This window comes from Peromyscus maniculatus, chromosome 8, assembly GCF_049852395.1.
Source record: "Peromyscus maniculatus bairdii isolate BWxNUB_F1_BW_parent chromosome 8, HU_Pman_BW_mat_3.1, whole genome shotgun sequence".
NCBI lineage: Eukaryota > Metazoa > Chordata > Mammalia > Rodentia > Cricetidae > Peromyscus > Peromyscus maniculatus.
The window spans coordinates 42,642,715-42,714,803 of record NC_134859.1 but is presented as its reverse complement, the minus strand read 5'-3'; the positions used below and the strand labels follow the sequence as shown (position 1 = coordinate 42,714,803).

Below are 72,089 nucleotides of genomic sequence, written 5' to 3'. Positions count from 1 at the left end.
TCATGCAAATTTCAAGAACTTATTAACAGAGGTCACTATTATTCATCAAGAGCATGACCATGGACTATGGTAGCTCTACTTTGAGTTATGATCTATCTAACCACAGATGTGAATTCCTACTTTTTTTAAATCTTTAAATTACAGTTAGATTATCATCCTCAGAACTAAAGGCCCAAGGAACTTTAATAGTATACTAGGATTGTGGTCATATCAGTAAGCAGCCACTAACCACAAAGCATTATCGATTGCCTTGGAGACACACATGGACATCAACACCTGGATGAGCAACTACACTGGACAGTCAGATTTCACGCTGGTGGGATTCTTCAGTCAATCCAAACACCCTGCTCTGCTTGCTGTGGTCACATTTCTGGTTTTCCTGATGGCCTTGTCTGGGAATGCCCTCCTGATCCTTCTAATAATCTCTGACAACCGCCTCCACACACCCATGTACTTTTTCATCAGCCAGTTGTCCCTCATGGACATGATGTACATTTCTGTCACTGTGCCCAAGATGCTCATGGACCAGGTCCTTGGAAGCCACAAGATTTCAGCTGTAGCCTGTGGGATGCAGATGTTTCTCTATGGGACACTAGCAGGATCAGAATTTTTCCTTTTGGCTGCCATGTCTTATGACCGCTATGTGGCCATCTGCCATCCACTCCGTTATCCTGTCCTTATGAACCGTAGAGTGTGTCTCCTCCTGATGTCTGTCTGTTGGTTCCTGGGATCCTTGGATGGCTTCATATTCAGCACTGTCACCATGACCTTCCCATTCTGTGGATCCCATGAGATCCATCACTTCTTCTGTGAGATCCCTGCTGTGACAAAGCTCTCCTGCTCAGACACCTGGCTCTATGAGACCCTCATGTACCTGTGCTGTGTGCTCATGCTTCTCATCCCTGTGACAGTCATCTCAAGCTCCTATTCATCCATCCTCCTCACTGTTCACAGGATGAAATCAGCAGAGGGCAGGAAGAAGGCCCTGGCCACCTGCTCCTCCCACATGACTGTGGTCATCCTCTTCTATGGTGCTGCTGTCTACACCTACATGCTCCCTGCCTCCTTCCACACCCCTGAGAAGGACATGACGGTGTCTGGGTTTTACACAATACTCACCCCTCTATTGAACCCACTGATCTACAGTCTGAGGAATAAGAATGTCACAGATGCCATGAAGAAACTGTTTGGTGTGGAACCCTCTTTTAAGATACAGTAAAGTAAGTAATTTGGAATGAACAGTTTCTTCTCCTTGTCTCTGCACATCTGTTGATCTATGTCTCATGCTGATGTTATTCCTCATCCAGTATGTCTGATTGTATAGCCAGCCCTTTTGAAGAATTCTTTCTCTATTCTGAAAATTTCTTCATTGATATACTCCTTGTACATTCAAAATCTTTAATTGTGTCCTGCAAATGTCACATTTTTGAAGTTGATAGTGGTTGTTTAATTTTGTGTGACAATAGTCTTCTCATTGAAAAGTTGTTATACTGAGGAATAATTAGTCGTGTGGTATTCAGCTGTTAAATGATAGAGTGAGTAGGAAGTCAAGTGGTTAACGATGTTAAAAATATGTGAATGAAGATAAATGACATATTGAATTAATTCTGTGTAATTTCTTGATAATTTATGTACAGTTGAAATTAGATAAAATAAAGATCAAGATATAGCTTTATTCCTTCAGCCCCTGTATCATTATATAGTGAAAATAATCATTAAAAGAAATTAAAACCTAGATCGTATAAGTGGCTGGTAAGGCTTCAAATAGTCAGTGTTGCTATATTTGTGTATAAATGTACTCATGTGTTTCTCAAAACCAAACATAGCTCTCAATTATGGGAATGCAGTATAGCTTATTCTTGAGTCTATTGTTAGTGACCATGGCCCAGGAACATGGACTCAGGTTGCCCCAGTGACGTGGTCCAAAGTTTCATAGAAAGTTACAAAACACACACAAGTCACAAGTCAAAACTCAAGGTATTATTCAACAACACTTTTGGAGACATCAGGGGCTTAGGGTGTAGCAAAGTAGGAACACGTGATGGTTTTTGGATGGTGTCTGATTACATGAAAAGCTTTTGGTTTGGAAAAAGCTAGCATTCTGATAAGCCAATATATTCTAAAAGGTTTCACCTAATAGGCACAGGGATGCTGGCTCAGAACCCAAAGCTGGCAATGAACGTCTCCTAAGGGCACTAAGATGGGCTGTGATAATTGCTTTGTATCTGTAATGTTCTAAGGCTTCATAATCACAGGTGTTCTAATCAGTTGACCAGTTACAGAGTCTTTAACATGTGTATGGCTTTGTCCTCTGGGAACTTGAATGTAGTGGCCCCTGTTGACCAAGCATCACATTGTTACATGAAGAGTCTAATTGCTGTTTTATGCCCCATGGTGAAGAAGCTCATTCCTAGGATACAGGACTATCAGGGCTGCAGTCTTTAGGAGAGAGAGGTAGCTGATGCAGCCATTCTGATCTGGGACTGATTTATTCCCATTCTCTATATCTGACATAGCATTTCCATGTGACACGTTACAGGAATGTTATACCTGAAGTTAAATTAGCATTTCCATGTGACCTGTTACAGGAATATTATACCTGAAGTTAAATTAGCATTTCCATGTGACCTGTTACAGGAATGTTATACCTGAAGTTAAATTAGCATTTACAAGTGACACATTATAGGAATGTTATAACTGAAGTTAAATTATCAAGAACGCAGTGTGGCCTCAGAAAGTAAAAGTAGCAAATGAGAGAAATAGGTTTCTTTCTATCTTTTTTTGGAAAGGTAAAAATTCCTTAATTTTTATTCCTGGTAACACGACCTCAATTTACAGGGCAATATACCGGATATACTGAAAAGAAAAGGACAAAGACAAAGCTACAACAGATGTACCTCTAACCAACATCATATTTAATCAATCATAGCTGCACTTTTTGCAAACTGTGCCTGTGACCGTCCTGAGAAGGTTTCCTCTTTAAGCTGCAGTGACTTTTCTGACTATGGCTCACTGTTCCTTCTGTGGCAGATTTCTACAGTTCCTCTAGAGCATTTAGGATGACTGTCTCCAAGAAACCTGCAGCTCTTCTGACTCTCTCTCTCTCTCTCTCTCTCTCTCTCTCTCTCTCTCTCTCTCTCTCTCTCTCCTGCATCTCCCTCTCTCCCCTACTCTCTCCATTGCTAAGAACTGTAGCCATTTTCTGCCTTTTTTAAAAAAAATCTGCTGCTATCATATCCACTACTGTCTTAATTGACAAGAGCTAGGATCATCTTTCAACCAGGCTACCTGTATGTTTCCACTCTGTCCTTAGTTATTTGTACTCTATAAATTATTTTATACAATGATTAGAATATTTGAAATAATTCCATTTCTTATGTGTCTGCTTTCTTTGGGCTTGTCTGGCTTCATAGATATAATTTCATAGGGAATGGCTAGTTCTAATTTTAAGAAAGATTGTTCTTTAGTTTCTAAACATTCATAACATATATATGTTATATTTTGATTTGTTTTATTACATTAATATTAAATCAGATTGAGGGTTTGGGAGATAAATATAAATCTACCTTGTAGAAGAAATCAGACAACAACATGGTAGTATATTTACTTCTTTTCTTAAGGAACTGTCTTTTCCCATGTACTAAATATTATAGGGGATAAGGATAGAAAGAAGAAGACAAATTCATGAGAAGCTGGAATTTCATAGGTTATTGTGGACATAACGCAATCATTTATGTCACAATCAGAAAAGGAAATGCTGTTTTTAAAGTGTCGTACTATTCCTTTGTAATACTTCCACCTCCAGAACCAGTCATTGTCTTGAGGTCTTTTCTTATACAAAACCTCATTTCTGAAGGGTTAGTACATGTCAGTTCCTTTCCTGAAGCAGCCACAGCCTCTCCTTTCTTATATCTAACTATTTCTACTAAAAATATCAATTCTACATCCACACCATCCTGGGTTCATCACTCTCATGTCTCACTGTAGAAGTCAAAAGAATCCAGTAGATGGAGGCTATTGTGAATCCATCAAGAAATTCTAGTGGACTTCAATTGGATATCTAGAAACATCATCTGTTCCGGCTTCTCCTGGTCTCTGCCTAGGTCTTGTGATGTTAATCCTGTTTACCATGAACTTTGGGGCTGTTTAAGATAGGCCAAAGCCCCCATTCAGCAAAGAATCCAGATCTGTCATTGCCCCAATTTCATATCATCTGTGGAATTTCTCAAATGCTAAGTGAGAAAGGTACCTGCTGTTAACCTCAGGCAGCCACATGCACAAAAACACATGTACACATGCAGCCACACACATATGTGCACCCACACATATGCAAACACATGTACAGGAACACATACCACAAACAAGAACAGAATTAAAATAGATCTTCCATGTGTCCACTTGTCACTATTTATCTGCAAGCCTCTATGTCAGCACACCACACACATTTGTGTCTATCAATGTTTATCATGGTGCTGCTCACAGTGGCTGACTTAGGGGAACCTAGGTGTCCAGCAACAATGCAATGGATAATATAGAAAATGGGTTCTACATACACAACAGAATTTTAAGCCATAGATAAGAGCAAAGACACGTGCTGTTTGAAAACGTTGCAAGTGTACCATGTCATCTAAATTGCTATAGCTTTGAAATAAACACATATATGCTATATGAATGATTCTGTCCATTCTATTTCTGTACATAAGATTTATAGGTTTTGGAGTTTTCCAACTAGAATTATTAAGGTGAAAGTTAAATTAACATGCAGGTTATATGCTAAAACCTTTAGTAAAAGGTGAGTTTGCATTTGTTTCCATAGCTTCTACTAATCCCACTAATATATGTATGGCATTGGATGCAAGATAAAATTCCCTAAATGAAGCGGGGTATGTATCTTTAAACTCAAGTTTTCCTTACGAGACCAAACCAAAAAAAAAAAAAAAAGACAGAAAGAAAAGAAAGAGATCTAGATGTCTTTGCAGAATAAATAAATAAATAAATAAATAAATAAATAAATAAATAAATAAATAAATAAATAAACAAACAAACATTTAAGCCACCTTTTAAAAATAAATGGCAAATAAAAATCACACAAAATATATATTTCCATACATATAATAGCCAAGAGTTGATGTGTATATGTGAAGTGGTTTATGAATAAATACAAGAAGTAAAAACAATGTGAAGACACAGAAAAGTTCCTAAGAAGGAAAATCATTACACACAGATCAAAAGCCTAAAGACACACCTGAAACCATAGGAATGCTAACTAAACGGGCGGTGGTGCAGCGTGCTCTGATGTTATGGCAAGAGTATTCTTGAGTTATTCTCTCAGTTGTATGAAATTACACAAAATCATTAGTATTGATGATTAGAATATTGTATTTGAAAGTCCAGGTGTGGTGATGCCTGTCTTTAATGCAGCACGCAGGAGGCTGAGGCAAGTGAACCTGTGAGGTTAAGGCCAGCCTGGTCTACATAGGGACTTCCAGGGCTACACGGAGAGGTTCAGTTTCAATACAAAACAAAGCAAGACAGAGAATATTAAATTTGAGCAATTTTCTCTCTTTTTAAATTAAAAATGTTCATACAAGTGTATACTTTCTGCTGACCACACGCCTTCTGTTAGTATTCAGGCACTTATGCTGGCCTGCTCTCTAGGGTCCTGACAGACTACATCATCAGCTACAACCACTCCCTTATAAGACAAGCTCCTCCCACCTTTCACTCTACTCCACTCTCACCCCCAGAGGCTGCCACTGTGCCCCATCCAGTCTGCCATATAAACCTCCCACGTAGTCCTGTTGTATGGTATGACTGTCTCTCCCACCAACTGTAAACTACAACATTGGTGCCAGAGACTCTGGCAGGCTTTCCAGGAAGTCCCTGCAGCCCACACGTGGTCTGAGGCATGCCAGGATCCTATTCCCATGCTGCCTACAACAGCCTCACTTCCATCTAACCGATGACTGAGATCTCCATCCAACACCAGAATGATTGCTATGATCCCCTTCTCTGGGTCAGAGTAAAGGCTTCCCTGGACTTGTGGGAGTGACTGTTGAGGGTCTGGCCCCCCTCTGGTGTTCCTGGAGGCAGAGAAACACCCAACCATGGCCTTTAAGGCCACCCTTCTGTCAACATTCAACCCCAGGACTTTTCCAGAGAGTGAGGCTTCATCTCTCAAGCATAGTTTCTTGCCTTTTGGCCCCACCCCTAAGCCCTGCTACCAGGCAACCAGGTCTCTCACAGCATCAGAGCTCTAGGATCCTGTGCTTTGTGTGACTATACACTGAACAGCTTGTGCCTGCTCAATTCGATCTTCCCTGGATTCCTGAGACTCTAGAAATGTTAAGGCTTTGGATCTTATTTTTCTACCTTACTCATGAGAACTATGTCATCAACCATACCTCCAAGCTCCCCTCTGAGATGCCTCTTGGAAAACTGCAGACCTCTACACCTAGCACCTGACTTAAGGGCTCCAGTTATCTGCCTTTGCAGTCAAATCTGGTTCCAACACCCCTTATATATCAATCCAAATGGTCGCTTAATAGTACCCTGCATCCCAATATCTTAGAGGACCCTTGCAACTTCTGCCAGTGATGAAATAGATGGAAGGGTGTGCCCTATGTCCATGCTTTCTTGTATCTTCTCTCCAAGCCCTCCATCTGTTTTTTTTCTTCCTGTTCTTCCACTCAGCTTCTGCTAGCTATGAAGCCTGTTAAGCTGCATGTCTCCTTTTCATTAAGTGAACTCTCTCAAATAGAAAAAAAAAATGGGTTCTTATACATCTGATTGCTTCTTTCATTAAAGAATTCCAGTGTTGGTTTCTGCAGCCACAGCAGCAGCCTGCCTCTGCAGTCAAAGCAGTTACAGCCTTGCCTGTCACCAGATCTCTTTCCACTGTCAGCTGTGTGACATGTGCACCCTTTACTACTGCCTGCCAGGCACAGCTCATCTTCTTTGTCTCTCCTTCCTCTCTTGCCTCTTCTGTTCTCTGCTGCTTCTCTTCCGCTTGCCGGCCTGCCTCTCTCAAGTCTCCACTCTGATGTAGGACTTTCACTTTTTCACTCTCTCCCTCCTCCAATAAACCTCTTGCACTAACCCTGCTAGGTGTGTCGTATTTGCTTAGTGGCATACCTTGGCAGGGCCGGCCAAAAGGTACTCACTTCCCACAGGGCCCCTACCTGCCTGCTCCACCCACAACAGATCTGTTCTCTTCCACCTGCCACAAGAATGCTTTCTCATTCACTGACAGCCTTGCTTTCCAACCAATACCGGCAATTAGGTCTCTGGCAGGACTAGCTGCCTCTGACCATTCCCCTGGACGTGAGGCTTCCTTTCTCAAGCACTCATTTTGCCCACTCAGTCTTCCTCTGCCTCATGCTTGGGAACTGTCACATACTTCCTCGCTCCCTCGGGATACCGTCTGGAGACACACTGACCACTCCTCTCAAATCAAATCTGGCCTCAGTATACCTTGGACCAGACATTCAGGGACCTGAGAAAGAATTCTCCATTTTCTTTCTTTTTCTTTGTTCCAAGACCTGCCTGTGTCTGTGTGCCCTCCCTCTCTAAATGTCCTGTCTTCTGTGTTTGCTACAACACAGGAGTCAGAAATGGGGAAGCCAGCTTTGGCTTACTCAGCATACACCAATGTTCCCTTTCTTTTTACTTATTCAACTCCTGTTTAATGTGTGTGTGTGTGTGTGTGTGTGTGTGTGTGTGTGTGTGTGTGTGTACACATATATATATGACTTGGATTTAACTCTGTATGTGTGAATGTAAGCTGGATTTAACTCTGCATGTGCGTGTATGTAACTTGAATTCAACTCTGTATACATGCATGTAACTACTGTTTAGGAAAACATGTTTTTAAACAGCAACCACATGTCTCTCCTCCATCTTGGCTGGTGACCTCATCATGATGTAGGCAGCCATGTGGCTGGCAGCCATCTTTTACTAAGGTCAAAGAGTACACTTCTTAGTCCTAACGAGCTCTCTGTTCATTGTATCTCCTTTTAGACTAAGAAAGCAAAAAGTCTCAAATATTTTGGAGTGGTATGGACTTTTGTATGATGATATAAATGTAAACATACATGTGATTCAACTCTGATTTAGAATATATTTTATATGGTGATAAAATTTTAAGGTTATAAAGATCTAGTCAGATTAACAAAAGCCAACTTAGAGATTTATACCTAAGTTCTCATGTCTTTGCAAAGCATAGATTAGTAGATATGGGTTAATTTAAGATGTAAAGGCTATCTAGTAAGAAGTCTGAGCCATACACCAAACAGTTTGTAATTAATTGCAGGTGGAAGAGCTCTGTCCAGACCATGGGCCCAGGCAGACTGAGAAACCTCCCCCTGCAATTGGCTCCCAGATGTGGTGGCAAGAATTTCCACATAAAACCTGAAAGAGCTTAAAAAAATATTATAAAAGAAAGCAAAGAGCAGCTTCCTAGCTTGCTCTCTCATGCGGGCCACAGTACAGAGATGCCACAGCATTTGAGCTTGAGCACAGTGTGGCAGATTCCAGCCACAGAACACAGAGGCATCTCCAAGCCGTACAGGACACTGTGTGGCAGATTTAGTTGTTGCTATAAGGTTTCTGGGCTATATGCTGTTTGGTGGAGGCATAGACCCACAGTTTCCCAGATTTGGTGGTGAACATAGCTCCCAGAACTGGCAGTAAGCGTACCCCCACCATGTGAAAAACGGAGCAGAGAGGAGCCATCAGCCAAAACCACAGCTTCGGTCCTAGCCAGGCAGCTTAAAAATGTAAAAACTCTCCTGGTCAGAAAAGGATTTCAGATATACAATGAGACAGATTCAGATGGAAAAAAAAAACTCTAAATGGTTTACAGTGTATGTAAAAATTTACACAGGCTTGGAATAGAGAGAAAAAGGAGTATAGGCAGTTATATAAAGAAATAAATAGTTCTAAAAAATAAAATCTTTAAAGAGACAGTAAAGGTCATGTAAAAGAAATAAGACACATGAAGACAGAAAATACACAGAAAAGTCTGGATTACATATATTATTGTGTTTTCTTTGAATTTTATGACTGTTAATGAGCTAAGTGCAGAAAGATATTTGATTGCAAAGGCTGCTAAGTTAAACCAACATAAATATTTTAAAGGTATCTTGATTTCAAAATTTGGGCCTAAGGATATGTTGCTTTGGAAAAGAGGCTCTGCTTTTGTTTCCACAGAGGATGAGAAGCTGTGGATTCCTTCCAGCTTAGTATCATTCCATCAAGTTAGACTGCCCTGATAGGTCTCCAGTGGGATCTATGGCCCAGATGATCTACATCGGAAACAGCTTCAAGGCAGCTGGATGAGATGATGCAGCCTTACAGGTTACTACAGTCAAGACTTGACCATAATTCTAAATTTTCTCAGGATCCTCAGAAGATTGCCAGTGCCCCCAATCAGCAAAAAGTAGTATGAAAAGTTATGCCCCAAATCCCAAAACATTGTTTATAGATGTTTGTTTTTATTTAAAATGGGTTGATTATAATGATTAATGGTCACAGTCAATCTCTTTCTAAAGAAAGAAGGAGGATGTGATATAGAAATAATAAAAATGGGTAGATTACCGAATCTACTTTAATCCAAAAAACAACTGTTAATCTCAAAATACTTTACATTGGTATGGATTTTGGTTTATTGATACAAATCGTCAATTTTGTTATATTGAATGTATATTTCTACTCTTGTTAAAGATATTATGATTGTGCAACTCATTTAAAATTGTAATGTATCACTAAGAAATGCAGATTAATAGTCATCTATAATAATCAAATTTCTAGTCATGTTAGTTTTCTAGATATGCAAACATATATTTCAATTAGATAGGTAATCTTCAAACACTTCATAGATCCACAGAATATGGCATTTAAAATGTTTTAAAAACTTAGACATTTCAGTAAGAACATCTGCTCCTGGCAGCTCCAGTTTACTTCAAAGAGGATGATGGGCATCAAAGAAACTCCATATGGAGTTTATCTTCTTCTTAACAAAACTGACCATTTGGGTAAGAAACTTCTCTTGCCTGGATTGCTTGACAGTATGTTATACAAACTAGACACGCAGGACCCACAGGAAAGTGACCACTGAACTTTGCCAAACCAAGGCAAGATGGTCCTTCAGGTTCCTGCCTCACAAGAAGAAACTGCCACACATTCTTCAGGACACAGAAGAATGCAACTAATTGCTAAAATAGGTGAACATTTCTTTCAATTTCCTGTTTCACTGAAAAATCTGTCAGATACTTTGGGCCTCTGGGCTGAAGATGGGTGCCTCAATGTTACAGAAAAACTTCAGTTAACTATACAGGCAGCCAGATGTCTTTCTCATTTCTAGAATTATGGAAGTTTCTTGCAATGGACTTTCTGTTTACTCAGGTAATATTATATCCTTCTGGGGTCTTTGATGGAGTTGAAGACTAGACAGTTATAATTATAGTATTTCTTAGTCATGATAAAAGGTAAATTATGTATTAAACTTTAGACTCCTAAAAATAGGATAGATGATAGACTATTTTCTTTAATTTTGCTAAATACAAATAGACTAGATACTATAACTGTAATTCCTGCATGAAAACTGTTTTGTTATTGTAATTTTACTATATTAAAATGAAAACCTTCCATTTTGATTAGACAGAAAAGGGGAAGTGAGTGGGATGGTCTTCCTGTATGCTCTGAATATGTGTTGCTCCTATTGGCTAATAAATAAGCTGCTTTGGCCTATGGCAAGGCAGCTTAGAGTCAGGCTGGGAATCCAAGCAGAGATACAGGGAGGAGAAAGGTAAGGTCAGAGAAGACACTGAGAGCTGCCCGGCGAAGCAAGATGTAATGCAACACAGGTAAAGTCACAAGACACATGGAGATACATGGATGAATAGAAATGGGTTAATTTAAGACGTAAGAGCTAGCTAGTAATAAACCTGAGTCCTAGACCAAACCGTTTGTAATTAATATATAAGTCTCTGAGTAATTTTTATAAGTAGCTATGGGATTGCAGGTGGGAGGAATTTGTCTGGACCATGGGCCTAGGTGAGCCTGAGATTCTTACCCCTACAGCCAAGTGTTCAACACCAATCTTCTAGAGAACTTAGGTAAGTGGTAACATATGTTTGACAAATAAGCTATTTGATAAATGAAATATATATTCTATCATGGAATGCCTGGTCCCCTGAGAGGGTCCTTTTCCCAGAGTTGGGCATTTGGGCAGAGGCCCCCAATTTTTACCAAGGGAAGTGCTGGCCTCTGTGCTCCCTCTGGCCACTCTCATGGGCCACACCCAAACTCATAGGCTCCCTTTTCTCCTGTTCCCATTTTGGCCCTGGGGATCTTTCCCCTGTCACTTCTCCTTGTCTTCTTAGGAGACAGCCTTAGTTTGGAACACACTGGTTCTGTTTTAACCCACAGTATAGGTATTTTGGTTTCTTTACTGAGCCCATTGTCTATGAATAGAAAGTTTTATTTTGATATTTATTCTGACAGGAATGGAATGTAAAGTCCTAATCTTATGAGAGCTGCTAAAGTAGTATAGATTGTTAAGGACAACAAGTTAATAGTCATTTTTATAAATATTTTTTATTTTATAACTAATTTAATTTTACATATCAGCCACAGATTCCCCTGTCCTCCCTCCTCCCTCTTCCCACCCTCCAGCCTTCCCCCCAAATCGACCCTCCATTCCCACCTCCTCCAAGGCAAGGTCTCCTCTGGGGATTCAGCCCAGCCTGGTAGATTCAGTTGAGGCAGGTCCAGTCCCCTCCTCCCTGCACCAAGGCTGAGCAAAGTATTTCAGCATAGGCCCTAGGTTCCAAAAAGCCAGCCCATGCACCAAGGACAGGTCCCGGGTCCCACTGCCTGGGGGCCCCAAAAACAGTTCAGACTCATCAATTGTCTCACTTATCCAGAGGGTCTGGTCCAGTTCCATGGAGGCTCCTCAGCTATTGGTTCACAGTTCATGTGTTTCTGCTAGTTTGGCTATTTGTCTCTGTGATTTTTCCAATCATGGTCTCAATTATCTCTTACTCATATAATCCCTCCTCTCTCCCGCCAATTGGACTACTGGAGCTCCACCTGTGGTTTGGCTGGGGATCTCTGCACCTGGTCCCACCAGTCCCTGGATAAGAGTTAATAGTCATTTTGTAGATGATCAAATTCTTTAATTATAACCGTGATAAGTACTAATATAATTTACAAGGATAAACCTTACATAGTCCAATGTACATGTTTTCAAAGTTAAGCTTAAAACAAGCAACTAGAAATAAAATTTGTTTATTCAGATATACCTAATAGACAGTCCTCAAACGCTTCAGAGATCTGCAAAATATGGCATTTTAAATGTTTAATGATAGAGAGACCTGACAGCTTCTGGCAGCATCCCTATCTCCTCCAAAGAAGAGGGTTAGGCAAAGAATATCCATCCAGAGCTGGTTGTAAATGTGGCACTGCTAGCCTCTCAGCACTAAAACAATATGCAAAAATCCAATGCAATGTCAAATATTTAAAACAGGTAGTTGCTTTTTAAAAATAGATTCAGTAATCTACCATTTCATCATATCATATCCATATCCTCCCTTCTTTCTTTTCAAAGTAGATTCAATAATCTGCCCTTTTATCCCATCATTTCTATATCTATATGGCCTCCTCATCAAGAGGACAAGTGACACCCTAGAACTGTGAGACCTTTTGAAAGATGTCCTAAGTCCCCACGAGACTTTGATGATCTTGAAGGACCAAGGTAAAAATTACTGCCCCTTTAATGCCTCTGTCCACATTGGTATAGGCCTTCAAGTGCAGGGGTGTAGCTAGAGTTTTCCTGCCTTGCCCACAGTCAGGACAAATCTTTGTCACCCGCCAGTCCCACAGCCGCTCAGACCCAACCAAGTAAACACAGAGACTTATATTGCTTACAAACTGTATGGCCGTGGCAGGCTTCTTGCTAACTGTTCTTTTATCTTAAATTAACCATTTCCAAAAATCTATACCTTGCCACGTGGCTGGTGGCTTACCGGCATCTTCACATGCTGCTGGTCATGGCGGCGGCTGCAGTGTCTCTCCGCGTCAGCCTTTCACTTCCCAGAATTCTCCTCTCTCTTTGTCCCACCTACTTCCTGCCTGGCCACTGGCCAACCAGTGTTTTATTTATTGACCAATCAGAGCAATTTGACATACAGACCGTCCCACAGCACTTCCCCTTTCTTTTTTTTAAAAGGAAGGTTTTAACTTTTACACATCTCCAAAGTCAGCTTGGTATATTTGGGAATTTGGGCGTAGCTTCTCTTACTACTTCCTGCTGGAGGGGGGCGCTGTATCTTATGGGGACACAAAGAAAATTTTAGGATCATGGAGTAGTCCGTGAGACCGTATCGTCTGAGCCAGTTGCCTTGAAATGATTCTGGATGTTGGATCATCTGGGCCACGGTGTCATCGGAGACCTTTCAGGTGGTCTTGGCTGGTCAAACCTGATGTATCTTAATCTGGAACAAATCCATAGCCTCTGGCTTTCTGTGGAAACAAAAGCAGAGCCTCCTTTCCAAAGCAACATATCCTTACATCCAAATTTTGAAGTTAAGGTACCTTTAAAACACACATTTTGGCATAACTCAACACCTTTTGCAATCAAATGTTTCTCTTCAGTTACGAATATCAAAGAGAACATAATCCAGATTCTCTGTGTGGTAGCCATCTTTATGTGGCTTATGTTTTATATTACCTTGAGCCTATTGCTTTAAACTGCAGCCTTTTAAGCCTGAAACTGCGCTGTGGCTGCTGGCTCCACCCACTTCAACTTCCCAACATGGCGGTGGTACGTTTTTCGCCAGCTCTGGGAGCCATCGTGGGTCTGTGCTTTTATCCAAGCAGCGTGTAGCCCAGAAACCTCTTTTTTTTTGTACTAGCAAAGGCTAAATCCACCATGCAGCTTAATGTGCCACTTGCAGAGGCCTCATTCCCGCCATACTGCAGATCGAGCTTGCATGCTAGGAACCCGCCAGTAGTTCAAACCGGCAGGCTGCCGCTCATTTGAGAGAGACAATTAGGAAGCTGTTTTTAGTTCCGTTTTAGAATCTTTTCTCAGGTTTTAGGTGGAAACTCTTGCCAACACGTTGGGCGCCATTTGTAGCTTGAGTTTTTCTGCCTTGCCCACAGTCAGGACAAATCTTTGTCACCCGCCAGTCCCACAGCTGCTCAGACCCAACCAAGTAAACAGAGACTTATATTGCTTACAAACTGTATGGCCGTGGCAGGCTTCTTGCTAACTGTTCTTTTATCTTAAATTAACCATTTCCATAAATCTATACCTTGCCACGTGGCTGGTGGCTTACCGGCATCTTCACATGCTGCTGGTCATGGCGGCGGCTGCAGTGTCTCTCCGCGTCAGCCTTTCACTTCCCAGAATTCTCCTCTCTCTTTGTCCCACCTACTTCCTGCCTGGCCACTGGCCAACCAGTGTTTTATTTATTGACCAATCAGAGCAATTTGACATACAGACCGTCCCACAGCACAGGGGGGCCCATGGGAATGTACGGCAGTGACCACTAGTGTGTAACAGGTCGACCACCCCCAGATGAATGGATTCCCTGTTGGGGGCCCCACTTGGCAAAGCCGTGGGGTTATTGACTATAAATGGCTGGATGTTCTCTGTCTGTAACTTTCTTAGTTACACTTAGTTATGCACACCACTGCTGTGCCTCCCTAATAAGAACAGCTGCAGGGTTCTTTCAAAAGCCCATAGGTAGTGGGCTTTACACTTATTGAGCACAGATAGCTGTGGATGTTCTGGAAGATGATTTCTGTTTAGACTATATAATTTTGATGTATAGAAATAATACTAGGATATTTTACATTACTCAGACTGACATAGGATTCTCCGTCACGAAGGCAGCCTTTTACACAGACAGCTAATTTTGGACTTCAGAACAAGTTCAAAACAGACTAAGCTGCCCCTACAGAAAATACACAAAGACTAATTCCCAGGTGTTGTTTATTGCTAAACCAAGGCCAGGCTGTTCACACTGAGCTATAGCTCCTGCAGTAGATCTCTTTCTGCATGTACCCTGAATGCTCTAGGTTCAGCCAATTGTTTACTATCTGGGATTCCTTGCCAACTTAGAGCTATGTGCATGAGTCAATGTGACATTACTAGCCCAAGAGAACTACATGACTTATCTTGTGTCGTGAGATTGGGTAGGGGCCTGAAGGTGTAATTTATAATTGTCCAGAGATTGGCTATAAGAGAGAAGCAGTGGTGTGGAGAGAGAGAGAGAGAGACGGTTGAGTAGAACTGGGTAGAGCTGCTGCCACGAAGGAAGAGCTATGTGAAGGAATTGTGGAAAGTAAGTGCGTGCGTGCATGTGTGCGTGCGTGCACAGAAGGAGCTGAGAAGAGAACATGAATAGCTAGGCAGGAGAGATAGCAAGAGAGATTGTCAGAGAGAAGAGGGGACTGTGTAAGTGTGTGTGTGTTTAAAATGTAGTTGTATGTAAAGAGATGTGACTGTGTGGAGACAGGTATTTTTAGAGAGAGATTTTAAGAGAGAGGATGTCATAAGTTGAAGTAAAAGAGAAAGTTGTCCTCTGAAAGTGTGAGTTTCCTTATTATTACTCCTCAGCTAGAAAAAGTCTAGCCCTCAGATATATAAGAACTTTCCCTAAGGCCTCCCTGCATTCATGAATTTTCTTGCATTACTCTGGTGATAGATGAGAACTGGCCCCCTCAGTTACTGATATTCAAGGATGGTTAGCCAACACCCAGAAGGTCAGTTTCGTCAGTCTTGAACTTTCAAACTTTGAAAATGTTTAAATAAAGTGTTGGAGGGCAAATGCCACTATCGTTTTTCACTAAGTCAGCCCTTGCAGTGTTTGCTAGAACATATCAGTAACTTTATAGGACTCCCATAATTTAAATAAGAGTTCGAATGAACTTTGACTTTACAATTTTGTTTAACATCACTTAATGATCATTAAGGCTCATAGTTACATATTTTATGTAAGTTACTCAAACCTTCTGTGACTTTTTGAGGATTTTTTTAGCCTTGTATTTATTATTTGAATTCTGGAATCATTTAGCCATCTTAATTTAGAGGTAAGCCTTACTCTATGGAAATCCTCATTTTACTAAAAATGCCCTGTTACTACTTCATTTTAACATTTGTTTCTCTGGAGAAAAATGCATGAACACAAGCTGAATTCCTGTTTGGAGGGAGCCAATTACTGTGGACATTAGGGATAGGGTGAAACACTTGAAGGAAATCAGATTTAGAAGCAGCCAGTCAGTCATGTCTCATTGACTGCCACTAAAGCTATAAACACTTGTCAGCCTCACTAAACCTCTGAGAACCTTACAACACTTTGAACATGAAGGAAGAAAGACTTCCTAGCAAACTCTCTTCAGAAGGAGGCAGGTGAGGTGCACAGTCAGGAACAGCACATTTCCCATTGCCAGGGAATCACGAGGAACAACAATCAGTTCTGTGTATTTCTGCTCAGATCTTACTGTGCATAAGCTTCCCTTACTTCCATGGACTGTTTCTGTTGTATTCTATGACACACCCACTTTGTGGAATGGGTTCATAACTTTGAATTACATAGGATTTGGTTGTTTGATGACACTGGTAAATGGAGGCTTTTCTCTGTCCTGCCCCATTCTGCTGTCACTTCCCAAATCATCACTCGGAGGCTTGCATAAATTACAACTGCTTGGCCGGTGGCTCACGCTTATTACCGGCTAGCTCTTATATTTAGATGAAACCATATTTCTTATCTATGCTTTGCTACATGGTGGGTGGCTTATTTCCTCATTTTCTACATATCTTGCTTCCTCTGAGGTTGGCTGGGTTCTGCTCTGACTCCACCCTTCTTCATTTCTGACCTCAGTTTGATTGTACTGTTTTAGCTTATCTTGTCTCGCCATTGGCCAAAATTGCTTTATTATCAACCAATGAGAGCAATACACATTCACATCCTACAGAAAGACATCCCACAGAAGACACTATCATTTTTTCCCTTCTCCAACTAAGATCCTCATGAATTAGTTTCCAGATCTCTAAAAAAGCCTTCACATTTCAAGCTGAAGATGTTTACGCAGGACATGGGTCAAACAGGAGTGATGATCTATCTGTAGGGCAGGCAGGTGACATTGGGGTGGAATGTTGTCACTTTGGTAGCTGCATGTGCCCCTTGATGTGCGTTAAATGCTGAATTTTATAATCTACTGGGGGCCACACCCTGACACCATGCACACCTAAGGCATCTGTGTACTTAGAGTGCTGAGTCAGCTGCCTTGGGGGCTGGACACAGCCTGGAGTCCCACAGAGCCTCTGTCACCTACAGTTGATGCAGATAGCCCAGACCAGCAGCAACAGGGAAAGTCCCCTTTTCTTCCCCTCCCCTGCTGAAGTCCACTCAGTGCCTTCACTCAACCCAAGTGTGGAATGAGTCAAGACCCTGCTCCATCTGCAGGTTAAAGCCCTGGGAACATGGGAGGGCTGAGCTCAGAAGTGTGGCCTGATGAACAGAGGACACTGTGTGACCAGAGGATGGAATGGGAACACCACATAACCTGGGAACACGATCAGAAACCTTCAGCACTCAGAAAAAGTACAGAACAATTTGGCTGCAGGATCAAGAGTGCTGAGGTGGATCGATCTTCTTCCCTGTTGTGCATCGTCAACTACACAGTTTACACTTCACAGATGTGTGCAGTTTAAGGGAAGGTGTCACTTTCTAAAGTGAGACTTTTGTCCCACTGATGGTAATTATATATATTGTCATTTTCATCTAAGCCATCTGTATTTGTGGTCATTCTATAATTTTCAGGTCACTATTTAAAGAAAACTAACTGAACATTTGAATGCAATGCAGTTCCAATGAACATGGCTTCTGACTGACAGCAGAACACAGCCATGACGTGATGGGGAGAAGGCAAAATGGTACATGAACGAAGGGGCCTCTGGTCAGTCAGTCTGAGACATAATAGTAAGGGAAACTGAACCCAAGCTTTGAACTCCAGACCTTTGAAAGATTACTGTGGGGCCCAGGGTAAATGAACCACACAGCTGTCATGACAGGTTTAATAAAAATCAGCTAAAAAAACAAAAATAGGCCTGAGTTTCAGTTTACTGGCAGGCAGCATCCACGTCTAGGAAAAGCCATAAGCTGCCCCACCCAGGGAGGACCAGCATCTAAGGGGAAATGCCAGACACTGCAAACATTCCAACTGTTAGATAAGAACACCAGATACCTGAGCCCAGCACACACCTAATTCCCCTTTGCCAAGACACCCCTAGACAAATGTCAGCCAATCAGCATCCTGAACACTGGAAACCCCCTCACCTCTACCTCTACTACAGTAGAAACCTACCCCCACTCCTCCCAGGTTCCGGGCTCTCTGCTGTCACCACTGCTTTGGACTGACAGAGAGACCAAGCTTGAGCTTGAAATAAAGGTTCTTTGCTTTTACATATGGTATTTGATCTCCATGGTGGTCTTTTGGGGGGTCCCTGCTATCTGGGTATAAAATATAACATCACAAAATCTACTGAAAGTTTATATGAACCCATACACACACACACACACACACACACACACACACACACAGAGAGAGAGAGAGAGACAGACAGACAGACAGACAGACAGACAGACACAGAGTCAGAGACAGAGACAAAGAGAGAATAGGAGGGAATAGAATTCTGCATAGTGAACAAGGGCCTGAACATACAATAACTAACTCATGTTGGACCAGATTACTCTTTATGATGGTGATAGTCCAGGCTATGGTCAATACTGGCTATGACTTTCTACTTTAACAAAACTGAAGGGTAAATGAGCCTATGGCAGAGGTTTCTGTCACCATCCCTGGCTCACTTAGTTACATTTTTCCTTAAAGTGCCACAGGGGAGTTATTAACACAATCTTTATCCAGGAATGAGCAGGGTCCAGCCAAGGATGATGTCACTTGCCTCCTGTTCATTCTGCACTTAACCAGCTACTGTCCCTTGGCTCCTATGACCCAGGCTGCAGCTGCATCTGATGGTGAGTAAACCTGACAGGAGAGAATGCCCAGTACAGGGTAGACCCTAGACAGTCTGTTTGTTGTTCAAGAGGTATCTTTTATCATATATTCTCTATTTTTACATGGAGAAAAAAATTCTGCTGACTTTTCTCTCATTTTTGGTGTGTTGAGACAGGGTTTTTCAGGATGTCCAGAACTTGCTTTGTAGACCAGGCTGGCCTTGAACTAAGAGATCTACCAGCCTCTGCCTCCCTAGTGCTGGATTAAAGGAGTGCACTACCACACCCAGCATCTTCCTAAAGCTTCACTTTAGTGATTCTTACTGAAATTTTTTTCTAAGTCACCGATGAAGGAATATGTGTTAAACACACACACACACACACACACACACACACACACACACACACACACACACACACACAGCAAGCTTGCCTTGATTTCATTTCACTTGATTCACTGGAGCACCTACCCCAGTCTCACAAGTGATAAGATTATAGTAGGCATCTGCCAACACCCCACCCTTCTCTCTGTATTTTTGGTGTCCAGATTACAATCCATTAGTTTTCCAAAATTTTCTTTTTTGCTGTTTATTTAACTTCCATTGTGGGTAACAATTGGGGGCTATGTAATGTCAAAAATGCTTAATTTTATTTATGTCTCATCATATAAAACAGACTGTGGGTGGTCTAAAAAAAAACTACACATTTTCATGGGAAAATGTTGTTTCCCATAGAACCCAGGCAGGTACCCACTCTGTGCCTACTCATAGGTAAAGCATTCATGCTGTGCGTTATTGGGTGATGTGAGGCAGATGCCCTGAGACCCTGAGCTTCTCCACTGTAAGGAGAAAACGTGGTGACTCCTGTGGAAGCACAGGGTGGTTCAGGGATGCTGCTGGCTGGGGAAGATGCTTTGTCATTTCTCTGTCTTCACCGTGAGTAATACCCAGTGTTAACATACACCAAGCTCTTCACATGAAATCAAACTCACAGAATGTGTAAGGGCAAGCCAGCTGCTGGTCCTGAGCCTTGTGCAGACACAACCTTCCTGATCTCCCTGCTCTCTGGGTGCCTTGATGCCAGTGTTCCCCATTTAACAGAGTGTGCCACCTTCCCAGCACACCTCCTGCCCCTCACCTGCCCCTGACCTCCACTCACCCAGCAAACACTGGTCAGCAATTCTCATAGACTGTGGCAGCCTCCCTGGTCCTTGCTCTCTGTGTTCACAAATATGAATTAAGTCAGCAGGTAACCTTAAGGAGAATGAAGAAAGCTTATGTTTTAGAACCCAGAGAAATGACCTTCAAATTTAATTGAAATATGTACTATTTTACCAGCACAGATGAACACTTACATTGTTTAATGCAATCAAAATTAATGTGTTCTTGAATATACAGACAGACAGACAGATAAACAGACAGATACACACACACACACACACAGACACACACACACACACACACACACACATATATATATATATATACATTATATAATTGCATCTAACACAGAGGCAGGCTGTGAGCATGGAGCCAGGGGAATATCAGGGACATGTCATGGCCATATTTTCTCTGCTTTTCAGACTCCATGAAGAAGTGGCTGACAGTCCACAGAGATGCTGCTGCCACAATCCAGCCTGGCAACCCGACTGCTGAATCCTCTGCCTCCTGCTGAAGTTTAAAGTCAATGGTGGACCCTGTGAGGAGATGAACTGGGAGAAGCAGACCAGAAAAGGGTGAGACTTCTCATTATCTCAGTCTAACCAGCATTAGAAGAGCAAGCATGTCCTATGTAATGCTCTATCTATATTTTCATATGACTATGTTTATGTGAGTGTATATTGAAAGAACATTTATCTAGCAAAAGAAACACATGTAAGAAATTTCTAATTTAATATTAAGTGGAAAGTATGTATTTTTCAATTATAATCTCTTACAATATTATTCTAAAATTCACATTATTCAATGAATATGAAAATGGAGAGTGCATGTCATAATGTGTTAATAATAAAAGCAAATTCAAAACAATTCTTAAGAATAACTTCATTCATTAACATTCTTATTAATGTTTTTGCTTATTTGCATTGGATTTTATTTGATTTTTCGGTGTGTTTCTTTGGTTAATGATTCACTATTTTTGTTAGTAGCAAAAAATTACACTGATAATTTCAAGAACTTTTTGATAAAGGACAGTATTTTTCATCAAGAAAAATCATGACCATGAACCATGGTAGCTTTTGTCTGAATTGTAGTGGGTAGAAATACAAGTGTGAATTCTTGCTTTTTTAAATGGCTCAATTTAGGTAAATTATGATTCACAGATCTATAGGCTGAGGGAACTTTTTTAGTACATTAGGCTTGTACTCATATCAGTAAGCAGCCACTAATCCCAAAGCATTCTTGTTTGCTTAGGAGGCACCCATGAACATCATTATCTGGATGAGCAACTACACTGGACAGTCAGATTTCACCCTGGTTGGATTCTTCAGTCAATCCAAACACCCTGCTCTACTTGCTGTGGTCACACTTCTGGTTTTCCTGATGGCCTTGTCTGGGAATGCCCTCTTGATCCTTCTGATACACTTTGACACCCGCCTCCACACACCCATGTACTTTTTCATCAGCCAGTTGTCCCTCATGGACATGATGTACATTTCTGTCACTGTGCCCAAGATGCTCATGGACCAGGTCCTTGGGAGCCACAAGATCTCAGCAGCTGCCTGTGGGATACAGATGTTCCTGTACCTGACACTAGGAGGTTCAGAATATTTCCTTTTGGCTGCCATGTCTTATGACCGCTATGTGGCCATCTGCCATCCACTCCGTTATCCTGTCCTCATGAACCGTAGAGTGTGTCTCCTCCTGATGTCTGTCTGTTGGTTCCTGGGATCCCTGGATGGCTTCATGCTCACTCCTGTCACCATGACCTTCCCATTCTGTGGATCCCATGAGATCCATCACTTCTTCTGTGAGGTTCCTGCTGTGACAAAGCTCTCCTGCTCAGACACCCAGCTCTATGAGACCCTCATGTACCTGTGCTGTGTGCTCATGCTCCTCATCCCTGTGACAGTCATCTCAAGCTCCTATTCATGCATCCTCCTCACTGTTCACAGGATGAACTCAGCAGAGGGCAGAAAGAAGGCCCTGGTCACCTGTTCCTCCCACATGACTGTGGTCATCCTCTTCTATGGTGCTGCTGTCTACACCTACATGCTCCCTGCCTCCTTCCACACCCCTGAGAAGGACATGGTGGTGTCTGTGTTTTACACAATACTCACCCCTCTGTTGAACCCACTAATCTACAGTCTGAGGAATAAGAATGTCACAGAGGCCCTAAAGAAACTGTTTGGTGTGGAACACTCTTTCAAGAAACAGTAAAGTAAGTAATTTAGAATGGACAGTTTCTTCTCCTTGTCTCTGCACATCTGTTGACAGGTCTCATGCTGATGTTATTCCTCACCCATCATGTGTCATTGCATAGTCAGCCCATTTGAAGTATTCCTTCTCTATTCTGAAAAGTTTTTAATTGATATACTTCTTGTACATTTAACATCTTCATTTGCATTCTTTCAATGTTATGTTTTATGAATTGATAGTGGCTGTTTAGTTTTGTGTGACAATAGTCTTATCATACCAAAGTTATTGCATATTGGGAAGTAAATGGTCTAGAGGGTTTAACTGATTAAAGATAGAGTAAGTTGGAAGAAGACTGGTTACCAAGAAGTGAATGGAGATGAATGGCATATTGAATAAATTCTGCTTGTTTTCTTGAAAATTTATGTATATTTCAAAATGATAAAAATAAAGAGCAAGATACAGTTTTATCCTTCACCTTCTTTGTGTGGTATAATAAATACAGTGGTCCAAAGAAATTAAAATCTGGGTAGTACAAGTGGCCCAGAGTGTTTCAAATTGTCAGCAGAGCTGCATTAGCATGTAAATGTACTCATGTATGCCTCAAAAACCAAACACAGCTCTCACTTTAAGGGAATGATGTATAGCTTATCCTTGAGCCTAATGTGAGTGACCATGGCCCAGGAACATGGACTCAGGTTGTCCCCAGTGACATGGTCCAAAGTTTCATTGAAAGTTACAGAGCACACACAAGTCTTAAGTCTTAACTCAAGGCATTTTTCAACTTCACTTGTGAAGACATCAGGGGTTCAGGTTGTAGCAAAGTGGAAACATCTGTGTTATGATTCTCAGATGCTGTCTGGTGACATGGAAAGCTTCTACTTTGAGTAAGCCATTCTGATAATCAATACATTCCAGAAGATTTCACCTGATAGATAAAGGGGTGCTGGCTCAGAAACTGAAGCTGGCAATGAATGACTCCTATGGGTGCTTTAGACACTTGGGGTTATTTGGCTTTGTACTTTAATGTTCTAACACTCCATAAGAACTCCATGTGTGTTCTAATCAGTTTGCCAATCTTGCAGAATTTATTTTTGTTTTTGTTTGTTTGTTTAGGGAATATTATTTTAAGGAGTGCTAGTTCTGTTTATGTTATATTTGTTTAACTCTGTGAAGCTGTGTTGCTGTGCCTGTCTAAAACACCTGCTGGTCTAATAAAGAGCTGAATGGCCAAGAGTGAGGCAGGAGAAAGGATACGAGAGAGGGGCTGGCAGGCAGAAAAAATGTATAGAAGGAGAAACCTGGGAGGAAGAGGAAGGAGCAAGAGAGGAAGGAAGAGGACCTCAGGGACCAGCCACCCAGCTATACAGCCAGCCACAAAGTAAGAATAAGGGTAAGATTTACAGAAGTAAGAGAATGGGAAAAGCCCATAGGCAAAAGGTAGATGGGATAATTTAAAACTAAGGAAAGTTGGCAAGAAACAATCCAAGCTATGGCTGGGCATTTATAATTAAGAATATGCCTCTTTGTGTGATTTATTTGGGAGCTGGGTGGTGGGCCCCAAAATAGAGTTGATTGTTGTCTGTTTGTTTTTTATTTGTTTGGTTTTGTTAATCTTTAACAAGTCTATGGTTTTGTCCTATTGGAACTTCAGTGTGGTGTCCCCTGTTGACCAAGCTTCACATTCGGTGCCTAAAGAGGCTATGTGTTCTCTTATAACCTGTGGTGAAGAAGCTCATTCCTAGGAGTCAGGACAATCAGTTCAGCAGTCTTTAGGAGAGAGAGGTAGCTGCCTAAGCCATTCTTATCTGGGACTGATTTGTTCCCATTCTCTGTATCTGACACAATATTTATATATGATATGCTATAGGAATGTAATACCTGATGTTAAATTGTCAAGAATATAGTAAAGAAAATAAATGTAGCAAATGAGAGAAATGGGTTTCATAATTGATGAAAACTATAATCATCTTTCAACAAGGCTTCCTGTATGTTTCCTCTCTGCCATTTAGTTATTTGTACTTTAGGAATTATTTTATATGATGATTAGAATATTTGAAATAATTTAATTTCTCATAACTCTGCTTTCATTCAGCCTCTCTGATTTCATTGCTTTAATTTCATAGGGAGTGGCTAGTTCTAATTTTAAGAAAGATTGTTCTTCAGTTTCTAAATATTTGTCACTCCTATTTATAGGTCATATTTTGATTTGTTTTGTTACCTTAATATCACATCTGATGGAGTATTTGGGAGATAAATATACAACCACACTGTAGAGGAAATCAGACAACAACATGTTATCATTTTTTTCTTCTTTCCAAACACAACTATCTTTATCCCATATACCAAATATTATTGAGGTTAAGGATAGAAAGAAGACAAATTCATGAGAAGCTGGAATTCTACAGGTTATTGTGGACATAACTCAATCATTTATGTCACAATCAGAAAGGGAAATGCTGTGTTTAAAGTGATGTACTCTTCCTTTGTAATACTTTCGCCTCCAGAATCAATCATTGTCTTGAGGTCTTTTCTCAAAGCAAATCTCATTTCTAAAGGGTAAGTACATGTCAGCTCCTTTCCTGAAGCAGCCACTACTGTTCCTTTCTTATAGCTAACAATTTCACCTAAACATACCATCAGTTCTACAGCCACACCATCGTGGATTCATCCCTCTCATGTCTCACTTTGAAGGACAAAGGAGTCCAGTAGATGGAGGCTATTGTAAGTCCATCAAGAAATTCTAGTGGTCCCTGCCCCCTCACCAAGAAAACAGCCTCCTGAGAAACCAGTGAAAACCAGTCAAAAGCCCACCCTGCACTAACTGGGGACAGGTAAGATCCCATCTCCTGACTGGGCAGACCAGGTCCCTAGTCCCTAGGCCCTGAGGGCACATTCTGTGCCCCTCCCCCAAGCCATTGGAGCCCCATGGACCAGCCAGCTGCCTCTATCCCCACTCCTCACCAAGAAAACAGCCTCCTGCAACACCAGTGAAAACTGGAGTCATAAGCCCACCCTGCACCATTTGAGAACAGATAAGGCCTTATCTCTGCACTGGGAAGACCAGGTCCCTAGCCCCTACTGTTGGGATTCTGCTGAGCTCAAGCTGCATGACTGCACATGAGCAGTTCAGGAGCTAGACAAAGGGTCTTGTGTCTTATGTCACTAGTGTGTGCTGGTGATTACATATGCATGACTTGGTCACCATTCTGCACATGCATGTTGTAGCTCTGTAAACCCACCTGAGCATTGAAGAGCTGTGATTCAGACCCCACCCCCTCTCTCTGTTCTGGTCTCTCTTCACCCTCCCCCCACCATCTTTCTCTCTCTCTTTGCATGTATTCCTTCCCCAGGCCTGGTTCTCTTAAATCCCCCCATACACACCTCTTTTTCTCCTAATAAAACCCTGATACTGATACTTGGTTTTGTCATGACCATGACCTTTCTGTGCAGTAACCAGCGCCAGTAACCAGTGCTGCTTATCATTCTTATACCTAGGCCCCAGGGGCACATTCTGTGCTCCTTCACCAAGCCATTTGAGTGCCAGGGACTGGCCAGCTGTCTCTTTCCCCACCCCCTCACCAAGAACACAGCCCCCTGTGGCACCAGTCACCACCGGAGTCATAAGCCCACCCTGCACCAACTTGGAACAGGTAAGACCCTATCTCCAGATTGGGCAGATCAGGTCCCTAGCCCCTGTGCCCCAAAAGTACATTTCATTCCCCTCACCAGTGACCTGCCAGCTGCCTCCTCCCCTATTTTCTCACCAAGAAAACAGGTCCCACCCCTGCACTGATTAGGAATAGCTGCTCCTTGAGACAGAGCCCACTGATGCCCATCAGACTAAGATCTGCTCACTAGGAAAAAGAATCCACCAGCACTGATTGGACCAAGAGCCTGGATTAGACCAAGATCTCCCATTAGACCAAGAATATCAATTGGACCAAAAGAGGCTCCCTCAGACACAGACACCACTTGCATGGAGTGGAGCAAGAGATGGATAGACACCAGTGAAAAAATACAGTCAACAACATGAAGACCAATATGACACCATCAGAACCTAGTGGTGCTACATCAGGAAGACCTGAACATCCCAAAGCAGAAGAAGCAGAAGAAATTGACCTTAAAATGACTTTAAGAAGATGATAGAAGCCTTTAAAGAGGAAATGAAAGTTTCCCTTAAAGAATTCAAAGAAAAGACAAACAAAATTGGAAGAAATCAATAAATCCCTTAAAGAAAGCCAAGAAAAAGCAATAAACAGGTGAATGAAACAGTACAAGATTTGATAACTGAAATAGAGGCAATAAAGAAGACACAAACTGAGAGAATGCTGGAAGTGGGAAATCTGAGTAAATGAACAGGAACTACAGATGCAAGCATCACCAACAGAATGGAAGAGATGGAAGAAAGGATCTCTGGCATTGAAGATACAATAGATGAAATAGATTCATCAGTCAAAGAAAACACTAAAGCCAAAAAAGTCATACCACAAAACGTCCAGGAAAATTGGAACACCATGAAAAGACCAAACCTAAGAATAATGGGGATAGAAGAAGGATAAAAATACCAACTCAAAAGGGCAGAAAATATATTCAACAAAACCATAGAAGAAAACTTTCCCAACCTAAAGAAGTAAATGCCTGTGAGGGTACAAAAGCTTATAGAACACCAAATAGACTGGATCCCCAGTCAAAAAAGTCCCCTTGCCACATAATAAACCACTAAACATACAGAATAAAGTAAAATATTAAGAGCTGCAAAGGAAAAAGGTCAAGTAACATAAAAACCCATCAGAATAACACCTGACTTCTCAATGGAGACACTGAAAGCCAGAAGGTCCTGGACAGATGTTATGCAGACACTAAGAGACCATGGATGCCAACCCAGACTATTATATCCAGCAAAACTCTCAATCACCATTGGCGGAGTAAACAAAATATCCAAGATAAACCAGATTTAAACAATACCTATCCATAAATCCAGCCCTACAGAAAACACTAGAAGTAAAAATCCATCCTAAGAAAGTTAGATACAACCATGAAAACACAGGCAATAGATAACCTCACAACAACAAATACCAAAGAAGAGAAACACACAACACTACCAACAAAAAATAACAGGCATTAACAATCACTGGTCATTAATATCCATTAATATCAATGGTCTCAATTCGCCTATAAAAAGACACAGGCTGACAGAATGGATACAAAAACAGGATCCATCCTTCTGCTGCATACAAGAAACACCTCAACTTTAAAGACAGACACTACCTCAGAGTAAAAGGCTGGGAAAAGTCTTTCCAATCAAATGGACTTAAGAAGCAAGCTGGTGTAGCTATCCTAATATCTAAAAAAATGGACTTCAAACTAAAATCAATTGAAAGAGATTGGGAAGGACATTACATACTTATCACAGGGAAAATCCACCAAGATGAAGTCTCAATTCTGAACATTTATGCCCCAAATACAAGGGCACCTACATTTGTAAAAGAAACATTACTAAAGTTTAAAATGCACATCAAACCCCACACACCAGTAGTGGGAGATTTCAACACCCCACTCTCACCACTGGATAGATCTGCCAGACTGAAACATAACAGAGAAATAAGGGACCTAACAGAAGTTATGACTCAAATGGACTTACTAGATATCTACAGACCATTCCACCCTAACATAAAAGAATATACCTTCTTCTAAGCACCCCATGGAACCTTCCCTAAAATTGTCCACAAGCTCGGTCACAGAGCAAATCTTAATAGATACAAAAAAAATTGGAATAACCTCCTGTATTTTATCAGACCACCATGGCTTAAAGTTAGATTTCAACAACAACAAAAATTACAGAAAGCCTACAATCTCATGGAAACTGAATAATGCCCAACTGAATAACCAATGGGTCAGGGAAGAAATAAAGAAAGAAATTAAAGATTTCCTAGAATTCAATTAAAATGAAAGTACAACATACCCAAAATTATGGGACACTATGAAATCAGTGCTAAGAAGAAAATTCATGGCACTAAACGCCCACATAAAAAAGATGGAGAAATCTCACACTAGCAACCTAACAGCACACCTGAAAACTCTAGAAGAGAAAGAAGCAAACTCACCCAGGATGAATCAACCCCAGGAAATAATCAAATTGAGGGCTCAAATTGATAAAATAGAAACAAAGAGAACAATACAAAGAATCAATGAAACAAAGACTTGGTTCTTTGAAAAAATCAACAAGATATACAAGCCCTTATCCAAATTAAACAAAAGGCAGAGAAAGAGTATCCAAATCAACAAAATCAGAAATGAAAAGAGACATATTACAACAGACAATGAGGAAATCCATGAATCATCTGGTCATATTTCAAAAAACTGTACTCCACATAATTGGAAAATCTGAAAGAAATGGACAATTTTCTGGATAGCTAACACATACAAAAGTTAAATCAAGACCAGATAAACTATTTAAATAGACCAATAACCCCTAAGGAAATAGAGACAGTCATTAAAAGTCTCCCAATCAAAAAGAACCCAGTACCAGATTGTTTCAGCACAGAATTCTACCAGATTTTCAAAGAAAAACTAACACCAATACTCTTCAAACTGTTCCACATGATAGAAACAGAAGGAACATTGCCAAACTCTATTTATGAGGCTACAATTACCCTGATACCCAAACCACACAAAGATGCAACAAAGAAAGAGAATCACAGACCAATCTCCCTCATGAAAATAGATGCAAAAATACTCAATAAAATATTGCCAATCTGAATCCAAGAACACATCAAAAAAATTATCCACCATGATCAAGTAGGCATCATCCCAGAGAAGCAAGGATGGTTCAACATATGAAAATCCTTCAATGTAATACACCACATAAACAAACTGAAAAAAAACACATTTTCATCTCATTAGATACTGAAAAAGCCTTTGACAAAATCCAACACCCCTTTATGATAAAGGTCCTAGAGCGATCAGGAATACAAGGAACATACCTAAACATAATAAAGGTAATTTACAGCAAGCTGACAGCCAACATCAAATTAAATGGAGAAAAACTCAAAGCAACTCCACTAAAATCAGGAACAAGACAATGCTGTCCACTCTCCCCATATTTATTCAATATAGTACATGAAGTTCTGGCTAAAGCATTAAGAAAACAAAAGAAGTTCAAAAGGATAGAAATTGGAAAGGAAGAATTCAAAGTTTCACTATTTGCAAATGATATGATAGTATACATAAGTGACCCCCAAAATTCTACCAGGGAACTCCTACAGCTGATAAACACATTCAGTAATGTGTCTGGATACAAGATTAACTCAAAAAAATCAGTAGCCTTCCTATATACAAATGATAAAAGGGCTGAGAAAGAAATCAGAGAAACATCACTCATTACAATAGCCACAAATAATATAAAATACCTTGGAGTAACTCTAACTAAGCAAGTGAAGAACCTGTTTGATAAGAACTTTAAGTCTGTGAAGAAAGAAATTAAAAAAGATATCAGAAAATACAAAGACTCCCATGCTCATGGACAGGTAGGATTAACATGGTTTATGGGAATCTTACCAAAAGCAATCTACAGATTCAATGCAATCCCCATCAAAATCCCAACACAATTCTTCACAGACTTGTAAAGAACAATACTCAACTTCATATGGGAAAAAAAAAACCCAGGATAGCTAAAAGAATCTGGTATAATGACGCAACCTCTGGAGGCGTCATGATCCCTCACTTCAAGCTCTACTATACAGCTACAGTAATAAAAACAGCTTGGTACTGGCATAAAAACTGACATGTGGACCAATGGAATTGAATTGAAGACCCTGACATTAATCCGTACATGTATGAACATCTGATTTTTGACAAAGAAGCCAAAACTGTACCATGGAAAAAAGAATCTTCAACAAATGGTGCTTGCATAACTGGATGTCAGCATGTAGAAGATTGCAAATAGAGCCATATCTATTGCCATGTACAAAACTCAAGTTCAAGTGGATCAAGACCTCAACATAAATCCAGTTACTCTGAACCTGCTAGAAGAGAAAGTAGGAAGTAGTCTTGAATGCATTGGCACTGGAGATCACTTCCTAAATGTAACAGCAGTAGCACAGACACTGAGAGCAACAATTAATAAATGGGACCTCTTGAAACTGAGAAGCTTTTGTAGGACAAAGGACATAGTCAATAAGACAAAATGACAGCCTACAAAATAGGAAAAGATCTTTACCAACCCCACATCTGACCTAAGGATAGTCTCCAGAATATATAAAGAACTCAAGAAACTAGACATCAAAATACCTAACAATCTAATTTTTAAAAATGGGCTACAGTGCTAAACAGAGAATTCTCAACAGAAGAATCTCAAATGGCTGAAAGACATTTAAGGAATTGCTCAAAATCCTTAGTTATCAGGGAAATGAAAATCAAAATGACTCTGAGATACCATCTTACACCTGTCAGAATGGCTAGGATCAAAAACACTGAAGACAGCTTATGTTGGAGAGGATGTAGAGCAAGGGAAACACTCCTACACTGTTGGTGGGAATGCAAACTTTTATAGCCACTTTGGAAATCAGTATGGCAGTTTCTCAGAAAATTGGAAATCAATCTTCCTCAAGACCCAGCTATACCACTCTTGGGCATATACCCAAGTAATGTCTATCATACCACAAGGAGACATGCTCAACTATGTTCATAGCAGCATTATTTGTAATAGCAAGAACCTGAAAACAACCTAGATGTCCTCAGCTGAAGAATGGATAAAGAAAATGTGGCACATATACACAATGGAGTACTACTCAGCTGAGAAAAACAATGACATCATGAAATTTGCAGGTAAATGGATGAAACTAGAAAATATCATCCTGAGTGATATAACCCAAACTCAGAAGGACAAACATGGTATGCACTGATTCATAAGTGAATACTAGATGTAAAGCAAAGGATAACCAGACAGCAACCCAGAGCTCCAGGGAGGCTAGCTAGTAAGGAGGACCCTAGGCAAGACTCATGGATTACCCAGCAAAGGAGAGATAGATGAGATCTACATGAGCAACCTAGGTATGAGTGGGAGGTAATAGAGGGCAAGGAATGGGGCATGAGAACATAGGGGAATGGGAGTTTTGAGCTGGGACAGGAATAGAGTGGGAGAGCAAGGAAAGAGATACCATGATAAATGAAGACATCATGGGAATAGGGAGAAACAGAGTACTAGGGAAGTTCCCACGAATCCACAAGAATGACCCTACCATAGATTACTGATAATAGTCAAGAGAGTGCCTGATGAGCCTACTCTGGTTATCAGATGGCTGAATACCCTAACTGTCATCATAGAGCCTTCATCCAGTGGCTGAATGAAGCCAATGCAGAGATCCAAGGTTGGGGCCCAGGCCAAGCTCCAGGAGTCCAATCAATTAGAGAGGACAGGGATTCTATGAGCAAGGGACATGGAGACCATGATGGGAAAAAGTACAGGGACAACTAGCCAAACTAGTGGAAACACACGAACTGTGGACCAATAGATGTGGAGCCCCCTTGGTAATGAACTAGGCCCTTTGGATAGACAAGACAGTTGTTCAGCTTGAACTATTTAGGGGGCTCCCAGGCAGTGGGATTGGGACCTGTCCCTAGTGCATGAGCTGGCTTTTTGGAGCCTGGTGCCTATGGTGACATACTTTGTGCAGCCTTGGTGCAGGGAGGGGGGCTTGGACCTGCCTCAGTTGAATGTACCAGGCTCTGCTGACTCCCCATGGGAAATCTTGCCTTGGAAGAGGTGGGAATGGGGGGAAGGATTGCGGGCAAAGCTGGAGGGCAGGAGGAGGGAGGATAGGGGAATCTGTAGTTGCTATGTAAAATGAATAGAAAATCTGTAATAGAAAAATAAGAGATAGTAAAGGTATTATAAAAAAATAAGCCACAAAAAAGTTGGATATTACACAGAAAAACAAACAAACAAAGTCCTTTGCTAACAAACAGGGCCAGTCAGGCAGAGCCTGATCACCGTGCAGCTGGAAAATGCTAAAATTTCATCTGTCTCTGTGTGTCTTCTTTCCATGGAACCTCCTGAACCCAAACCTGATATACAACTATGTGACACTGGGGAGCCTCAGTAAAGCCATGAGATGCTTACAACACTTTGAACATGAAGGAAGAAAGACTTCCTAGCAAACTCTCTTCAGAAGGAGGCAGGTGAGGTACACAGACAGGGGCAGCACTTTTCCCATTGCCAGGGCATCACGAGGAACAACAGTCAGTTCTGTGTATTTGTGCTCAGATCATACTGTGCATAAGCTTCCTTTATTTTCATGAACTATTTTTATTACATTCTATGACACATCCACTGTGTGGCATGGGTTCATAACTTTTAATTACATAGGATTTGATTGTTTGATGACACTGATATTTTCATTTTCTCTCTCCAACAAAGGTCCTCATGAATCAGTTTCCAAGACTTAAAAAAGCCTTCACATTTCAAGCTGGAGAAATTCACACAGGACCTTGGTCATACAGGAGTGATGATCTGTAGGGCAGGCAGGTGACATTGGGGAGGAATGTTGTCACTTTGGTAGCTGCATGTGCCCCTTGATGTACATTAGATGCCTGACTGTCTAATCTACTGGGGGCCACATCCTGACACCATGCACACCTAAGACATCTGTGTCCTAACAGTGCTGAGTCAGCTGCCTTGGGGGCTGGACACAGCCTGGAGGTCCACAGAGCCTCTGTCACCTACAGTTGATGCAGATGGCCCAGACCAGCAGCAACAGGGAAAGACCCCTGTCTTTCCCCTCCCCTGCTGAAGTCCACTCAGGACCTGCAGTCAAACCAAATGTGGAAGGAGTCAAGACCCTGCTCCATCTGCAGGTTAAAGCCCCGGGAACATGGGAGGGCTGAGCTCAGGAGTGTGGCCTGATGAGCAGACGACACTGTGTGACCAGAGGATGGAATGGAACACTATCATGACATGGAAACTCGATCAGAAAACTTTATCCCACAAAAAAGTACAGAGCAATTTGGCTGCAGGATCAAGAGTTCTGAGGTGGATCGATCTTCTTCCCTGTTGTGCATCGTCAACTACACAGTTTACACTTCACAGATGTGTGCAGTTTAAGGCAAGGTGTCACTCTCTAAAGTGTAACATTTGTCCCACAGTGGTAATATAAATATTCTCATTTTCATCTAAGCCATTTGTATCTGTAGATCATTCTATAATTTTTAGGTCACTATTTAAAGTGAAACAAATTGAACTGAACATTGAACAGAATGCAGTTCCAATGAACATGGCTTCTGACTGACAGAAGAAGACAGCCATGACATGATGGGAATAACACAAAATGGCACATGACGGATTGAGGGATGGAGCCGCAGGGTCGGTCTGTAACATACTAGTAAGGGAAACTGAACTCAAGCTTTGGAATCCACACTTATAAAGATAACAGGTTACAAAAACTACTGACAGTTTATATGAACAGATAGAGACAGAGACAGAAACAAAGAGAGAATGAGAGGGAATAGAATTCTGCATAGTGAACAAGGGCCTGAGAATACAATAACTAACTCATGTTGGACCAGATTCCCATTTATGATGGTGATAGTCCAGGCTATGGTTAATACTGGCTATGACTTTCCACTTTAACAAAACTGAAGGGTAAATGAGCCTGTGGCAGAGGTTTCTGTCACCATCCCTGGCTCACTTAGTTACATTCTTCCTTAAAGTGCCACAGGGGAGTTATTAACACAATCTTTATCCAGGAATGAGCAGGGTCCAGCCAAGGATGACGTCCCTTGCCTCCTGTTCCTTCTGCACTTAACCAGTCACTGTCCCTTGGCTTCTATGACCCAGGCTGCAGCTGCATCTGATGGTGAGTGAACCTGACAGGAGAGAATGCCCAGTACAGGGTGGACCTAGACAGTCTGTTTGTTCTTCAGGAGGTTTGTTTTATGACAGTCTGTTTGTTCTTCAAGAAGTTTGTTTTATCATTTATTGTCTCATTTGTATGTGAAAGAAAAATATTCTGCCTTCTTTTCTCTCATTTCTGGTGTATTGAGACAGGGTTTCTCTGTGTAGCACTGGCTGTCCAGAACTTGCTTTTTAAACTAGGCTGCCCTTGAATTGAGAGATCTACTAGCCTTTGCCTCCCTAGTGCTGGATTAAAGGAATGCACTACCACACCCAGCATCTTCCTAAAGCTTCCCTTTAGCGATTCTTACTGAGATTTTTTTCTAAGTTACCAATGAAGGAATATGTGTTAAACACACACACAGACACACACACACACACATACACACACACACACACACACACACACGCATATGCACACGCACACACACACATGCACACACACACACACACACATGCACACACACACAGCAAACTTACCTTGATTTCAATGCTGACCACCTACGCCAGTCTCACAAGTGATAAGATTGCAGTAGGCATCTGCCAACACCCCACCCTTCCCTCTGTATTTTTGGTGTTTGTATTACAATCCATTAGTTTTCCAAAATTTTCTTTTTTGATGTTTATTTAACTTTAATTGTGGGTAATAACTGGGCATTAAATAATGTCAAGAATTCTTAATTTTATTCATGTCTCATAAAAACAGATTGTGGGTGATCTAAACACAAACTATACATTTTCCTAGGGAAATGGTGTTTCCCATAGAACCCAGGCAGGTACCCACTCTGTGCCTACTCATAGGTTAAGCGTTTATGCTGTGTGTTATTGTGTGATGTGAGGCAGATGCCCTGAGACCCTGAGCTTCTCCACTGTAAGGAGAAAACGTGGTGACTCCTGTGGAAGCACAGGGTGGTTCAGGGATGCTGCTGGCTGAGGAGGATGCTTTGTGATTTCTCTGCCTTCACCGTGAGTAATACCCAGTGTTAACATGCACCAAGCTCTTCACATGAAATCAAACTCACAGAATATGTAAGGGCAAGCCAGCTGCTGGTCCTGAGCCTTGTGCAGACATCACCTTCCTGATCTCCCTGCTCTCTGGGTGCCTTGATGCCAGTGTTCCCCATTTAACAGAGTGTGCCACCTTCCCAGCACACTTCCTGCCCCTCACCTGCCTCCTGACCTTCACTCACCCAGCAAACACTGGTCAGGGATTCTCATAGACTGTGGCAGCTTCCCTGGTCCTTGCTCTCTGTGTCCACAAATATGAATTAAGTCAGCAGGCAACCTTAAGGTGAATGAGGAAAGCTTAAATTTTAGAACATGTGTAAGTTTCCTTTCATGAACAAGACTTCTTAAGATGAAAATCCATCATTTGTCTTCCTATCTCACAGTCTATTCATCTGTCTGTATCTCTGTCCATCTCCTCCCATAGGTCTCGGGTTTTTCTGACATTGATATGAAAGCATCAAGGACCCAGCATTTTTCTCTCCTCCATCAGCAGCTTGGCAGAACATGGCCCTTTAAGGACTTCAGTTTCAGGTGTGTTTTGTGTTTTGTTTTTAGAATCCTGACAGAGATTAAAATGATCCTGAGACTTGTGATTGCTGTCTCAGCAGCTCCTCCCTTTAACTATTCCTCACATCTCAGAAAGAGAAGATTTAATTTCCTTTCTTTTTTTTTTATTTGTTTGTTTGGATTTTTTGAGACAGGGTTTCTCTATGTAGCTTTGAGCCTTTCCTGGATCTCACTCTGTAGACCAGACTGGCCTGGAACTCACAAAGATCCGCCTGCCTCTGTCTCCTGAGTACTGGGATTAAAGGCATGCGCCACCACTGCCCGACTTAATTTCCTTTCTATTGTTAAGAGCTATCAAAATGCAGTATCTACTATTCAGAAATAAAAAAAAAAAACTTTACAAATCTCCTCTCTTTGAGAAGTACCTGTGGAAGAGGCGTTCACTGAGCATTGTCAAAAAGGCTGGCTACATTCTGTCTGCTGCTGTTTCTCACTCTGTTGTCTCTGTTTAAACCTTCAAATTTAATTCAGATATGTACTATTTTCCCAGCACAGATGGACACGTACCTTGTTTAATGCAAAGTTAATGTGTCCTTGAATAGACAGACAGACAGAAAGACAGACAGACAAATACACACACACACACACACACACACACACACACACACACACACACACACATGCAAATATATATATTTGCATCAAACATAGAGGCAGGCTGTGAGCATGGAGCCGGAATAATATCAGGGATATGTCATGGCTGTCTTCTCTCTACTTCTCAGACTCCATGAAGAAGTGGCTGACAGTCCATAGAGATGCTGCTGCCACAGCCTGGCCTGGCAACCAGCAGTGACTGCTGAATCCTCTGCCTCTTGCTGAAGTTAGAGCCAGTGGTGGACCCTGTGAGGAGATCATCTTGGAGAAGCAGAGACCAGGAAAGGGTGAGACTTCACATTATCTCAGTCTAACCAGCATTAGAAGAGCAAGCATGTCCTATGTAATGCTCTATCTATATTTTCATATGACTATGTTTATGTGAGTGTATATTGAAAGAACATTTATCTAGCAAAATACATATGTAAGAAATTTCTTTTTTATTACTATTTTTCTTTTTTATTTTTATTTCTTATTTTATACTTTAATTTAATTTTCCATATCAGTCATGGATACCCCTGTCCTCCCTCTTCACAACCCCCCCACTCCCATTTGCCCACCCCCCACTCCCATCTCCTCCAGGGCAAGGAATCCCCTGGGGATTCAGCTCAGCCTGGTAGATTCAGTCAAGGCAGGTCCAGTCCCCTCCTTCCTTCACCTAGGCTGAGCAAAGTGTCCCTGCATAGGCCCGTGGCTCCAAACAGCCAGCTCATGCACTAAGGACGGGATCTGGTCCCACTGCCTGGGGGGCTCCCAAACAATTCAAGTTAATCAACTGTCTCACTTATCCAGGGGGCCTGATCCAGTTGGGGGCTCCTCAGCTATTGGTTCATAGTTCATGTGTTTCCACTAGTTTGGCTATTTGTCCCAGTGCTTTTTCTAATCACGGATGGAGACTATGCATTTTTCAATTATAATCTTGTACCATATTACTTTAAAATCCACATTATTTGATGAATATGAAAATGGAGAGTGCATCTCATAATGTGTTAATATTAAAAGCAAATTCAAAATGATTCTTAAGAATAACTTTATTCATTAATTTTCTTAATGTGTTTGCTTATTTACTTTTGATTTTAATTGGTTTGTTTGTTTGTTTTGTTTTGGTCAGTGATTCACTTTTTTTGTTAGTAGCAAATAATTACCCTGAAAATTTCAAGAACTTTTTGATAGAGGACAATATTTTTCATCAGGAAAAAAATCATGACCATGAACCATGGTATCTTAATTCTGAGTTGTAATGGCTATAAAAACAGGTGTGAATTCTTGATTTTTTAAATGGCTTAATATATGTAGCTTATCATTCTGAGATCTTTAGGCCGAGGGCACATTCTCAATACATTAGGCTTGTGCATATATCAGTAAGTAGCCACTAACTCCAAACAATACTTGCCTAGGAGACACCCATGGACATCAACACCTGGATGAGCAACTACACTGGACAGTCAGATTTCACCCTGGTCAGATTCTTCAGTCAATCCAAACAACCTGCCCTGCTTGCTATGGTCATATTTGTGGTTTTCCTGATGGCCTTGTCTGGGAATGCCCTCCTGATCCTTCTGATACACTCTGACACCTGCCTCCACACACCCATGTACTTTTTCATCAGCCAGTTGTCCCTCATGGATATGATGTACATTTCTGTCACTGTGCCCAAGATGCTCATGGACCAGGTCCTTGGGAACCACAAGATCTCAGCGGCTGCATGTGGGATACAGATGTTCCTGTACCTGACACTAGGAGGTTCAGAATTTTTCCTTTTGGCTGCCATGTCTTATGATCGCTATGTGGCCATCTGCCATCCACTCCGTTATCCTGTCCTCATGAACCGTAGAGTGTGTCTCCTCCTGATGTCTGTCTGTTGGTTCCTGGGATCCCTGGATGGCTTCATGCTCACTCCTGTCACCATGACCTTCCCATTCTGTGGATCCCATGAGATCCATCACTTCTTCTGTGAGGTTCCTGCTGTGACAAAGCTCTCCTGCTCAGACACCCAGCTCTATGAGACCCTCATGTACCTGTGCTGTGTGCTCATGCTTCTCATCCCTGTGACAGTCATCTCAAGTTCCTATTCATGCATCCTCCTCACTGTTCACAGGATGAACTCAGCAGAGGGCAGGAAGAAAGCCCTGGCCACCTGCTCCTCACACATGACTGTGGTCATCCTCTTCTATGGTGCTGCTGTCTACACCTACATGCTCCCTGCCTCCTTCCATACCCCTGAGAAGGACATGGTGGTGTCTGTGTTTTACACAATACTCACCCCTATGCTGAACCCACTGATCTACAGTCTGAGAAATAAGAATGTCACAGAGGCCCTAAAGAAACTGTTTGGTGTGGAACACTCTTTCAAGAAACAGTAAAGTAAGTAATTTGGAATGGACAGTTTCTTCTCCTTGTCCCTACACATCTGTTGATCTAGGTCTCATGCTGACTTTATTCCTCATCCATCATGTCTGATTGCATAATCAGAGCTTTTGAAGAATTCTTTCTCTATTCTGAAAATTTCTTCATTGATATACTTCTTGTACATTTAACATTTTCATTTGCATCCTTTCAATGTTACGTTTTATGAATTGATAGTGGCTGTTTAATTTTGTTTAACAACAGTCTTATCATTCCAAAGATATATTATATTGAGAAATAAATGGTCCTGAGATGCTCAACTGATAAAAGATAGAGTAAGTTGAAAGAAGAGTGGTTAATCAGAAGTGAATGGAGATAAATGGCATATTAAATTAATTCTGTGTGTTTCCCTATAATTTATGTATATTTCAAATATGATAAAAATAAAGAGCAAGATACAGTTTTATCCTTCAGCTCCTTTGTGTGGTATAATAAATATAGTGGTCCAAAGAAATTAAAATCTGGGTAGTATAAGTGGCCCAGAGTGTTTCAAATTTTCAGCAGAGCTGTATTAGCATGTAAATGTACTCGTGTATGCCTCAAAAACCAAACACAGCTCTCACTTCAAGGGAATGAGGTATAGCTTATCCTTGAGTCTAATGTGAGTGACCATGGCCTAGGAACATGGACTCAGGTTGTCCCAATGACATGGTCCAAAGTTTTATGGAAAGTTACAGAGCACACACAAGTCATAAGTCTTAACTCAAGGCATTTTTCAAATTCACTTGTGGAGACATCAGGGGTTCAGGTTGTAGGAAGGTGTGCTATTATTTTCAGATGTTGTTGGTGACATGGAAAGCTTCTACTTTGAGTAAGGCATTCTGATAATCAATACATTCCAGAAGATTTCACCTGATAGATACAGGGGTGCTGGCTCAGAAACTGAAGCTGGCAATGAATGACTCCTATGGGTGCTTTAGACACTTGGGGTTATTTGGCTTTGTACTTTAATGTTCTAACACTCCATAAGAACTCCATGTGTGTTCTAATCAGTTTGCCAATCTTGCAGAATTTATTTTTGTTTTTGTTTGCTTGTTTAGGGAATATTATTTTAAGGAGTGCTAGTTCTGTTTATGTTATATTTGTTTAACTCTATGAAGCTGTGTTGCTGTGCCTGTCTAAAATACCTGCTGGTCTAATAAAGAGCTGAATGGCCAAGAGTGAGGCAGGAGAAAGGATACGAGAGAGGGCCTGGCAGGCAGAAAAAATATATAGAAGGAGAAATCTGGGAGGAAGAGGAAGGAGCAAGAGAGGAAGGAAGAGGACCTTAGGAGCCAGCCACCCAGCTACACAGCCAGCCACAAAGTAAGAATAAGGGTAAGATTTACAGAAGTAAGAGAATGGGAAAAGCCCAGAGGCAAAAGGTAGATGGGATAATTTAAAGTTAAGGGAAGTTGGCAAGAAACAATCCAAGCTATGACTGGGCATTTATAATTAAGAATATGCCTCTTTGTGTGATTTATTTGGGAGCTGAGTGGTGGGCCCAAAAAAAAGATTTGATTGTTGTCTGTTTGTTTAGTTTTGTTAATCTTTAACAAATCTATGGTTTTGTCCTCTGGGAACTTCAGTGTAGTGTCTCCTGTTGACCAAGCTTCACATTCAGTGCATGAAGAGGCTATGTGTTCTCTTATAACCTGTGGTGAGAAAGCTCATTCCTAGGAGTCAGGGCAATCAGGGCGGCAGTCTTTAGGAGAGAGAGGTAGCTGCCTAAGCCATTCTTATCTGGGACTGATTTGTTCCCATTCTCTGTATCTGACACAACATTTACATGTGACATGTTACAGGAATGTTATACGAAATTAAATTATCAAGAATACAGTAAAGAAAGTAAAAATAGCAAATGAGAGAAATGGTTTCTTAATTGATATAAACTAAAATCATCTTTCAACCAGGCTTTCTATATTTTTCCCCTCTGCCATTTAGTTATTTGTATTTTATGTATTATTTTATTTGATGATTAGAATATTTGAAATAATTTAATTTCTCATAACTCTGCTTTTTTTGGCCTGTCTGGTTTCATAGCTGTAATTTCATAGGGAATGGCTAGTTCTAATTTTAAGAAAGATTGTTCTTCAGTTTCTAAATGTTTGTCACTCCTATTTATAGGTCATATTTTGATTTGTTTTGTTACATTAATATTACATCAGATTGAGGTTTTGAGAGATAAATATAAATCTACCTTGTAGAAGAAATCAGATGACAACAACAACATGGTATATTTTGAATTCTTTCCTAACTGTCTTTTCCCCATGTACCATATATTATTGTGGATAAGGATAGAAAGAAGAAGACAAATTCATGAGAAGCTGGAATTCCATAGGTTATTTGTGGACATAACTCATTCATTTATGTCACAATCAGAAAGGGAAATACTGTTTTTTATCTTTTTTATTTTATTTTACAATACTATTCAGTTCTACATGACAGCCACAGATTCCCTTGTTCTCTCCCTTCCTGCCCCCCTCCCCTTCCCCCCAGCCCACCCCCCCCCCCATTCCCATCTCCTCCAGATCAAGGTCTCCCCCGAGGACTGAGATTGACCTGATAGACTCAGTCCAGGCAGGTCCAGTCCCTTCCTCCCAGATTGAGCCAAGCGTCCCTGCATAAGTTCCAGGTTTCAAACAGCTAACTCATGCAACGAGACCTACCCTGGTGATGGGATGGCCAAACACCCTAAGAGTTGTGTGAGAAACCCCATCCAAGGACTGAGGAATCTGGATGCAGACATCCACGGCTAGGCCCCGGGTAGAGCTCCGGGAGTCTAATTAGTGAGAAAGAGGAGGGTTTATATGAGCGAGAATTGTTGAAACTAAGGTTGGATAAAGCACAGGGACAAATAGCCAAACGAATGGAAACACATGAACTATGAACCAAAGGCTGAGGGGCCCCCAACTGGATCAGGCCCTCTGAATAGGTGAGATAGTCGATTGGCTTGATATGTTTGGGAGGCATCTAGGTAGTGGTACCAGGTCCTGGGCTCGTTGCATGGGAAATACTGTTTTTAAAGTGATGTACTATTCCTTTGTAATACTTTCCACCTCCAGAACCAGTCATTGTCTCGAGGTCTTTTCTCAAAGCAAACCTCATTTCTGAAGGGTAAGTACATGTCAGCTCCTTTTCTGAAGCAGCCACTACTGTTCCTTTCTTATATCTAACAATTTCACCTAAACATACCATCAATTCTACACCCAGCTATCCTGGGTTCATCACTCTAATGTCTCACTGTAGAGGACAAAAGAGTCCAGTAGATGGAGCCTAGTGTAAGTCTATCACGAAATTCTAGTGGACTTCAATTGGATATCTAGAAACATCATGTGTGCTGGCTCCTCCTGGTTCCTTGCCTAGGTCTTGTGATGCTAATAGTGCTTCTCATGCACTTTTGTGCTGTTTAAGATAAGTTGGAGGCCAGATTCAATGAAGAATTCAGATCTGTCATTGCCCCAATTTCATATCATCCATGGAATTTCTCAAATGCTAACTGAAAAAGATACCTGCTGTTAACTACTGGCAGACACATGCACAGGAAAACATGCACACATACAGCCACACATACATGTGTACCCACAATTATGCAAACACACATACAATACATATATTTCACATATTCAAACAAGAACAGAATTAAAACAGATCCCCCATGTGACCACTTCTCTCTATTTACCTGCAGACCTTGAAGTCATCACACCACAGAGATTTGTGTGCTTCATTGTTGATCACACTGCTGGTCATAGTAGTTACATTATGGGCCCATCCTAGTCTGTTTGGCCACAGGGCAATGCATAATATAGAAAACTGGACCTACACACAATGTAATTTTTTTCAGCCATAAATAAGAACAAGCTTATGTGCTGTTTGAAAATATTACATACAGCATGCTATCTAAATTGCTGTATCTTCGAAATGAAAAAATAAGCTCTTTATGAATATGCTTCTGTCTATTCTATATGTATACCTAAGCTTTACAGGGTTTGAGTTTTGCTAACTAGAATTTTAATGTGAAAATTAAATTAACATGAAAGTTATACACTAAAATCTTTATTGAAACATGAGTTTGCAATAATTTCAGTAGCTACTACTAAATCATATTATTGTTTGGTCTCAGATGCAAGTTAAATTCCCAAATTGAAGTGGAGTATATACCTTTAAACTCAAACTCAGATTTCCTGTAGAAGATCATAGCAAAAAAATGAAAATCAATCTATATTTGTCATTACAAAATAAAAATACCAAACATTTAAAATCATCTTTTAAAAATGAAAGGGCAATAGGAATTATGAAAATATATATTACCATAAATGTAATAACTAAAGTTAATACGTGTATGGGAGAACTAGTTTATAAATAAATATAAGAAATAAAAAACAATATTAAGACACAGCCAAAAAACTAAAAAGGAAAATCATTACAGACAGATCAAAAGTCACAAATAAATACCTGAAATGGTAGGAATGGTACAGTGGTGCAACACCCTCTGATGTTATGGCAAGGGTATTTTTGAGTTATTTTCTCAGTTATATGAAATTACACAAAAACAATTTAGCACTGAGCTCAGAATATTTTCTATGAAAGTCCAGATGTGGTGGAACCTGTCTTTAATGTCAGTACTCAGGAGGCAGAGGCAAGTGATTCTCTGTGAGTTTAAGGTCTACATAGGGATGTCTAGGTATACTTAGAGAGGTTTGATTTCAATATTCAAAACCAAAGCAAGACAGAGAATATTAAATTTGAGCAATTTACTTCTTTTATTAATTAACAATGTTCATAAAAGTCTGCTGACCACACCACTCCCCTCCTGTTAGTCCCCTCTGTCCCCTGGACCATTTCACTTCAATTTATTTGTCATCTGTACACACATGATTGATGTGTCTGCATACAATTTAGGAACCACAAATGACTGAAAATGTGATATTTGTGTTTCTGAGACTGCCTTAATTCACTTAATATGGTTTTCCCCAGTTGAGTCCATTTGTTCTGCAAGTAACATAAGTTTGTTCCTATTTATGGCTGAAATAAAAATCCCATTGTGTATCCACCACATTTACTTTACCCATCCCTCTGCTGGGTACCTAGGTTGGCCCCATAACTACTTAGCCTTTGTGAACAGCACCACAGTAGACAATGATGTGCACTCACCTGTGTGATACACTGACTAGGAGTCCTTCATGTAATACTGAAAAAATGGAATAGTTGGTCACATGGTGGATCAATTTTTAGTTCTGGTGTGTGTGTGTGTGTGTGTGTGTGTGTGTGTGTGTGTGTGTGTGTGTTTGCATGTGTTGAGATGCACATGTATGTGAGTACATGTGTAGGTGTATGCTTATGCATTTGGTGTCTAGAAGTTGATTAAGTGTCTTTCTCAGCTGCTCTCCCCTCATATATTGAGGTACGGTCTTTCACTTGAACCTCTAGCTTGATGATTAAGCTAGTCTAACTAACCTACTTGTTCTTGGCCCTGTCTCTATCTCCTGGCCACCAGGACTACAGGTGGGCCACCATGCTGTTGTAGTTGGAATGTGAAATGTCCCTGATAGGGTATGTGGTTTGATAGTCTGGCCTCACTTCCTATGTGAAATCTTTCCAGAAGGCTGATGCAATGTGATAGGCCAGCCTTATGCTCTGGCCACCATGATGTCCCTGCAGCGATGGAATTTATCCACTCTGGAACTGTGAGCCAAAGTCGACCCTTTCTGCCACAGGTTTCTTTTGTCAGGGTATTCTATACAGCAACAGGAAAAGAAACTCAGAAAGTGTCCATCAGGCATTTGCACGAGAGCTGAGGATCAGAACTTCTGGTCCTCATGCATTTGCAGCAAGCGTTTTACCTGCTAAGCCATCTTCTCAGCCTCTCTACAGCCATCTCCACACACCTCAAAATCCACAGGCACTTGGTGTCCAAATGCCACAGAGTGAGCCCCTCAACACCAGCCTTCAGACAACTCTGTGCTTTCACATCCTTTCAGTCACACATGCTGCTTCTATGACTCCCCCCATGCAGATGGCTGGCTCTTTGGCTCTCCTTCCCCACCCATGGGTTGTGGGCTTTCCCTGGATCCCCTCCTCAGGCTGCTCACATTCAATCAGCACCAGCTGTGCTCCACTAGGCTGTGCACTATCTGTGTCCTCTGCTCAGATATGCAACACAGCTGCAGCCAGCCTCACATTTCACCATCAGCAGCAGCAGATTTGGTGAGACAACTGGGAATTCTTAAAAGGCGGTATTAGTTTTCTAAAAGAGAGCTTTTTCCCATGTTAAAAAATGGCAAACACGGGGTTGGGGATTTAGCTCAGTGGTAGAGCGCTTGCCTAGCAAGTGCAAGGCCCCAGGTTCAGTCCTCAGCTCCAAAAAAAAGGGGGGGGGGAAACACTATTATGATGGAGGCAGTTAGAGGCAGTTAGACCCCTGTACAATTACACAATGGATGGTTTAAAAATGGAACAATTAAATGGACAATCATCCTAGCTGGGATTGACATGATGTTATTTATCATTTTGGTAATTCTTGTTTTACCCTAAAAAATTGGCAAATATGAGTGCTAAGATACAGGCCTTAGAAAAGGTTACTGAAGAAAGTATTACCATTTTGACATTTTCCAGCCTTAGGAAACTGTACTAAAACAGATAGTAGAGATTTTCAGACAAAGACAGAGGAATTTAAAGGAGAACCAACCTCACCATTGCATTATAAAATTAGAGAGGAACAGCCTAATGTTATCAAACAAGCAACCTTAATTTATCTAGTCACCTTGTGGGAACAACTACCAAATGACAGATATCCCCAAGACTATGTAAAAGTTGACTAGTTTCCTGTGTAAATGTTAGATTTGAGGAAATTTAAGGAAGCAATACTCTCATATGGGATGTATTCACCTTTTATGAAGCAGATGTTAAATTGTGGTCAACTTGTAACACAATTGTCCCATAAGACTGGAAAGACTAGGTTACAGCAGTATTGGGATCTGATCCTCAGTTATAGTGGAGGACCTGGTAGAAAGATGAGGTGAGGACCAGTGAACAATGAACTAGGACTAGGGGTATTGAAATTTCCTGAAACCAACTTCTTGGAGAGGCAATTTTGCTGACGGATGAAGATGGTCTCTATATGATGACCATACCCTTGCTCTATGCCATGCAGCAGCTTTGAATGCTTGGGATAGAATTGAAGAAGTTGGAAAGAGAACCGAGTCATTTACTAAAGATATATAGGGCTCAAGAGAAAGCTTCACTGATTTGTTTACAAAGATTGACTTCAGCTGTAAACAGAATGATGCCAAATTCAGAAGCTAGACAAATAATAATTGAATCTTTGACTTTTGAAAATGCTAATTCACAATGCAAAAGGGTAATTAGACTTTTAAAGGGAAGATCATCACTGATAGAGGGATGCATCTGAGATACAGTCAATATTGATTCTTATAACCATGATGATGCTTGGATAGGAGAGGTGATTTCCAAAGGCTTGATGAAAAATCAAAATGCCAGGAGTTTTAATTGTGCTAAATAAGGCCACCTAAAAAGGGATTGTAGACAGGGAATTTCTAGAAACAATGTTTCTTCTATTCCAAACAGAAGGTCTTTGCATTCTGGAATATGCAGAAGGTGTGGCAAAGGCCAACAATGGACCAGCAAATGCAGATCAAAAAAGGACAGACATAGCACCCCTTTGCCATCAGGAAATGCCTTAGGAGGCCTCTTGCAGACCCCCATATAAAATTTGGTTTAGGCACTACATGTCACAGTGGGGGAAGCTCCTCCCCAGAGCAACTGAAGGACCTAATGACTATTATAAAAAAAAAATAACAATAATGCTCTAGATGATAAAACTGCTTTAAAGGTAAAACAAAAATTTCAGAAGAAACAATAAAGCAAATATTTTGCCAAACTTCTATAAATGATTAAAGACCAAAGCTAAAAATATGAATAAATGATATTGTAGTTGAAGGTCTTGTAGACACAGGGGCAGATGTAACAATAATTGCACCAGAATCCTGGAATCCAAATTGGCCTCTTCAGGAGGTAAATGATCAGCTTTTAGGGACTGGAATTTTTCTCAGGTAAAAAAAAAAAGAGGAGGTGGGTCTAATATATAGGATCAGAAGGACAGAGAGGAAAATTGAAGCCATATGTGACAAATACAGCAATGAATTTATGGGGATGTGATTTGTTAGAGCAATGGAATACCCAGATTTACATTCCTCAAATCTCAGAAGCAAACCATAAACTAACATACATTTTTGGGAAAAAATATTAAAAGGTATTATAAAGAACAGTTACTGACCATTTAGGTTGTACAAACACAGGGCACAGCAGCTGTTAATCTTTAAAAGGTACCTACAACCCAACCTTTAAAATGGTTCACTGACAAACCTGTCTGGGTAGAACAATGGCCTTTGACATCAGAAAAATTACAGGCCTTAGAACAGCTGGTACAGGAACAGCTAAATGCTCAAAATATTGAAGAGTCAACCAGTCCTTGTAATTCTCCAATATTTGTGATTAAAAAGAAATATGAAAATTGGTGAATGGTAATGGATCTAAGAGCTATTAATAAAGTGATTCAGCCAATTAGCTCTTTACAGCCTGGAATTCCCCTGCCTTCTCTATTACCTAAAGGATGGTCTGTTATAGTTATTGATTTAAAAGACTGTTTCTTCACTATATCTTTACAAGTAAAGGATAAAGAAAAATTTGCCTTCATGGTGTCTTCTTTTAATAATTCTCAGCCTGTTAAGATATATCAACGGAAGTTTCTCCCACAAGGGATGTTAAACTGACATACCCTGTGCTAATATTTTGTAAATGATTTGAGTATAGTTTCCTCATTCTATAATTTACCATTATATGGACAATATCTTACTACCTGATTCAAATGTACATATCTAAAGAAAATATTTGAAGAGGTAAAAAAAAGGCTTTATTGTAGATTAAAAATTGCTTCTGAAAAATCACAAAGAGGTGATTCTATTAACTACCTAGGATATAAAGTAGGTTTACAAAAAATCCAAACCCAGAAGGTACAAATCAGGAGAGATCAATTGTAGACTATTAATGACTTTCATAAATTGCTGGAAGATATTAACTGGCTATAACCCACAATTCAATTAACAACTCAAGAACTGAGTAATTTATTTCAAACCTTGCAAGGTGATAAGGACTTAAATAGTCCAAGAAAATTATCATCTGAAGCTGAGAGAGAATTGGCTCTGGTAGAAAAGAAATTATAGGAGGCACATTTGGATCATTTGGATCATTTGGATCCAGAGCTTGATTGCATTCTGGTTATTTTACCTTCCACTCATCCCCCTAAAGGAATTTTAATGCAGAGAGAAGAAAAGATCTTTGAATGGATATTTTTTTAACCACACAAACAGAGTAAAAAATGAAAGACCTATGTATAAATGGTTTCTGAGTTGATTCTGAAAGGAAAATTGAGACTTTGTCAATTAGCACGAATTGACCCAGTAGAAACTGTAGTATATTTTACTAATGATGAAATTTCCTTTTCATGGGCAGAAAATAGACATTGGCAAAGAACTTCCAGTAATTTGGGGGGAGAGATAAACAACAAATATCCCAAAAGCAAGAGAATTCAGTCTATAAAGAGAGCTAACTATATCTTTCCTCACATTGTACAGGGAACACCAATTTCTGGAGCCCATATATTATATTGATGCAAACAGATCAGGAAAGGCAGGTTATAAATCAGGAAATTTGAATAAAGTGTCTCAAAGCCCTTTTATGTTCAAAAGTCAGAATTATATGTTATTCTCGTGGTGTTATTAGATTTTCCAGAACCTCTTAATATAGTTACAGACTCTCAATATGTAGAAAAAGCTGTTTTACATATTTAAACTGCTGAATTTATCTGGGGAGATACAGAATTGACTTTGTTATTTATTCAGTTACAAGAAATAATTAGAAATAGAAATCATCCCCTATGCATAACGTTTATCCCATATGGCTCTACCATGTCCTCTAGCACAAGGTAATGATGAAATTGATCAACTATTTGTAGGAAATGTGCTAGAAACCTCAGAATTTCATTAAAAATGCCATGTCAATAGCAAGGGTTTGAAAAAAGATTTTTCTGGGGCTGGAGAGATGGCTCAGAAGTTAAAAACACTGGTTATTCTTCTAGAGGTTCTGAGTTCAAATCCCAGCAACCACATGGTGGCTCACAGCCATCTATTATGAGATCTGGTGCTGCCTTCTGGCCTGCAGGCATACATACAGGCAGAACATGGTATACATAATAAATAAATAAATCTTTAAAAAAAGAAAAAAGATTTTTCCATCACTTGGCAACAAGCCAAGAAAATTATAATGAAATGTCCTACTTGTTCATTGTATAACAAAACTCCACTACCTGCAGAAAGTAACCCAAAGGGTTCTCAAAGAGATGAAATTTGGCAAATGGACATGTTTCATTTTGCAGAGTTTGGAAAATTAAAATATGTATGCCACATCATAGATATATATTCCGAATTTCAATGGGCAACTGCTTTGAGTTCTGAAAAGGCTGATTCTCTAATCACACATTTGTTAAAAGTTATGGCCATCATGTGGATACTTGTACACATTAAGGCTGACAATGCTCCAGCATATGTCTCTAGTAAAATGAAACAGTTTTCTGCATATTACAACATAAAGCATATTACAGGTATACCACACAATCCAATGGGGCAAGTAGTTATAGAACGATCTAATCCAACTCTAAGATATGCTTCATAAACAGAAAGGATAATAAAGACCTTCAGAAATAGATTACATAATGCTTTGTTAACTTTAAAGTTTCTAAATGGTAATGAGAAAGGAATGTCAGCTGCAGAGAGACATTGAATAACAGAAAAAAAAATACTGAATTAAATAAGCCTGTGTACTTTAAAGATGTGTTGACCTCAGAATGGAAATCAGGATATGTGTTACATTGTGTGTAGCTGGAGGCTTTTTTTTTCCATCCTGCCCAGTTCTACGGCTGCTTATAAAATAATCATTCAGAGGCTTAATATTTCTTATAAATGCTTGACCTATTGCTCAGGTTTATTATTAACTAGCTCATATAAATTAAATTAACCTATTCCTATAAATCTATATTTTGTCACATGGCTGTGGTATTATCAGTCTGCTGGCATCTTGCTCCATGGGTGGCTGGATGGCATCCACTCAACTCCGTCCTTTTCCTGTATTTCTGCTTGGATTTCCTGCCTGCCTCTATCCTGCCTTGCCATAGGCCAAAGCAGCTTTATTTATTAATCCATGAGAGCAACACTTATTCACAGTGTACAGAAAGGCATCCCACACCAGTTGGGGAAGAGGTTTTGCTTTTGTCTCCACAAAAGAAGAAAAGCTATGGAAATCACCAAAATTAATAAATATTATATTTGAATAACAGAGACCTCTTGATTACAAGAGGCAATAGTTCATCAACCAGCATGACCAATTAATCTAAACTAATTTATAAGACTAACATGCTTTTCATTTAATCAGATATAACTTGCCAAAAGGGAACCTCCTCAAAGTTAGGGTTGAGGCACAGTTTTGTTGTTGTCTCTCCAGGATAATAGAGGCATCTGGCTAAGGAATCTGAAGACCACTGGACAAATGAGACATCTGAAGAAAAAGGACAAATCACCCAGAGATAATGCCCCCGACAAAAGAGTAAATTGGCCTATTGGTATATCATACTTCCAACAGGATAAAAATTTTATAAATCTTTCCACATATGTTTGTTACTGCTACTCCCTACAGACACTTAATGCAAATGGTCTTTTTGTAGTTCCAGTTCAATTAAAAATTAAAGCTGTCTTTGGAGTTGGAGTGTGGCTCTCTCCTTCATTAAATACAAGTATGATTGTTAAAAGGAAAATCCAAAATCTCTGTCTCATGTCAGAAGAGCTACTTGATATGGGATAGAAGTAAAACCAAAATGAAGGGACTATTCTATAGGCCCTAATATCATAATCCTTTGATTTTATTTTGCCTCTTTAAAACTCTTCTTAAGGTATAAATATTATCTCAAAATTTATAAAATTAGTATATGTAAGTATATATATTAAACTTTTTGTCATGATATTAATAGTCATATAGAGTACTAATTCTAGAAAAAGGCTCCATCTACCTTCCTATACATGATTTCAGGTTTGAGTCTCTATCAGGTAACTAGGAATTAAGTTTTTGTACTCTGGCTGTACATAACAACTTATGTTTTTTTGATCTCTTTAAGATCTGCATATGACATTTAAAATGTTTAAGTTTTTTGCAGTGAATCATGAGCATGCCAACAAAGTCTCCAAAAGGAGGATGGGGCCCTACAACAATTACACCAGGACTATGGTAATGCCACTAAGCTGACAAACACCACTAACACCACTAAAGATCTGCTTTGGACTACAAAATGCTCAGGACAATTTCAAGGTGACTGGCTGAAATGGTCCAGGCTCATTAACTACTCTAGCCAGGACTTGACATAAGCCCCCTGCACTTTCCCATTACACAGAAACTGGACAACAAATGATACAGCTAGTTCTCCCAGGACTTGACAAGTATCCCATTTTTTCAGGGATCCTAAAGATGCTGTTGCCCTCAGACATCAGCATGTAATTTTAAGAACATGATGCCCTAGTTATGTGGTAGTGGCACATGCCTTTAATCCCAGCACTTGGGAGGCAGAGGCAGGTGGATCTCAGTGAATTTGAGGCCAGCCTGGTCTCCAAAGTGAGTTCTAGGACAGCCAGAACTGTTACACAGAGAAATCCTGTCTCAAAAAAAAAAAAAAACCACGATGCCCACATTTCCAATAGGTGGTGTTGGCAGTTTTGATCATGCAGTGGTTTATGGATATTGGTCATCATTTAGGGGGGTTGGTTACAAGTTGTTATTGGTAATGATCAGGAAAAAAGCTGAACAAAGAAGATTAGATTCTGGGATATTTTTCTGAAAGAAAAAAAGAGTGGGATATAAAAATGATAGGGTAAAAGTGTAGATTAGTGAATCTACTTCTAAACCAAAAAAGCAACTACTAGTTTTAAATAGTTTACATTGGTTTGGATTTTTGTATATTGATACAAACTTGAGGTTATTTTTGTTGCACTGCATATATGTCTCTTTTCTTGTTTAAGATATTTTTGTACATTGACACAAATTTAAAGTTATTTTGGTTAGAACATGCTGTAATACGTTTCTACTCTTGTTCAAGGTATTATTCCATTTAACAATGTAATGTAAATTTCTAGTCCTTGAAAGTTATTATTACAAACTATTTAGGATAATAAAAAATGTAGGTCAGTAGTTAGTCACCTATTACAATCACACTTGTAGTCATGTTAGGTATGTTTTCAAGGACAGAGATATATTTTAGATAGACAGATGGTCTTCAAATACTTCAGAGACCTACAAAATATGGCATTTAAGATGTTCTAATAACACAATGTTTTGGGGTTTTTATTTTTTGCATAATTTATGACAATGAGACATGTCTGCTCCTGGCAGCACCAATCTACTTCAGAGAAGATGATGAACATCGAAGAAACTCCTTATGGAGTTTACTTCCTTTGTGGCAAAAGTTAGCCAATGGTCAAGAAAGTACCTTTGCCTTGACTGCTGACAGTATGCTGTTCAATTTGGACAAGTAGGACATAAAAGAAAGTGACTGCCAAACTTTGTCAAAACAAAATGGGACAGTCCTTCAAAAATCCTGCTTCACAGAAAAGTCTGTTAGATATTCTAGGCCTGCAAGCCAAAGATGGATGCTCCAATGTTATAGAGGAACCTTGGGTGAATGTCCAGGCAGCCAGCTGATTCTGTCGCTTCTTAGTTTTGGAAGATGTTCACTCTGCACTTCCTGTTTACTCAGGTAATATAATATCCTTCTCAGGTATCTGATAAAATGAAAGACTAAATAGTTATCATTATAGATTTCCTTGTTAACAAATTCAGAAAAGAAACTCACAAAAGAATTGTAAGTGTATAAAGTTGAGAGACATAAACAGATAGTTTTGTGTTAGTAATGCAAGTCAGGATAGAAAGTAAATTAGGTATAACACTTTGGAAGCACCAAGATAAGACTGATAATGGAGTATTTTCTCTGAATTTTTCAAATGCTAATGGACTAAATACTTTTAATGTAATTATTGCCTTATATATTTGTATATAGTTATTGTACTTATTGTATATACTTTTTCTATGCTAGTTAAAACTTTCAGAATAGATCAGGCCACCCAGGGATATCAACCAAACAGAGCTAAAAAGTAACAATAAGACCAGGCACAAACCCTCATGTCAGGGCTTGACAAGGTAGCCCAGAAGGTAGAAAAGGGCCCAGAGAGCAGGAAACTAAGTCAGAGATACCCTAACAGAGATACCACTGTTAGGAGTCCCACAAAAACACCAAGCTAACAACCATAACATATTTACGGAGGATCTACCTCAGACCCATTCAGGCTCCAAGACTATGGCTTCAGTCTTTGTGAGCCCCTATGTTCCCTACTTAGTTGATTCTGTGAGCCCTGTTCTTCTGTTGTCCTTGAACCTCTGGCTCCTACAATTCTTCCTCCATTGGTTTCCCTGAGCTCCAAGGAGAGGGACCCAATGAAGACCTCCAATCCAGGCTCTCTCTCCCCATAATGTTTGAAAGTGGGTCTCTGCAACTGCTCCCCTCACCTGCCAGAGGAAGCCTCTGATGACGATCAGATATACTTTATTCACCAATCCATAATTATAACAGAATGTCGTTAGGAAACATTTTATTGATATTTTTTCCATTCTAAGTCTGTGGGTTATTCAGCCTCAGATTCCTAGTCATCCAGGCAGTGCTGAGCATGGGCTCCCTCTTGTGGTGTGGACCTCAAATTAGACCAGTCGTTGTTGGCACTCCCACACGTTCTGTGCCTCCACTACACCAGCACATCTTGCAGGCAGGATAAAATGTAGATGAAAGGTTTTGTGTCAGGGTTAGTGTCTCATTCCCACCATTGAAAGTTACCTGGTTACAGAAGATGACCAGTTAAGGTTCCATGTCCTCCAAAACTAGAAGTCATCACTAGGGTCACCCTCATAGAATCCTAGGAGTTTCTACTGCACTAGTTTTACACACTGTCCCCCAAATGCCCTCTAATTCTAGTTGTCTCTCCCAGTAGTCTATCCCTCCACTGCCCCCTCCCACCTCATCCCTCCTGTTCCCATTTCCACCTGCACTCAGTCTACCCACAATATATATTCAATTTCCCTGTCCCAGGAAAACCCATTCATCTCCCCTAGAGCTTCTCTTGTTAATTAGCCTTTCTGTATTCTCTAGACTGCAGCATGATTACCAATTACTTAATAGCTAATATCCACTTACAAGTGAGAACATACCATGTTTGTTTTTTCTGAGTTATCTCACTCAGGATACTTTTTTTCTAGTTCCATCCATTTGCCTGCAATTTGATGTGCCACTGTTTTTAAATGCCAAGTGATACTCCATTGTGTAAATGTACCACATTTTATTTATCCATTGCTTGGTTGAGGGACATCAAGTTTTTTTTTTCCATTTTCTGACTATTATGGATAAAGTTGCTGTGAACATAGTTGAGCAAGGTAAGATGGGGTGGCCTTTGAGTATGTGCCCAAGAGTGCTATAGATGGGTCTTGAGGTAGATTGATTCCTAATTTCCTCAAGAATCACCATATTGATTTACATAGTGACTATATAAGTTTGCACTCCCACCAGCAATGGAGAAGTGTTCCCCTGCTCCACATCTTCACCACCATTAGCTGTCACTTGTGTTAATGATCTTAGCCATTCTGACACATATAAGATGGAATCTCAAAGACTTTTTGATTTGCATTTCCCTGAAGACCAAGGATGCTGAAATTTTCTTTTTAGTATTTCTCGACAATTGGAGATTCCTCTGTTGAGAATTCTCTCTAGGTCTCTACACCATTTTTTAATTGGATTATTTGGTTTGTTGGTATCTAGTTTCTTGAGTTCTTCATATATTTATGGAAATTAGCCCTCTTTTTGATGTGGAGATGATGAAAATATTCTCCCAATCAGTAGGCTGCCCTTTTGTCCTATTGATAGTGTCCTTTGACTTACAGAAAATTTTGGTTGAATGAGGTCACATTTATTAAAGGTCTGTGCTATCGGTGTTCTGTTCAGGAAGAAGTCTCATGTGCAAATGTGTTCAAGGAGTTTATCACTGGTTTTATGGGTCCACCTCAAAATTATTATGATTCTCAAACACCTCTCAAGATCAGCCGTACTGACCCTCACTTAGTGAATCCTGAAGGCATCGCACCCTGCATTCCCATCCTCCCTTGTGTGTCTCTATGGCATGCTCTTTTCTGCAGAAAATTTAAAAGAGAGAGGGGGGGGGAGAGAGAGAGAGAGAGAGAGAGAGAGAGAGAGAGAGAGAGAGAGAGAGAGAGAGAGAGAGAGAGGAAAATCAAAGTAATATTGTCAAGAACAACTAGAAGATTCAGAAAGCAGATGTTAAGTCGGAAGCAGTGAGTGCTGTGCAGTCTCCCCTCAGCTCCAACTCACCCCAGATGCTGCTGGCAGCCTTGGCCACATGGGCCAAGGGACAGTGGCTGGTTAAGTGCACACAGAGTAGGAGGGGAGTGACGTCATCCCTGGCTGGATTCTGCTCATTAAAGTGTGGTGTGGCGGTTTTTGTGAATAATGTTCCTTAGAGAATTTGGAAATGTAATTAATAAAGCTACAAACAAAAGCTGAAAGGCATCTCCATTACACGGCTGTGGTTTTCTCCTTGTGCCTTTTAAATCTCCCAGATTAGAAAAAGTATAATTGTAATTAGAATTAACAATGATCTGAAATTTGAACATTGAAGATAAATCTCACAGATAAGATACATAACTCAGATAATGCACGGCCATAGCCTTGAGCACCTATTAAAGTTCGTTTGTTTCTGTCTCTCTCTGTCTCTCTGTCTCTCTCTGTCTCTCTCTCTCTCTGTCTCTCTCTGTCTCTCTCTGTCTCTCTCTCTCTGTCTCTCTCTCTCTCTCTCTCTCTCTCTCTCTCATGTGTGTATTCCTGTGTAGGTGTGTTTGTTGATAATAAACTTCCAGTAGTTTTCACAGGTGTGGACCCCAAAGCCTGGTGTTCAGCTGCTCAATTATAGACACTGCCCCTCATTAGTGCCCAACAGACAGACCCAGAGCCCCATCCCTCACCTGCCATCTTGTCCTCTCCATATCACATCATCCCTGTGCTATAGTGTCAGTCACAAGCCACGTTCTTTAGAGCTGCATTCAGTTTAGATGTTTGTTTCTTTGTAAACAGTGACATGCAATTTGCAGAACAATCTACAAGTACAAATAATTAGTAAATATTTACATTGCTGTCACCTGGACAAAATCCATAGTCCTTGTTTCCCCTCTCTCCCCTTCTCCCATTCCCCCTGCACCTACCCCCATCCCACTCCCATCCCCTTCTCAAAGAGGGTAAGGCCTCCCTTAAGTAGTCAACACACGCTGGAGAAACAATTTGGGGTCAGACCCAGCCCCTTCCCCCTGCATCAAGGCTGAATAAGGCATCATGCCATGGGAAATGGCCTCTAAAGTGCCAGTTCCTATACCCAGGATAAGTTCTGGTCCCATCACCAGGAGACTCACAAACACATCAAGCCACACAACTTTCACCCACATTCAGGGGGCCTAGTTCAGTCCCAGGCAGGCTCCCCAGCTGTCAGTCCAGAGTCTGTGAGCTCCCACTAGCTTGGGTCAGCTATTTCCATGTTTTTTCCCATCATGATTACGACCTCCCTTTGCTCTTATAATCCTTCTTCCCTCTCTTCAACTGAACTCGAGGATCTTGGCCGAGGGCTTGGCTGTGGGTCTCTGCATTTGCTTCCTGCAGTCACTGGATGTAGGTTCTACGCAAAATCCATAGTCTTAGGACACCGCACATTCTGGTCATAGGATACAGAGAAACAAAGCTGTACTCACTAGGAGCCTTCCCCCTTGCTAAGTGGCTTTCCTTGTACCATGAGGTGCCATGTAGGCTTTGCGGGCAGAAAAGTCGGCAGCAATCTACAAGGCAGCTCCTGGGACTGTGAAAGCTAGCCAGCAGAGAGAAAAATGCCTGGTCACTACTAACTTGATTTTTCCATGTCTTGTGGACACTGTATGTGGTGTCTTCCAATAAAAGGCCTGACCATCTAGGAGGTAACAATAGGCTGTGTCATTTTGAAAGTCTCCAGGACACACATGAGAAACAAGTCCATAAAAGATATCCCACACCTGGGTACTGGGTTGTTGGGCAGTCTGTGGCTTCTGGGAGCAGTATCCGCAGTGTAGGGCATGTACAGCCATATGAACACAAAAAGAAGAATAGCAAGTTTTTTCAATATGGCCTTTTCAATAAACATCCTACAGCCCCATGGGACCTAGATGACCTTGAAGGATCAGGGTAAAAAGTACTGCCTCTTAATCCCTCTGTCCACATGGGAATAGGCCTCTAAGTAGGACCAATCAACACCCAGAAGGTCACTTGCATGAGTCTGGTCTGGTATTTTTAAATTTTGTATAACATTTGGGGAGGGGGAACTTTTTTGTCCACTTAGTCAGCCCTTGTAGATGTTTCCAAGAGCAGATCAATAATTTTAGATTACTCTAATGACTTAAATAAATGTTTGATAGAACTTTGACCTTAAAATTTTGATGAACATCACTTAATGATCTTTATGGCTCCTCTTTACATACCTTATATACGTTACTCAGACCTTCTGTGACCTGTTGAGGATTTTCAGCTTTGTATTTATTGTTTGATTGTGGAAACATTTAGCCATCTTAATTTAGAGGTAAGCCTTACCATATAGAAATGCACTTCTTACTAAAAATATCCTTGTAACATTCACATCTCTAGAGAAAATAGCACAAATACAAGTTGAATGCCTATTTGGAGGGAGCCAGTTACTGCGGACATTAGGGATAGGGTGGAACACATGAAGAAAATCAGAATTAGAAGCAGCATTCTCTGGTCTCACTGACTGCCACTAAAGCTATAAACAGCTATGTGACAGTGGTGAGCCTCACTAAAGCCCTAAGACCCTTACAACACTTTGAACATGAAGGAAGAAAGACTTCCTAGCAAACTCTCTTCAGAAGGAGGTAGGTGAGATGCACAGACAGGGGCAGCACATTTCTCACTGCCAGGGCATCACGAGGAACAACAGTCAGTTCCGTGTATTTGTGCTCAGATCATACTGTGCATAAGCTTCCCTTAATTCCATGAACTGTTTTTGTTGCATTTTATAACACATCCACTGTGTGGCACGGGTTCATAGCTTTTAATTACATAGGATTTGGTTGTTTGACGACACTGGTATTTTTATTTCCTTTCTCCGACAAAGGTCCTCATGAATCAGTTTCCAGGACTCTACAAAGCTTTCATATTTCAAGCTGGAGAAATTCACACAGGACCTTGGTCATACAGCAGTGATGATCTGTAGGGCAGGCAGGTGATGTTTGGGGTGGAATGTTGTCACTTTGATAGCTGCATGTGCCCCTTAATATGTGTTAGATGCTGGATTCTCTAATCTACTGATGGCCATGCCCTGACACGATGCACACCTAACACATCTGTGTCCTAACAGTGCTGAGTCAGCTGCCTTGGGGGCTGGACACAGCCTGGAGTCCCACAGAGCCTCTGTCGCCTACAGTTGATGCAGATGGACCAGACCAGCAGCAACAGGGAAAGACCCCTTTTCTTCTCGCTCCCCTGCCAAATCCACTCAGGGCCTGCACTCAAACCAAGTGTGGAAGGAGTCAAGACCCTGCTCCATCTGCAGGTTAAAGCCCCAGAAACATTGGAGGGCTGAGCTCAGGAGTGTGCCTGATGAGCAGAGGACACTGTGAGACCAGAGGATGGAATGGGAACACCACCATGACATGGGAACACGATTGGAAACCTTCAGCAATCAGAAAAAGTACAAAGTCATTTGGCTGCAGGATCAAGAGTGCCGTGCTGAGGTGGATCGATCTTCTTCCCTGTTGTGCATCGTCAACTACACAGTTTACACTTCACAGATGTGTGCAGTTTAAGGCAAGGTGTCACTTTCTAAAGTGTGACTTTTGTCCCACAGATGGAAATATAAATATTCTCATTTTCATCTAAGCCATTTGTATCTGTAGATCATTCTATAATTTTTAGGTCACTATTTAAAGTGAAACAAACTGAACAGAACACATTTGAACAGAACTCAGTTCCAATGAACATGGCTTCTGACTAGAGCAGAACACAGCCATGATGTGATGAGGAGAAGGCACATGAGGGATGGGGCCTCAGGGTCGGTCTGTGACTTACTAGTAAGGGGAACTGAACTCAAGCTTTGGACTCCACACTTATAAAGATAACAGTTCACAAAAACTACTGACAGTTTATATGAACAGAGAGAGACAGAGACAGAGACAAAGAGAGAATGGGAGGGAATAGAATTCTGCATAGTGAACAAGGGCCTGAACATACAATAACTGACTCATGTTGGACCAGATTCCCATTTATGATGGTGATAGTCCAGGCTATGGTCAATACTGGCTATGACTTTCCACTTTAACAAAACTGAAGGGTAAATGAGCCTGTGGCAGAGGTTTCTGTCACCATCCCTGGCTCACTTAGTTACATTCTTCCTTAAAGTGCCACAGGGGAGTTATTAACATAATCTTTATCCAGGAATGAGCAGGGTCCAGCCAAGGATGATGTCACTTGCCTCCTGTTCCTTCTGCACTTAACCAGCACCTGTCCCTTGGCTCCTATGACCCAGGCTGCATCTGCATCTGATGGTGAGTGGACCTGACAGGAGAGAATGCCCAGTACAGGGTGGGACCTAGACAGTCTGTTTGTTCTTCAAGAGGTTTGTTTTATCATTTATTGTCTATTTTTATGTGGAGGAAAAAAATTCTGCCTACTTCTCTCTCATTTTTGGTGTTTTGAGACAGGGTTTCTCTGTGCAGCCCTGGCTGTCCAGAACTTGCTTTGTAGACCAGGCTGGACTTGAAGTCAATGAACTACTAGCCTCTGGCTCCCTAGTGCTGGATTAAAGGAGTGCACTGCCACACCCAGCATCTTCCTAAAGCTTCCCTTTAGTGCTTTCTTACTGAGAATTTTTCTAAGATATGAATGAATGGAGCAATCTGTGACACACATAACACACACACACACACACACACACACACACACACACACACACACACACACATACACACACACATACACCAGACTTGCCCTGATTTCATTGCAGGTCCCCTACCACAGTCTCACAAGTGCTAAGATTGTGGTAGGCATCTGCCAACACCCCACCCTTCCTTGTGTGTTTCTATTGTTCATATTACAATCCATTAATTTTCCAAAACTATCTCTTATGTGGTTGATTTCATTTCAAGTGTGGGCAATATTTAAGTGTTACAGTAATGCAAACATAGTTGTTTTAATCTTATTCATGTCTTATCATATGAAACAGACTGTGGTTGATCTAAACACAAAGTATACATTTTCCTGGGGAAATGGTGTTTCCCATAGAACCCAGGCAGGTACCCACTCTGTGCCTACTCATAGGTTAAGCATTCATGCTGTGCGTTATTGTGTGATATGAGGCAGATCCCCTGAGACCCTGAGTTTCTCCACTGTAAGGAGAAAACATGGTGACTCCTGTGGAAGCACAGGGTGGTTCAGGGATGCTGCTGGCTGGGGAGGATGCTTTGTGATTCCTCTGCCTTCACCGTGAGTAATACCCAGTGTTAACATGCACCAAGCTCTTCACATGAAATCAAACTCACAGAATGTGTAAGGGCAAGCCAGCTGCTGGTCCTGTGCATTGTGCAGACATCACCTTCCTGATCTCCCTGCTCTCTGGGTGCCTTGATGCCAGTGTTCCCCATTTAACAGAGTGTGCCACCTTCCCAGCACACCTCCTGCCCCTCACCTGCCCCTGACCTCCACTCACCCAGCAAACACTGGTCAGGGATTCTCATAAACTGTGGCAGCCTCCCTGGTCCTTGCTCTCTGTGTCCACAAATATGAAAAAGTCAGCAGGTAACCTTAAGGAAAGCTTAAGTTTTAGAACATATGTAGGTTTTCTTTCATGAATAAGCCTTCTTAAAATGGAAATCCATCATGTACCTTCCTATCCTTAGTCTATTGTCTGCCTGCATCTCTGTCCATCTCCTCCCATAGGTCTCGGGTTTTCCTGACATTTATATGAAAACATCAAGGACCTGAGCCGTGTTCTCTACTCCATCAGTAGCTTGGCAGAACATGGTCCTTTAAGGACTTCAGTTTCAGGTGTGTTTTGTGGTTTTGGTTTTAGAATCTTGACAGAGATTAAAATGATCCTGAGACTTGTGATTGCTGTCTCAGCAGCTCCTCCCTTTAACTATTCCTAACATCTCAGGAAGAAGAGATTTCATTTCCTTTCCATTGCTAAGAGTTATCAAACTGAAATATCTAATAGTAAGAAATAAAAAGAACTTTAAATATCTCCTCTCTTTGAGAGGTACCTGTGGAAGCAGCATTCACAAGCCTTGTCAGAAAGGCTGGCTACATTCTGTCTGTTGCTGTTTCTCACTCTGTTGTACCTGTTTAAACCTTCAAATTTAATTCAGATATGTACTATTTTCCCAGCACATTTGGACACTTACCTTGTTTAATGCAATCAAAGTTAATGTGTCCTTGTACACACACACACACAGAGAGAGAGAGAGAGAGAGAGAGAGAGAGAGAGAGAGAGAGAGAGAGAGAGAGCTGAATCATTGTCAGGGACATGTTGTGGCTGTCTTCTCTCTACTTCTCAGACTCCATGAGGAAGTGGCTGACAGTTCACAGAGATGCTGCTGCCACAATCCAGCCTGGCAACCCAACTGCTGAATCCTCTGCCACCTGCTGAATTTTAGAGTCAATGGTGGACTCTGTGAGGAGATGAACTGGGAGAAGCAGAGACCAGGAAACGGTGAGACTTCCCATTATCTCAGTCCAACCAGTGTTATATGAGCAAGCATGTTCTACTTATTGTTTTATCTATCATTTCATATGATTGTGTTTATATGAATGTATATGTATATTCAAGCTCAATTTTAAGTAGACTGTGCATTTTCTTTTTTAATATTTATTTATTTATTATGCATACAAAGTTCTACCCTCAAGTAGGCCTACAGACAAGAACAGGGAGCCAAATATCATTACAGATAGTTGTGAGTCACCATGTGGTTGCTGGGAATTGAACTCAGAACCTCTGGAAGAGCAGCCAGTGCTCTTAACCTCTGAGTTGTCTCTCCAGGCTGTGTGTGCATTTTTCCATTAAGATCTTTTACAATATTTTTAAAAACTATATTCTTCATTGACTTACTAAAATGGAGAGTGCATCTCATAATGTGTTAATATTATAAGCAACTCTACAATAATTGTTAAGAATAACTTTATTCATTAACTTCCTTAATAATATGTCTCCTTATTTGCATTTGTCTTTCCTTGGTGTTTGTTTGTTTCTTTTGGTCTACCATTCACTCTTTTTGCTAGTAGCAAAAAATTATTGTGCAGATTTGAAGACTTTATTCATGGAGGTTGCTATTAGTCATCAGGTAAGATCACAATCATGAACTACAATAGCTCTACCCTGACTTGTGATGGATCTAACCAAAGATATTAATTCTTACATTTTTAAAACATTAAATTATAGTTAGATAATCATTCTCAGAACTAAAGGCCCAGGGAACTGTCTCAGCACACTAGGCTTGTGCACATAACAGTTTGCAAAAACTAACCCCAAAGCATTCTTGATTGCCTAGGAGACACCCATGAACATCAACAACTGGATGAGCAACTACACTGGACAGTCAGATTTCACCCTGGTTGGATTCTTGAGTCAATCCAAACAACCTGCCCTGCTTGCTGTGGTCATATTTATGGTTTTCCTGATGGCCTTGTCTGAGAATGTCCTCCTGATCCTTCTGATACACTCTGACACACGCCTCCACACACCCATGTACTTTTTCATCAGCCAGTTGTCACTCATGGACATGATGTACATTTCTGTCACTGTGCCCAAGATGCTCATGGACCAGGTCCTTGGGAACCACAAGATCTCAGCTGCTGCCTGTGGGATACAGATGTTCCTGTACCTGACACTAGGAGGTTCAGAATGCTTCCTTTTGGCTGCCATGTCTTATGATCGCTATGTGGCCATCTGCCACCCACTCCGTTATCCTGTCCTCATGAATCATGGGATGTGTCTCCTCCTGATGTCTGTCTGTTGGTTCCTGGGATCCCTGGATGGCTTCATGCTCACTCCTGTCACCATGACCTTCCCATTCTGTGGATCCCATGAGATCCATCACTTCTTCTGTGAGGTCCCCGCTGTGACAAAGCTCTCCTGTTCAGACACCCGGCTGTATGATACCTTCATGTACCTGTGCTGTGTGCTCATGCTTCTCATCCCTGTGGCAGTCATCTCAAGCTCCTATTCATTCATCCTCCTCACAGTTATCAGGATGAAATCAGCTGAGGGCAGGAAGAAGGCCCTGGCCACCTGTTCCTCCCACATGACTGTGGTCATCCTCTTCTATGGTGCTTCTTTCTACACCTACATGCTCCCTGCCTCCTTCCACACCCCTGAGAAGGACATGATGGTGTCTGTGTTTTACACAATACTCACCCCTCTGTTGAACCCACTAATCTACAGTCTGAGGAATAGGAATGTCACAGATGCCACGAAGAAACTGCTGGGTGCAAAACACCTTTTTCAAGAAACAGTAAAGTAAGTAATTTGAAATGAACAGTTCCTTCTCCATATCTCTGCACATCTGTTGATCTAGGTCTCATGCTGACATTATTCCTCATCCATCATGTCTGATTGCATAGTCTTCCCTTTTGAAGAATTCTTTCTCTATTCTAAAAATTTCATTGGCACACTTCTTATACATTCAAACTCTTTATTTCTATCTTGTCAATGTTATATTTTCTGAAGTTGATAGTGGCTGTTTAATTTTGTGGGACAATAGTCTTATTATTCAAAATTATGTTGTGCTGAGGAATAAATAGCCATCATTTTATCAGTGTTCAACTGATAAAAATTAAAGTGCATTGGAAACAAAGTGGTTAACAATGTTAACAAGTCGTGAATGGAGATAAAAGACATATTGGGCTAATTCTGTGTATTTTCTTGATAATTTATGTATATTTGAAATTAGATTAAAAAATAAAGAGCAAGAACCAGTTTCATTCCTTCAGCACCCTTTTTATGATATAATAAAAATAATGGTTAAAAATTTAAATCTGGATTTTACAAGTGACCCAGAGGGTCTCAAAGGGTCAGTGTAGCAGTATTTCCATATAGATGTACTCATGTCTTTCTCAAAACCAAACGTAGCTCTCACTCAAGGGAATGGGGTATGGCTTATTCCTGAGCCTATTGGGAGTGACCATGGCCCAGGAGCATGGACTTGGGTTGCCCCCAATGACATGGTCCAAAGTTTCATGGAAAGTTACAAAGCACACACAAGTCAGAAGTCATAACTCAAGGCATTTTTCAACTACACTTTAGGAGACATCAGGGGATCAGGGTGTAGTAAAGTGGGAAACTGTGCTACGGTTCTCAGATGGTTTCTGGTGACATGGGAAGCTTTTGGTTTGGGAAAAGCTAGCATTCTGATAAGCCAATATATTCTAAAAGGTTTCACCTAATAGGCACAGGGATGCTGGTTCAGAACCCAAAACTGCAATGAACATATCCTAAGGGCACTAAGATGGGCTGTGATAATTGCTTTGTATCTGTAATGTTCTAAGGCTTCATAATCACTGATTAGGTGTTCTAATCAGTTACAGAGTCTTTAACATGTGGATGGCTTTGTCCTCTGGGAACTTCAGTGTGGTGGCCCCTGTTGACCAAGCATCACATTGCTACGTGAAGAGTCCGAGTGCTGTTTTATGCCCCATGGTGAGGAGCTCATTCCCAAGAGTCTAGACAATCAGGGCAGCAGTGTTTAGGAGAGAGAGGTAGCTGATGCAGCCATTCTGATCTGGGACTGTTTTATTCCCATTCTCTATATCTGACATAGCATTTCCATGTGACCTGTTACAGGAATGTTATACCTGAAGTTAAATTAGCATTTCCATGTGTCATATTACAGGAATGTTACACCTGAAGGTAAATTTTCAAGAACACAGTGTGGCCTCAGAAAGTAAAAGTAGCAAATGAGAGAAACAGGTTTGTTTCTTTCTTTTTGAAAAGTTAAATATTCCTTAATTTTTTATTCCTGGTACCATGACCTCAATTTACAGGGCAATATACCTGATATAATGAAAAGAAAAGGACAAAGACAAAGCTACAACAGGTGTACATCTAACCAACATCACATTTCATCAATCATAGCTGCACTTTTTGCAAACTATGCCTGTGACCGTCCTGAGAAGAAGGTTTCCTCTTTAAGCTGCAGTGACTTTTCTGACTATGGCTCACTGTTCCTTCTGTGGCAGATTTCTACAGTTCCTCCAGAGCATTTAGGATGACTGTCTCCAAGAAACCTGCAGCTCTTCTGACTCTCTCTCTCTCTCTCTCTCTCTCTCTCTCTCTCTCTCTCTCTCTCTCTCTCTCTCTCTCTCTCTCTCCCCCTCTCCTTCCTTTTCTCTCCCTTCCTCCCTCTCCCCCTCTGTCTTCTTTTGTTCTCTCTCTCTCCACTGCTTAGAACTATAGCCATTTTGTGCTGTATTTTTTTTCAGTTTAGTTTTTTTTTTGTATTTTATAATTTAATTTAATTTTACATATCAGCCTCGGATTCCTTGTTCTCCCCCCTCCCGCCCCCTCCCCTCCCCCTCACCTTCCCCCCAGCCCACCCCCATTCCCATCTCCTCCAGGGTAAAGACTCCCCTGAGGATTGAGTTCAACCTGGTAGATTCAGTCCAGGCAGGTCCAGTCCCCTCCTCCCAGGCTGAGCCAAGAGTCCCTGCATTAGCCCCAGGTTTCAAGGAGCCAACTCATGCACTGAGTACACCTGCTGCTACCATATCCACCACTGTCTTAATTGACAAGAGCTAGGATCATCTTTCAACCAGGCTACCCGTATGTTTCCACTCTGTCCTTAGTTATTTGTACTCTATGAATTATTTTATACAATGATTAGAATATTTGAAATAATTTAATTTCTCATAAGTCTGCTTTCTTTTGGCTTGTCTGGCTTCATAGCTGTAATTTCATAGGGAGTGGCTAGTTCTAATTTTAACAAGGGTTGTTCTTCAGTTACTAAACTTTTGTAACTCTTATTTATAGGTCATATTTTGATTTATTTACATTAATATTACATCAGAGTGCAGATTTGGGAGGTAAATATAAATTCACTTTGTAGCAAAAATCAGACAACTACATGGTATCATTTTGACTTCTTTCCTAACTTTCTTTTTCCCATGTACCATATATTATTGTGGTTAAGCATAGAAAGAAGCCAAATTCATGAGAAGCTGGAATTCCATAGGTTATTGTGGACATAACTCAATCATTTATGTCACAATCAGAAAAGGAAATGCTGTGTTTAAAGTGATGTACTATTCCTTTGTAATACTTCCACCTCCAGAACCAGTCATTGTCTCAAGGTCTTTTCTCATAGGAAACCTCATTTCTGAAGGGTAAATACATGTCAGTTCCTTTCCTGAAGCAGCCACTGCCTCTCCTTTCTTATATCTAACAATTTCTCCTAAAAATATCATCAGTTCTCCAGCCATACCATCCTGGGTTCATCACTCCCATGTCTAGCAGTGGAGGACAAAGGATTCCAGTAGATGGAGATTAGTGAGTCCATCAAGAAATTCTAGTGGACTTCAATTGGATATCTAGAAACATCATCTGTTCTGGCTTCTCCTGGTCTCTGCCTATGTCTTGTGATGCTAATCCTGCTTACCATGCACTTTGGGGCTGTTTAAGATAGACTGGAGCCCCCATTCAGCAAAGAATCCAGATCTGTCATTGCTCCAATTTCGTATCATCCGGGGAATTTCTCGAATGCTAACTGAGAAAGATACTTGATGTTAACTTCTGGCAGCCACATGCACAGGAACACATGTACACATACAACCACACATATATGTGTACACATACATATGCAAACACACATATAATATGCACGTTGCATACACACAAACAATAACAAAATTAAAATAGATCTTCCATGTGTCCACTTCTCACTATTTATCTGCAAGCCTCTATGTCAGCACACCACACATATTCGCATCTATCAATGTTTATCACAGTGCTGCTCACAGTGGTTGAGTTATAGGAGCCTAGGTGTCTAGCAACAGGGCAATGGATAGTATAGAAAATGGTTTCTACATACACAATGGAATTTTTAAACCATAAATAAGAGCAAAGACTTGTGCTGTTTGAAATGTTGCATGTATAACTTGTCATTTAAATTACTGTATTTTTGAAATAATCATGTATATGCTATTTATGAATATATTTCTGTCCATTCTATTTGCATGCATAAGATTTAGAGGGTTTTTCTTCCAACTAGAATTTCAAGGTAAAAGTTAAGTTAACATCCGGGTTATGTGCTAAAACCTTTAGTAAGCAGTGAGTTTGCATTTGTTTCCATAGCTGCTACTAAATCCCACTAACATGTGGCCTTGGTTGCAAGATAAATTCCCAAAATGAAGTGGGTTATGTATCTTTAAACTCAAGTTTTCCTTACAAGACCAAACCAAAAAATGAAAGAAAGAAATCTAGATGTGTCACTGCAAAATAAAAATAACACACATTTAAGCCACCTTTTAAAAATAAAATGGCAAATAGAAATCATGAAAAATATATATTTCCATACATGTAATAGCTAAGAGTTTATATGTATATGTAGTTTATAATAATGCAAATAATAAATGCAATAATTAAAATAATGCAAAAATTAAAAACAATGTGAAGACACAGAAAAGAACCTAAAAAGGAAAATCATTACACACAGATCAAAGTCTAAAGACACACCTGCAACCATAGGAATGCTAACTAAACGGGCGGTGGTGCAGCGTGCTCTGATGTTATGGCAAGGGTATTCTTGAGTTATTCTCTCAGTTGTATGAAATTACACAAAAACATTAGCATTGATGATTGGAATATTGTATTTGAAAGTGGTGGTGCCTGTCTTTAATCCAGCACGCAGGAGGCTGAGGCAAGTGAATCTCTGTGAAGTTAAGGCCAGCCTGGCCTACATAGGTACTTCCAGGGCTACACGGAGAGGTTCAATTTCAAAACAAAACAAAGCAAGACAGGGAATATTAAATTTGAGCAATCTTCTTTCTTTTTAAATTAACCATGTTTGTACAAGTGCATACTGTCTGCTGACCACACCCACTCCCCTCCTGTTAGTCCCCTCTGTCCCCTGGACCATTTCACTTCTACCTATGTGTCATCTGTACACACATGATTGATGTGTTTGCATACAATTCAGGGACCACAAATGACTAAAAACATGTGATATTTGTGTTTTGGAGACTGGTTTAATTCACTTAATATGGTTATCTCCAGTTGAGTCCATTTGTTCTGCAAGTAACATAAGTTTGTTCCTATTTATGGCTGAAATAAAAATCCCATTGTGTACCCATCACATTTTCTTTACTCATCCCTCTGTTGGGTACCTAGGTTGGTCTCATAACTACATCGTCTTTGTGAACAGCACTACAATAGGCATTAATGTGCACACCACTCTGTGACTAGGAGTCCTTCAGGTAATAGTGAGAAATGGCATAGCTGGTCATCTGGTGGATCAAGTTTTAGTTGTATTCCTTTGTGTGTGTGTGTGTGTGTGTGTGTGTGTGTGTGTGTGTGTAATAAAGACTGTCTATTGGCTTAAACTCATGTCCTAGCAGTCTTTTCTGATGAATCACCTCAATAGAATCTCATTGTTGCATTCATTTACATTTATCTGATAGTTAGTGAGGTTGAACGTTTTTTCATGTTTATTAGCCCTTCGAATTTATCTTTTGAGAACTCTGTGTCCATTTAATTAAGACGTTTATTAATTGAGTTGTTTGATTTCCAATTTGCTTGTTTAACTCTTGGTGTGGTCAACACATTGATCTTCGGGTTGATGAACACCTACCAAAGACTTCCCGAATTTTCTTCAGTCCACTGTTTCCTTTGCCATGAAGAACCTTCTACAATTTCTCGGGATCTCACCTGATGGCTGTGAGCACCATTTCCTGGCCACCTGGAATCCTAGTCACAGGTCCTAGCTTGTGCCTATGATTAGTGTGTCTTCTCTACGTCCTCCTCTAATTGTTTCAGAGCCTCAGTTCTCAGCAGACTTTCGAGCCATTGGAAGTGGATTTTTGTGTAGAACAAGAGATGGGGTCCAATCTCCTGCCTCTGCATGAGGCTCTGCAGGGTTCTCAGCACCAGCCATGGATGAGGTCGTCTTTTCTCCATGGTGTGTTTTTGCGGCTTTCATAAATCAGGTGGCCATGACTGTGTGGGTTTATGTTTGAGTCTACTATTCCATGCCAACCTGTGTGTCTGTGTTTGTGCCCACACCATGGTGCTCTTGTTTTGTGGTTCTTAATCTGAAGTCAGGAACGTTGACATCTTTAGCTTTGTCCTTTTGCTCAGGTCTCTGTGGCTATCTGGGCTTCATTGTGCTTCACTGTTAATATTTGTGGTTTTGTTTTGTTTTGATCTATTTCTGTGAGGAATGGCATTGGAACAGGGAAATAATTATTTGAGTCCTGTGTTCTTGGAGTATTTCTTCAACCTTGTCCTCCATCCCTGATAGTCTTTCTTCTGCTTGGTCTAGCTGATTATTGATGATTCCCACTATTTTGTTAACGGAGGTTTGGGTTTTGTTTGTTTGTTGGTTGGTTGGTTGTTTTTTTTTTCATTTTGAATATTCTATTAGTGGGTTTTTGTTTTTGTTTTTGTGTTCAAAATCTCAATTTCCCTGGTTACTTTCTCATATTACTGAGCTCTTCTAAGGAGAATGAAAGCAAAACAAGAGGAGGGAAGATTGATCACTACAGAAACTAATGTATAAATAAAACTAGATACCATAAAAGGCAATAAATTATAAAAGATTTTTCCCTCCTTGAATATTATCTTTTATTGTGGGATTATTCATTTTATCATTCATATTCCATTCTTATTTTTTATTCTTCTTTCATACAATACATCACAACCACAGTTTCCTCTCCCTCCAGTCCTCCCAATCCCTTTCCCCACCTCCCCTCTCCCTCAGATCCACTCCTCTTCTGGTTTCCCTTCAGAAAATAACAGACCTCCCAGGGATATCAACCAAACATGGCATAACAAGTTACAACAAGACTAGGTACAAACCCTCACATCAGGGCTGGACAAAACACCCCAAGAGGAAAAGTGTCTTAAGAGCATGCACTCACACTATTAGGAGTCCCACAAAAACAGGAAGCTAGCAGCCATAATATGCATGCAGAGGACCCATGCAGGCTCCCTGTTGCCTATTGGTTTCTGTGAGCCACAGTGAGGCCTGCTTAGTTAATTCTGTGGGCCATAATCTGTGGAGTCCTCAATCCTTCTGTCTCCCTACAATTCTTCCTCACCCTCTTTTGCAGGGTCCCCAAGCTCCAAATGGAGGGACCTGACTTAGATCTCCAATTTGGGGTCCCTCTGTCTGTTGTTTGGCTGTGGGGTCTTTGCATCCGCTCTCATCAGCTGCTGGGCAAAGCCTCTCTGGTGACAGCTGGGCTAGGCACCAATCTATGAGTGTCATAGAACACCCTTAGAAATCATTTTATTGATTTTTTTTCCTATCCTAGGTATCTGGGTTATCCTGCCTCTGGTTCCTGGCCATACAGGCAGTGTCCAGCCTGGGCTCCCCTTCATGATGAGGGCTTCAAATTAGACCTGTCATCTGTTGGCTACTCTCACCAGTTCTAAGTACATTGCCCCACCACATCTTGAAGGCAGGGTAGATTATATATCAAACGTTTTGTGGCTCAGTTCATGTCCTAGTTCCTCCACTCAAAGTTGCCTGGTTACAGAAGATGGCCAGGATCCATATGCTCCATTACTAAGAGTCTTCCCTAGGGTCACCCTCATAGATTCCATGGAGTTTCTACTGTACTAGGTTTCCACAACACCCCTCAAATGCTCTCCAATTCGAGTTATCTCTCCAAGTACTCGCTCCCTCCAACCCCCCAACATACACACCTGATCCCTCATGTTCCCATCCCACCCACCATGAGTCCACCAGCAAAATGTATTTTATTTCCTCTTCCCAGGGAGATCCATGTATGAGCCTTAGAGCCCTCCTTGTTAGTTAACCTTTCTGGGTCTGTAGATTTTAGCATGATTATAATTTATCCACTTATAAGTGAGTACATGTTATGTCTGTCTTTCTGGGTCTGGATTAACTCACTCAGGATAATTTTTTCTAGTCCCATCCATTTGCCTGCAAATTTCATGATGTCATTTTTTTTAAAACATCTGAGTGATAATCCATTCTGTAAAATGTACCACATTTTCTTTATCCATTCTTCAGTTGAGGGACATCTAGCTTGTTTTCAGTTTCTCACTATTATGAATAAAGCTTCTATGAACATAGTTGAGCAAGTGTCTTTGTGGTAGGATGGAGCATCCTTTGGATATATGCCCAAGAGTGGTACATCTGGGTCTTGAGGTGGATTGAATCTGAATTTTCTGAGGAATTGTCATATTGATTTACATAGTGGCGGTACAAGTTTGCACTCCCAAGTGTTCTCCTCACTCCAACATGAGCTGTCATGTGTGTTATCGATCTTAGCCAGTCTAGCAGGTATGAGATGGAATCTCAAAGTCATTTTGATTTATATTTCCCTGATGGATAAGAATGTTGAACATTTGTTTCTCAGTAATTTGAGATTCCTCTCTTGATAATTCTTTGTTTAGATCTGTGTTCCATTTTTTAATTGAATTATTTGATTTGTTGGTGTCTAGTTTCTTGAGTTATTTATATATTTTGGTTACTAGCCCTCTATTGGATGTGGAGTTGGCGAAAATCTTTTCCCATTCTGTAGGCTGCCCTTTTGTCCTATTGATGCTGTCCTTTGCCTTACAGAAGCCTTTCCGTTTCAAGAGGTCCCATTTAGTAATTGTTGATCATAGTGCCTGCACAACTGGTGTTCTGTTCAGGAAGTTGTCTCCTGTGCCAATGTGTTCAAGGCTATTCCCCACTTTCTCTACTATCAGCTTTAGTGTATCTGGTTTTATGTTGAGGTCCTTGACTCTCTTGGACTTGAGTTTTGTGCAAGGTGATAGGTATGGATCT

General features: G+C 40.7%; 4 protein-coding genes across 4 annotated transcripts in view; all 4 read left to right on the top strand.

Moving 5' to 3' along the window:
• LOC102917662 (olfactory receptor 2T29-like) overlaps positions 1-1,674 on the top strand; it is a 4,482-nt gene extending 2,808 nt beyond the window's left edge. Inside the window, exon 3 of the mRNA XM_016003442.3 lies at positions 145-1,674. Coding sequence (XP_015858928.1) covers positions 263-1,219 — 957 coding nt within the window. The 5' untranslated portion in view covers positions 145-262 and the 3' untranslated portion in view covers positions 1,220-1,674. The remainder of the gene's footprint in view (positions 1-144) is intronic.
• Positions 1,675-19,021: 17,347 nt separating this feature from the next.
• LOC121831633 (olfactory receptor 2T29-like) lies at positions 19,022-24,316 on the top strand. The gene is made up of 3 exons (XM_076542460.1): positions 19,022-19,049; positions 20,611-20,763; positions 21,440-24,316. Exon 3 carries the CDS (start codon positions 21,449-21,451, stop codon positions 22,403-22,405), a length of 957 nt encoding a protein of 318 aa, XP_076398575.1. The 5' UTR covers positions 19,022-19,049; positions 20,611-20,763; positions 21,440-21,448; the 3' UTR covers positions 22,406-24,316.
• Positions 24,317-35,710: 11,394 nt separating this feature from the next.
• Positions 35,711-38,868, top strand: LOC102917346 (olfactory receptor 2T29-like). The gene is made up of 3 exons (XM_016003440.2): positions 35,711-35,813; positions 36,572-36,730; positions 37,841-38,868. The coding sequence occupies exon 3, from the start codon at positions 37,850-37,852 to the stop codon at positions 38,804-38,806; it is 957 nt and encodes a 318-aa protein (XP_015858926.1). The 5' UTR covers positions 35,711-35,813; positions 36,572-36,730; positions 37,841-37,849; the 3' UTR covers positions 38,807-38,868.
• Positions 38,869-61,758: 22,890 nt separating this feature from the next.
• Positions 61,759-63,596, top strand: LOC102917047 (olfactory receptor 2T29-like). Its single transcript, XM_016003439.2, has 2 exons — positions 61,759-61,786; positions 62,623-63,596. Exons 1-2 carry the CDS (start codon positions 61,759-61,761, stop codon positions 63,594-63,596), a joined length of 1,002 nt encoding a protein of 333 aa, XP_015858925.2.
• Positions 63,597-72,089: the final 8,493 nt, after the last annotated feature.

What these genes read in the sequence shown, in the direction of transcription:
- LOC121831633 (XM_076542460.1), top strand. Translation starts at nt 21,449, where the DNA reads ATGAACATCATTATCTGGATGAGCAACTACACTGGACAGTCAGATTTC.
- LOC102917346 (XM_016003440.2), top strand. Translation starts at nt 37,850, where the DNA reads ATGGACATCAACACCTGGATGAGCAACTACACTGGACAGTCAGATTTC.
- LOC102917047 (XM_016003439.2), top strand. Translation starts at nt 61,759, where the DNA reads ATGAACTGGGAGAAGCAGAGACCAGGAA. An exon ending in GGAGAAGCAGAGACCAGGAA is followed by an intron (nt 61,787 to 62,622) that starts ACGGTGAGACTT and finishes TCTTGATTGCCT; the next exon opens with AGGAGACACCCATGAACATC.